General features: G+C 39.0%; 2 protein-coding genes across 2 annotated transcripts; one reads left to right on the top strand and one right to left on the bottom strand.

The window, feature by feature from the left end:
- The first annotated feature begins 8308 nt into the window (after positions 1-8308).
- On the top strand, positions 8309-12703 carry FAM237A (family with sequence similarity 237 member A). Its single transcript, XM_006205218.3, has 2 exons — positions 8309-8720; positions 12564-12703. Exons 1-2 carry the CDS (start codon positions 8309-8311, stop codon positions 12701-12703), a joined length of 552 nt encoding a protein of 183 aa, XP_006205280.1.
- Positions 12704-15664: 2961 nt separating this feature from the next.
- DYTN (dystrotelin) lies at positions 15665-60850 on the bottom strand. The gene is made up of 14 exons (XM_072960689.1): positions 60832-60850; positions 55888-55962; positions 53103-53304; positions 51279-51379; positions 50777-50877; positions 45115-45186; positions 44705-44868; positions 39266-39377; positions 37734-37882; positions 31845-31992; positions 27271-27341; positions 24797-24956; positions 21753-22263; positions 15665-15769 (listed from the first exon to the last, which is right to left on the bottom strand). The coding sequence occupies exons 1-14, from the start codon at positions 60848-60850 to the stop codon at positions 15666-15668; spliced, it is 1989 nt and encodes a 662-aa protein (XP_072816790.1). The 3' UTR covers position 15665.
- Between the last annotated feature and the right edge of the window lie 4651 nt (positions 60851-65501).

The following is a 65501-nucleotide window of genomic DNA, read 5'->3' as shown; positions in this document are numbered from 1 at the left end:
TAAAAGCTTAGACCTTGTCATTGTTGCCTTTGTATGGAAAACAAATCAGCTGTAGTGTGGTCTCCTTTGGAAATGAGTAGCCCAAGTGACGAGACAATTCTGAAAAGCCGATACTTATAGTGGTCACTCAAACTGCTGGGATTATTGCAGAGAGATAAACTCAACACGTGATGCAGTCACAAGAATCCTTATGGGCTTTGCAATCTACTGGAAAGAATGGGCAAAAGATGGATGTACCTTGAGGAGTACTTTAGAAAGAAACCACCACTACACCTATTATCGTAACTACGGTATCTTCACTCATGTAAGTAGGAAAAACATGAATGAACTATTCCTGAATCCCCAAGTAACTTTCCTCTTCTGCATGTTTTAGAATCAATGTCCAATATCATCTGACTACTTTACTGCAACTTGTCCTTGTGAATTTGATGATACTTAAAGACTGACTCATCCAATTACCCCAATGGGCATTCCAGGAAATTGTCCATGTTTATTGCCATCTTCAAATGATGGAAAAGCAGAAAAGAATGAGAGAAAGTAATTATTTTTACTATCTGATCCTAAATGGTAAAGAAGCAGCCTATTCTTAAAGGCTGTCCCCATCATTTGCAAATTAATGCACTGCTGAAGATGCAAACTATCTATATAACTGCTCTCGAATTTCATTAAAATTAATCGGAAGTCCTTTTTAATGTCTTTGAGAATTGCTTCAAGTGGCAAAAATCAGAAAATCTACCCATGGGGCACATTCAGCTAATTGCAATTTACTTCGCAACTAGTCATTCCTTCGCCCTAGGCTGCAACCGCTTAAAACTGAAACAACTCTCTGGACGACAAATGCCAGTCAGACTAGTTATTTAGGATCATGTAATTTTAAATGACCCATTGATTTCCTGAATATGTTTTAACAAATCAGAATGAAGATGCAATGGACTTTTCCAGATGTAACTTGCTAAAATTCTTCTCTCTGTAAGTTGGACCTGCCATCTGCTCCCTCCCAGCTGTACTGGGGAGCCAATAGGGGAATAAAGATAGAATAAGGATACAGTGAAGAGAATAGAGAATGACGGACGGTGCATGTGTTTGTACAAGCACACTATTCAAGACAGTTAAATGACAATGAATAAAGCCAAGTTTTGCAAAGAGAACCATGTTCTAACTCTTACCAACTAATTGACCCAAGGAAAATTTCTTAACAGCAAGCTGGGGGGCAAAGAGTAGGATTAAATGTGTTTTCCTTAAGATCACATGAGACCATATATACAAAAATAACGTTTTGTAAAATGTAGGTGCTGATCAAGTATTTGTCATTGTTAGACAGAGACTAGTCTGTGGAAATGAAACTACGGGGATGATACCAAGTTAGGCATCCTCTCATGTTAAACAGAGTATTAAATGTTTCATTCAGATAATTCGATGGTGGCTTTCTTTTTATCTAAATGCAAGAATTAGTGTACCATTTTCCTCTTGCAATTATTAGTAAGGTTCAGATTAAAGATACATATTTCTTACCAAGAATCTCTCCAAAGTGCCCTAACCAAGGAATTCTAAGTGTATGTTACAACAGAGTATACAGTTATTAGGATCTTCTTCTAAATAAAAATATTCAATAAGATGACTACTTAATTTTCAAGTGCAAGTTGGTAAATCGATTTTAAGAGAAATGTTTAATCAGAGCATTATTTTGCAGTGTGGCATTATAAGAATTATACTAAAGACTTCCAGTCCCAAGTAATCATATTGAAAAAAAAAGGGGATGGTTTGAGCAGACACTAGCTAAGCTTTTCAAAAATTTTATTTTTAAGATCTTTGCTCCCGTTGACAAGAACTGTTCTAAGAGTTCTGGTTGGGATAACAATGGCCATACACCCTCAGCTTCTGTAAGGCTGGGGTGACCATCTCAATTTATTATCCTATTACACTTATATCTCACTATGACTTATTACAGCAAAGGTGGAACCCAACTTCAGTGGCCTTTACCTTCATCCCACTTCAGCCACTCACTGCAGAGGTTGTGCTTAGAATTCAGAGCTGCTCCACCTCTAAAATCTGACACTTGAATATCCCTCTTCCTGAATAGAATCCCTCTTCTTTTCAGTACCCTCTTTCTTTACTCCTCCAACACCTGTTTTTTTCCCCTTCAATGAGTCTCTGGTTTTCTTCATTTCCAACCAGTCTTTCATCTCTCCACCCCTCATCTCTTTTCTTTTTCTAATCTGTGTATATCCTTGATTCCTTTGCTTCCCTCTCCTTCTTCATCAGCATTTACTCAACAAATCTCTAACACTGTATCAACATAATCATGACTGCTCTTTCCTCCTACATATAGTCAGATGAGCACTGCAGGAGAAAAAGAATAACTAGCATTTATCAAGTACTTGCTACATGCATCACCATTCTAAGGATCTTCTGTGTATGATCTTGTTTCATTTTCACTAGCTATTAGGGAGATTGTTTCCCATTTTATAGGCAAGAAAACTGCTTTGCAAGAGTTAAGTAACTTGTCCAAAGTATTACATCAAATCAAAGACACCATCAATTGTAGACATCTGATTATTTTTAAAAAAGCAAAGAAAATGTTGCAGTTCTGATTGTAAGGTGCCATTGGTGGATAGATAAATACTGAGTCCAGTGGTGTTAAATGTGAAAAATTGCATCTAGGTATCAGTGAACTATGACACGGGAAGGACATAGGGTGCCAGTCCAGGCAGTTTGGAGCTTCATCTTTATGCCATTCTACCTCATAAAAACCACACAGGCATGCAGAATGGTCTGTTACAGTTTCATGGTCTCAAACTTTGCCTGGACATTTAGTACTTTCTTTAGTCTCTCTTTTTCTCTCTTATTTCCTCTCTTCTCTTTCTTCTTCCTTTCAAAGATTATTCCAAAGCCTTTTCCCTCTCTTTAAGTTCCCCATTCCCCATTTGTGACTATGCACCTTTCTTCATTAAGAAAATTGAGATCATCAGTCACCATCTCTCTCAAATCCTGCTCCCCACCGGCCATACCACCCCTAGACGTGTCCATACCCAGAGGTAGCCTCCCTTCGTCCTTGTGCAGACAGCAAGCTGTCCCTTCTATCAAATGCTGGCTCCTCCTTATTTGCTTATTCCTATTGCTTCTTGCATCTTCTGAGACTGTTACTTGTCCTTCTTTCTTGAATTTCAGCTCCTTCCTCTTTGTTGGTTTCTCTCCCTCAGCCTGTAAACATTACGAAGATCCGACCTCTGGCCTCCTGTTCCAATTCTTCTCCCTCTTCTTTTCTAAACTTCAGAGAAAGTGCTTCCCAGGGGCTGTCTGCATTTCCTCACTTGCCATTTCTGCCTCAGCTCACCCCTTTTCCCCCAACAGTCAGAATTATCGTTGATAAGCAGTTTGGTGATCTCCTAGTTTTAAGAGCCAATGAAAAATTCTTTGCCTTCATTTTATTGACCTCCTTTTCTGAATCTGGGTGCTGTGGTTTGTTTCCTCTGTCTTTGTGAAAATCTTTATCTCATTGGTTTCCAAGACACCACATTCTCCTGGTTCCTCTTCACTCTACTTCTTAATCACGTAAATACTGGCATTTCCCAAGTTCTATCCGTAGGCTATCACTGTACCCACTTTACACACTTTCCTCTGAGGTTTTTTAACTATTGCCCACAGGTTGACAAAATCCCAAATCTAGACTTTTTTCCTGCGAGCTGTCTAAGTGTTTGTCTTTAGTCCCCTCCTCTTCCTTACCTATTCTGCTTCTCCATTTGGAGAAGTCCTCTCAAACTTAACATGTTGAAAGGCAAATTTTTAAATCTAATTGAAGTATAGTTAATTTACAACATTATATTAGTTTCAGATGTACAATGCAGTGATTCAAATTTTTATAGATTATGCTCCATTAAAATGGTTATAAAACATTGGCTCTCTTCCCTGTGCTGTACAATATATCCTTGTAGAAAAGCAAATTCTTGATTTCCCTTTCCCAAACCTATTCCTCAAACCATTTTTCCTCTTTTAGTTGATGATTCCAAACCTCCATTTGCTTAGCCCCCAAAGCTTGACATAATCTTGAATTTTTCTCTTTTTCTTGCACGTTACATCCAGTCTGTCAATGAATCCTGCCCTTTCTACCAGAAAATATATCCAGAATCCGGTCACTTTCACAGTTGCCCTGCTACCACCCTTATCTAGGCCACTGTTACATTGCATCTGGATTATTGCAGTGCCTCCTAACTGGACTCCCTGCCTCTGCCCTTGCGCCCCTCTGATCCGTTCTCTGCTGAGCAACCAGAGTGGATTTCTGACAGCCTCGCTGACCTCTTCTCCTACCACTATACCCAGAAAACATTCTTACCGTGCCACACTTGTCCCAAGGCTGTTATCCTTCCTCTATGCCCCACCTGGAGCATTTGCTCACATGTATATGCTTGACGCACTCATTCACTTTAATAAATCTTTACTCCAATATCTCCTCATGAGGAAGAACTTCTCAGTAGTCCATATAAAATAGCTCCTCCCCAGCATTCTTTCTAATCCTGCTTTACTTTTTCTTGGTGATGATTTGTTTTTTCTAATCATAATTGACTCATTACATATCTATTTTTCCTTGGGCTTCAGAATGAGAAACCCTAATTACTGACCCGTACATGGCTATATTTGTTTATTTAATTAGCTAGTTGTGTGTTTTTGATACATAGCTCATCGTTCAACACAAAAACTAAAAACACAAATCATTATATATATATATATATGTATATGTATATATATACACACATACACACACACACATATATATACTTTTAAAATTAAAATATATTTCTTCTTTTCCCACCCCTACTACAGTGTAAGCTCTGTGAGTCCAGAGACTTTGTTTGGTCTTGAAAATAAAGTAAGCACTGCATATTTATATACCCATATGTTTAAGGATAATGTAATTATTATCAACTTGTCTAAAACCAAAATTAAATCCCCACATCCTTACCTCTGTTCTTCCTCTCTCTACACTCCTTCTCTTGACTTTGCTCCCCAGAAGCACTGAACTGCTTTGAGTGCTCCTTTCACACCTTTGTTTTTGTTGACTTCTCTTCCTGAAGGAGATCATCCCCTTCCCTATGGCCCCAGGACATCTGTACAACTCCTTCTTCAAGAAGCTCACCAGTCACCTCCTCAAAGATGCCTTCTATGCCTCTTCTTTCCTTTCCCTTTCTCAGGGTTCTTCCATGTTAGTCTCTCTCTAACCCTTGTGCTCACACAGTGTGGTCCTCTAATTATCTTCTCCAAGAGGCTGAGAGCTCCTTGAAATTCAGGAAACAAGTCAAAGACCTCACTCATGATCTTTCCCCACTTCCTCAGAGGATAAATTGAAGCGGACATTAGTACGCTAAGTTCACAGATTGAGAAACTCAAGTACACTCCATCCGATTTCAGAGGAGGAGAAAAAGCTCAGAACCCCTCAGGAATCCTCTCAAGAGCTCTTCCTTCCTATCACTTGGGTATGGGGAAGTTTCCCCATGTCTTTGGTAAATCTTGCTGTAAGCCTGGTTTCCTCCCTGTGCCCCTCTGGAAGGTAACCATGGATACTATTGAGCTGGCAGTTCAGTTAATGGAGCCTTCAGTTAATGGAGACTACAAGTGGTTTTCAGGATGCTTAGAGAGTTTTGAGGTGGGGGCAAAACCTAGAAACACTGGCAGACGTAAGACTTTTGCCTCAGGCTCCTGAGCTGGGTGTGTTTCAGTTAGGGTGGGGTTAATGCTCAGCAGAGCCCCACAAATGTGACAGGGCTCTAGCCCCTGACTAGGGTGGTAACTAGCTGTGAGTTGAGAACAGAAGGAAACCCCTAGCGTTTTTTCTTCTTGGAAAGCAGGGATCCTGCTGTGAAATCTAGAACAGTGGATTGGCACAAGCAATGCTAACAGCTACCTGGGCTCCTGAGGTGATCCAGGCCAGAGAGCCTGGACATAAGGGCGGGGGCGATCTTCTGTTCCCAGTCGAGGGGAGCTTCCAGCCGTGCCACGTCCCTACCCATATCCTTGCCCCGGGGGTGTTTTTCTTTTCCCAGCCCAGGACCACAGGCAGGCAGGAGAAATTCACACCCGGGATGTTTCCAAAGTGCACACTATTTCCTCCGAGCCTACTGACCGCTGGGAGGGCGCCCCCATACTTTCTTTGATCCTGAGTCCTGGGTCTTCCCTCCCATCACCTTATTCTCAAACAAAGTTCATCTGGAGAGGGAAGATCTGGGGAGCCCCGTCGGCTCCTAGACGGGCGCCGATCTGGGTCCCAACTTTTCAGTTCCCGCCCACAGTGTCACGCCTCCCAAACCAGGACCAGGAAGCCAAACCGTACGGGGGCTCAGTTCCGCTGGTGGAGGGTGGGTGTGGGTCAGGGTCAGTGAGGAGTGTGGCTAAGCCTGCATGTTTTCCGAAGCGAGTCTTCAGGGGAGGGAGGGAAGGGGAGTCTGCGGGAGATGGACTTGGGGGCGAGGTGGCGGCAGTTTTCCGGCGTTTGACGTAGACTTGAAGAGGCGCCGAGCACTCCCACTGCTTAAGAGGCATCGTAGCCTTCAGGACGCTGAAGCTGGGGGCCGTCACTCGTTCAGGGAGCTGCCTGAGCATTTTCTCTCCACGCACTCCAGGGAATACAGAGAAGGCTGCGCAGGTAAGTGCAGAGGGGTGCCCTTCTGCCACCTGGGAGTAAAGCCGCGGGGTAAGAAGGCTAGTGGAACACGGAGGGTCTCAGTCAGGCAGCTCCGCCCTGAGGAGGTGAGGCTGTGGAACCAGGTATGGGGTCGAGATGTGGGAGCGCTTCGCGGGGCTTATAGCGGGACACAAGCAGCACCCCAAGGCTGAGGAACTTCCAGGTTCGGGGAAGACTCTCCGAAGGGAAGAAAACCTGACGGAGCCAGTGTGAGCACTGTGGTGCGAGCAGAGAGTCCCGCACACGCCAACTTCAGTACCCTGGACAGTGTCCCGCCCTCGGGCTTCTAATAAACTTAGCACAGACAGCTTTGATTTGTCCCCGAAGGAAAACAACTTTTGAGGCTCCCCGACTTTGATATTTTAGTTCAGAAGAGGACTTATTGAATTTGATTTTGTTCAGGTACAGCCCCTGTGTAAATAATCTGAAATATAAAGGAAACATTTTGAATAATCTTGTATCTCAACATGCCCCTTCAGGAATGTGCCTGTTCAAAGACAGTTTCTGAAATAATGATTTAAGAGAGCCTTAATATGTTTTGCTACTGTACAGAAGAGAAAGACCCCATCTTACGGTGTTATCATTAAATGTTCCAATATAGACATATTCCCATGAACTGTGACTTGCTTGCTTTCATGACACTAACATCTAAAAGGTTTAGAAATATAAAACTGAAAGTGAGCTGTATATGCTCTCCTGTTTTTTTCTTTACACTAGGATTGTTTAAGTGTGATACACTTTTTGCATAGTCTGTAAAGAATTGGATAAGCTTTTTTTTTTTCCTGGGAAAAGAATTAAAGTTATTATTATTTTTAAGGACTGATTTCTTATCGGACTTGTCTGAAGTGTAACATAATAATTTCAAAGTGGAGTATAAATGCCTTGGTTTTATTGCAGCAGGCTTTGAGAGCCAGAAAAGTTGAATGAGAGGCAAATAATTTTTGTTAAAATTCTTGAGATTTATAACAAGAAGAGAAGAATGAAAAAAGATCATCTTTATGAAAGTTATGTCAGAATTGCAGAACATTTTAGGTGTTTATAAAATGCTTATTAATTCTACTCTAATGGGTTGATTATCCCTTGATTCCCATATTTTTTAGCACACTCTCTTGTGTTTATTTTTATTTGTAACATTTTACCATTCTTTCGCCCTTTTTTAATAATAAAAGAAACCCTAATAGGAAAATATGCTCAAATATGGTGAAGGGTAATATATGTTCAAATTCTTAATTGCATAGGAGCCCTGGCTTAGGGTAGCTGGGCTAAATTATGGTATTATAGAATAATAAAAGCCATGCAGCAAGATGGAAAATTTTCACTTAATATTCTTTTAAACTCTATTTCTCTGTAATAGGGAAAAACAAGTTAAATTATTTATCTTACAAAAGAACACATCTTAGGAATAATCATTTTTTAATCTAAATGTCTTGGTTTTAGACTACCTGGCTTAACAATGTGTCATTTCAGATAGACTAGAGCTGATGATGTGGGAAGTAGGATAAGACTTTTCCTAGAGATGATGACATGTTTCCTTTGCTGGCCCCAAGATTTTTTTAAGGCTTAATTATTTTTCTTTTGAGCGGAGCACATGCAGGACTCATACGAGGTATTTCCATCTTGCGCAGTTTCAAGGCCATGGCTGATCCTGGGAACAGAGGAGTGATCTACCGCCCCTTGAGTTTCACCTCCTCCCTGCTCATTGTGGGAATGTGCTGTGTGTCTCCTTTCTTCTGTCATAGCCAGACAGATCTGCTGGCTCTTAACCAAGCTGATCCACAGTGCTGGGAATCTTCTTCAGTGCTCCTCCTGGAAATGCGGAAGCCTCGAATTTCCAACACTGTATCAGGTTTCTGGGATTTTATGATCTACCTGAAGTCATCAGAGAACTTGAAGCATGGGGCATTGTTTTGGGATCTGGCCCAGCTCTTCTGGGACATCTATGTGGACTGTGTCCTTTCCAGAAACCATGGCTTAGGAAGGAGGCAATTGGCTGGAGAGGAAGGGAAGATCTCAGCAGTGCATCCACAGCACACAGAGAAAAAACAAGGTGGTCAATCCCAGATCCCATGTCTTTTGAAAGGGTCGATCAAATATGAATATGCTGAATTGTGAGAAAGAAGGAAATGGGTTTAGGGGAACCTATTGTCACATATATCCTTCTCAGGGGTGAACCCAAAGAGCACACCAGGGATAGGAAGATAGATAGCATTTCCTTTTGTATTTTGTATTAGCTGTTTTTTTTTAAATCAACATACTGTCCTCATCTTTGTACTTCACATGAATAGCAGCAAGAAAGAGTCAGAAAGACAAGTAAGAAAAAGCATGATTCCTAAAATACAACATAAAGGTATAAAGGGATGCCCCAAAATTAATATTATTTTTTTCAATTAGCCTGAAACCCGTGTTCACTTGCTATGAAATTGGGAAGATTTGAATATAAGTCTGGGGAACACTCACAACATACAAGCTCTTGCCCCTTTTAAACAGAAAAAAAAAAACAACCATGAACATGTACATGGAAGGACTCCTTGAGATGTACTTAGTTGATAATGTAAATGGTAGAAAAATCAGCTGGCTTGCAAATTCACCCTTCATTGCTTTTTGAACAAATCTCAAATAAATAATTAACTTCTAGCAAGCTGAGTAATTTTTAGAAATTTGGAACTTCTTACAAATTTCGAGATTTTCACTGAAGTAAATATTATATTCAAAAGCAATCTTCTCTGGGGCTAGAAGAAATGCCCTTTGTAGAATTAGAATGAAGGTAAATGAGTCCCTGTGTGTAAGCTAAGAGATAAATGAGCCTTACTCATACTGTTTTTGCTCTTTTTTCAGTGTTGTTTCAACCAATGAGCTTCCAGTGAGGGCTGTTTGGGTGGCAGTGACTATTTATGCACTAGTGGAAAATTGAGGCATACCCAATTTTTGCATTTGTACATTTTATTGTGATAACTGTTATATACTCCTGTAAAATATCTATTAAAATAGCAATTAACAGTAATAATTCTAGATCAATCTTTCCCCAAGATATTGTAGAGCCTTTTAACATCTAGTTTGTTTTAACCTCAATAACAAAAAAAAAAACATGATTAGCTGATCCATAAAGCCAAGTAACCCACTGCTACTAATTACAGATAAATTTATTATTTTGGCAAGTATTATTGTCACTTAAACCAATTTCCTTTTTTAGAGGAACTATTCTTTTAGCAGCTAAGCTACTAAAGCAGAAGTAGAAAATGAATATCTTTAAATGTGGTAACCAAATTTTAAAAATATTTTGAACAGAGGCTGCCCAGACATCACCATCAGTAAGGACTGTATATTTTCTTCATCTGTACTGTAGGCTCTTTTTTTCCATTCTTATCCTATTTAGCTGTCATACTCAAATTACTACCAATATTTCTTGTTTTTGTATTTTGCATTCACTTTGAATTACTTTAAATATCTATAGAATAAATGAAAATAATAAGATTTCTGTTCAACCTGACATGAAAATAATTATCTATATATAGATCATAATTATGTATTATATAATATAATTATACATTATATTATATAACTATATGTTGTAATTAATTATATATATGTAAAATCTCAAAAACAGCTTTCAGTTTGCTTTCTTGCAACAAGGCTATCGTAATAGTCTGAGACTACATGTAATTTTCTGAGCATACTTCAACATGGCATTTGTATCTTGTTTATAAATAAAAGTAGTAGATTTGTCTTCAGCTTTGAAAGCCAATTCCTTCATCTTGCTACAGAGTTGTGATTGACCCAGTTGGTCTGCAAAGTTTACCTGGAGTTGTTTTGCAACAGTAGGAGTAAACATTTCACTTTATTGAAGTTATTTTAATGTTTGACATAAACAGTTGTTGCAGACCAGGAAATAAGACTTTCCGTTTGTATTGTATCATCACAGTCAAAGAGGGTCTTGGGTCAAGAAGACACCATGTCTGAAAGTTAAATAGTTGCAGGAACATTGAGCTTTCATCTCAAGAGCTTGATTAAATCTCTAGTGGCTCACCTGGGCTCTGGATGTACCTGCACAGATTCTCCACTAATTTTTTTCTTTTGTCTGTAAGCAATTAACATGCTACTAGTTTGGAATAGGGGTGAGGGTGAAGAGTTGTTTGTTTCCTTAGTTCCCAGGGAAATCACATCATCAGAGCAGGAGGGAAGAACTAAAATAAGTGTCTACATAATACCCCAAAAGGTTCTTGCTATTTTGATGTCTTCAGTCTAAATCGTTTAAATACACTTGAGAAATGTTGTAATGAATCATGCCTTATAAAAACACATAACTCCTATATAACTTTGTATGTTAATATTTTTGTTAACATTGAGTCAACAAGTATGAAAACAAGAGATACCAAACAGCTATGTAACCTTGGGCAAGTTAATTCATTTATTTATTTCTCAGAGTCTTCATCTGAAGAAGAGGAATGTGAAAAGAATTGGATGGTCCATAGAGTCTGTTCGGGTCCTGCATGCTGATATTCTGTGATTCTATAAAAATAACTTATGAAGGGCATGCATTTAATTATAGAAAGAATCTGGAAGAACTTTACTCTAAGGACAGTTTATTGTGCTGAGTGATGACCTAGACATTATGGCTGCTTATAACAATGATAAGCAGAAACAAAGGAGGTCCAGAAATGAGAATTCTAAAAAATTTGAGGGCCAGAGATATCATCACTGAAGAAAAGATTCAAGAAATCATAGCTATTTTACCTGGAAAGATATGAGCTAATAACTGAATGCTGAAATATTTGGGCAATTGAAGAGGGTTTAATCAGGGTTGACTAGTAAATTATGATGGGCTATAAGAAGGCAGAGTGAAAATGAGAGAGAGAGAGAGAGAGAGAGAGAGAAACTGATTTAGGAAAAGAGTAGGCTGATAACATCTCCAAATAGAAAATAACAGAGTTGAGGTTAACTCGTGGGCTAGTAAAGGCTTCAAAACAAATGAAGGGATTTTGAAGTATATCCTTGTTTATATCAAAAATGATGGTCTCTTCCTTCAACAAATCTCACTCTGCCCCTGAGAAGAACAGAAAAACTTGCCTGCTGGAGCCTGACAGTTTGTATGGTCTAGAAAAATTGTGAGTCTTTGCTTTCCTCCGTGACATGAAAATTAAAATTTAGATTTATAATTTGATGATGTTTGCAGTCAGTGTCTAATTAGCTGGCAAGTGTCCATAGTGCTTATTTTCTTAAAACCCTGAGCAGAAGGGAAAACAATGCTTCAGAAATATAACTAGATTCACCAATGTTTGATTTTCTACTTTACTCACTCTGAAAAATTTCCTAAGCAACATATTCAGAAATTACTCATTTAGAGATCTATTCTAAGGAATCATTCAGAGATGTAGTCAATGATACAGTAGAAGGCTCTCTGCAATACTATTTATAGCAACAGAAAATTTGGAAATAACCTAAATGTTCCATAACAGGGTAATGGTAATGGTAATAGTAATGGTAAATGGTAAACTAAATTATGGTATGAAATGTGTATGCATAAAACTATGGTTATCTCTGGAATATTATATTATGGGTGGTTTAAACTTTTTTCTTTATATATTTATATTAAAATTATACAATGACAATTTTCATTTTTTTAATCAGAAGAATATACCTTAATACATAGTAATTAACAAGGAAGTGTATTAATTATAAGCTACTTAATTTAGATTATGTAACTAAATTTCATAAGCAACAAAACTTTGCATAAGTATACATTTATCATACACTTCTGCAATACATTTATACAGAATCTTGATAGTCGAGTGCAGAAACAGCAAACTTTTTTTTAAAAGCCAAGTTATTGACATTTAATTAACCTGAAAATAATTTAGTGACCTAATAATTAGTTCCTTTTCTCTACTTCCAGGTGCATATTCTGAGCAACCAAGAATCCCTTCCCTAAAGAAGAAAGAGTTGATTGAAGACTTGATAAGCATGCACATACGCAGGAATGGGTCTAAGTTCACTGGGAAAGTGACCACTGGCCTGGAAATTAAGAGAAAATAAACCTCAGAGCTAACTCACATCTTGGAATTTAAAGAAATATATATGTATTTTTTCCTTGACTATTGATCATTTATTTACTTGAGATGGTGGGAGTGTCCAGAGATAGATATTAAGCCACATTCTCTCCAAGCACTTAGTTTCATCTTTTTGGTTGCTAGCATGTTCCTTCAAATGATAACATTACCCCAGATCATCCCACTGCCTGAAAGAGTTAAAATAGCTTCCAAAGATGAGCAGGGGGTCGGCTACTCAGATCCTTTGTATTCATTTTGATCATTTGTTTTGAAATACTTGACATTGTTAATCAACTAGAGTGCCACACGTTTAACTTGAATACACTGCATGACTTCCAAGACATTAACCACTGGATTGCTTACGCACAGGCATATGAGATGATATTTACTAATTACCAGTTACTGATGGTCTGCGATACCTGAATTTTGTTTGAAAGAATATTTTTGAATATTTTGAACTGAGTGAAGCAAAAAAACAAAACAAAACAAAAAATAAACTGGTGAATAAAGCATTCTTCTAACAAACAAAATTAATAAAAGCTCTGGACCCCAAGTGATGTTATTGGATTCTTTTTATTTCCATATTTAATGTTACCATTAATGATCATCCAAACTCTAATAAAATAGCAGTAGGTATAAATGATTTCCCAATTAACATATTTTCTATTGGAGTAAATATTAAAACTCTATAATTGATCACACTTTGCACTGAAAAGTAAACTAGAAGTAAAATAAACAGCATTATAAGAAAAGAATCTTTTCTTTTCCCTCAAAATGACCAGGCCTGAATGAGGTTCACAGCAAAGTCCAATTAGCAAATTTACTTGAGCTCCAGACACAATGCTATTTTTATCTCTAATCACTCTCATCTCTCCAATCATTCCAACTGTTAAAACTGATAATTGACAATGAGTTTGAATTTTGGATATGTAAGCAATTCACTTTTCCCAGGTCCAAAGGAAGCCTCAGTAAATGTTTTCACTGAAGGTTTAGGGTCCTCCTTAAGCTAAAAATCTTATTCAAAGGGTTATTATTAGAAGACACAGCTGCATCTGAAGGTGAGCCAAACCCTAACAACAGGGGAGGCAAGTCTAGGGAAGGACCTGGGGAGGGGTCCAGCCTCAGCTTTTACTCGGTTGGAAGAATGAGCACATTGAAAGCTGCCATTCTTCGGCTACCATTTCTGTATAGCTCATGGCTTCGCTTTTGTGCTACTTTCTGTAATGTCTTGCATTATATTCTTAAAAACCATCACATGAATGCATTACCTCTTTTAAATTGTTGAAAAGATGAACTCTTGCAATGCGTGCAGAAGAGCCTGCGCCTTGCTCCTTTCCCACCTTGGTGCTACACAACAGGGGCTGCCAATTTTTCTGTAAAGTGTCAGATAGTAAATATTATATGCTTTCTCGGCCACCCAGTCTCTGGCACAGCTAATCGACTCTGCCTTTGTAGAATGAAAGCATCTATGGACAATATGTAAATAAATAAGCATGGTGGTGTTCCAACAAAGCTTTGCCCCTGGACACCATACCATTTTCAAGTGTTACAAAAATGATTCTTCACTTGTTTTTTCAATTATTTAAAAAAATGCAATAACCACTTTTAGCTCAGAGACTGCACAAAGAAGACAGTGGGCAGGATTTCGCCTGTGGGCTGTAGCCTGCTGACCAGTGCTTTGGGGCATCTTATCAAACTTGAAGTAAGAAAGAGAGTGACTATGCTGAGCAGTAAAGTCAAAGGAAAAAAAATTTGTGATGGACTGAAAAGCAAACTCAAACATATTAGGCTGAGACTGAACAAAAATGACCTAGTCCCAGTCTTTCCCAGTTGGATATTATTTCACTCTGGAAACAGTACTAGAAATTATGGATCATATAAATAAGAGTCCACAGCCTCTCTGAACGGAACAAGGACTGCACATCAAGTTACAGCTAAAACAGTGGAACTATAGCAGTATCTACTGAGAGACGGTACAAAGTAGTGGTTAGAGTACAATTCAGGAGCTGGGTTTGAATCTCAACTTCAAGTAATGACTGAATGACTTCAGACAAGTTACTGACCCTCTATGAGCCTCAGTTTTCTCACAGAATGAGATATCTCCTTACCAGGTTTGTTGTGAGGTTTAAGTGGTTAGTACATACACGGTGCTTAGAAACTAAGTGCTCTCACAGTCAAAAAAAATGTCAGCTATTACTTTGGACATTATAAGTTAAGCATCTATACTCTAATCATACACACAGAGGAAGGAGGTACACAGGTACTTTGCCAAACTCATTGCATGTGGGGTTTTAGTGAGAAACATACATGTTTTAAAAATAAATTTATTTTGAGATTATTATTGATTCATACACAGTAGTAAAAAATAATACAGAGATATCCTGTATACACTCATCCAGTTTCTCTCCATGGTAACATTTTCTATAGCTATAGTGCAATAACACAAGCAGGAGATTGACATGGTACAACCCACAGAATTCATTCAGATCTCACCAGTTCTGCATGCACTCAAATGTGAGTGTGTGTGCGCACGTGCGCACAAGTGTGTGTAGTACTTTGCCAAACCTCTTCTACAGCAGGAGCATCTAAATAGAAAATCATGTCATCAATCAGTAATTTAGATATTGAAAAAGACAGTTGCACAAATTCCTGTAGATTACACACTGGAATATTCCCGACTAACATATTCAAAAAAATGGGCCCCTATTGGAAACTCAGCACATCTGGATTTGACTTGACCTCTTCTTTCCATTTCTTTCTACCGCTCCTCACTCCCAACGCTTTGCTATAAAGAACTAAGACACACTGAGTACAGAGATTAAAAAATACAATTTTCTTCATGCTTCACACCAGACAGAGAGAAAGATAGAAGGCTTAATTCTTTTCAAACCGATTTTGAAAATATATTTCGTCATCACCCCAAGGGACCTTTGATCCTGGACTCATTTTCACTTCAAGTTAGGCAAGGTGATCTGATCAATCAGGGCAGAGAAGGCCCTGCACACTCGCTCAGCTCCACAATACAGGTCTGTGTGTGCTGAAGACTGGGGGCCTGAAATCAACAACGGGAAAGTCCTTCAGAGAAAGCACCTGTAGGTTCTCAAGACGATCTTGATAAAGCTGTAGCACAGAGGAGAAATAAAATTCCTCTCCCCTCAGTTCCTGATGGCAATGCCCTCTCTCTAAGCTAGCTAGCGTATGATATGGGTATTATTTACCATGATCTATCACTAATCCAACCACGTTTTGAGTTCTTAAAGAGCACTTTCCCATGACTTCGGGCACAAATCTAAGTGAGCCAGAAAGCCCACTCTAGGGCAGTGGTTTTCAAACTCTGGTGTATGTTAGAATCACCCAGAGAGTGTTAAAATCGATTGCTAGGTCCTACTTTCAGAGTTCTGTGATTCAGTATACATGATGGTTAATTTTACATGTCAATTTGATCAAACATTATTCTGGGCATGTCTGTGAAGGTGTTTCTGGAGGAGGTCGACATTTGAATTCGTGGACTGAGTAAAGCAGATGGCTCTCCCTCATGTGATGGACCTCATCTGATCAATTGAAGGTTGGAATAGAAAAAAAAAATCTGTGTAAGAGAATTTCTTCTACCTGACTGCCTTCTAGCTGGGACATGAGTATTCTTTTGCCTTTGGACTCAAAATTAAGCATCATCTCTTCCTAAGGCTTAAGCCTGCCTGCTGCTTTTGCATTGGAACCGACTCTTCTGGGTCTCTGGCTTGCCGACTATGAGCTTTGGACTTGTCAGCCTCCATAATCATGGGAGCCAATTCCTCAAAATAAAACTCATTTGATACCTATATATACATCCTATTTGTTCTGTTTCTCTGGAGAACTCTGACTACTACAGTATATCAGGGATGGGGCCCCAGTAATAAGTTCCCAGGTGATACTGAAACTTGCTGGTCCAGGGACGATGCTTTGAGACATCTGCTCTATAGTTACTGATTAATGATTTGAGTGGTCCCTTATGATCTGCTGTAATAGGAATTGTGCTGTAGAAAGAGCTACAATTTGGCAGTTCTCAACCAAAAGTTTGATATACATAATTTTTAAGCAAAGAGTTCCATTTCTAAGAATTGATCCTACAAGCACATTTACCTATGAGTACACTGATACATGCTATAAGGATACTCACCAAAACATTCTTGTGATAATAATAAAAATAAATTGGGAGCAACTTAATTACACAGCAATAAATAAATAATGGTAGGTTTATACCCTGGGATATTATGCAGCATTTAAAAAATGACACTGCTCAGCATCTAGCATCTTAGCATTTGGCCAATTGACAAAAGCAAAAATAAGTACCATCTAACGTATGTTGAGAAAGTAAAGACACATATATGTGAAGAAAAAAGTCTGAAGAAAAATCCATTAAACTCCAGCAGTGTTTACCTCAGAGAAACAGGTGGCAGGGAGTGAAGGACATGATGATGAATTCATTTGTGAACAATCTGTGCGCTTAGGCATTTTAATTTTACAATGAGCATGTGGTGTAATATTGTTGGTGTAATTAATAAGAAATAAGATCACAGGAAATAAAAACATGAAGAGGCTTATTTTGTTAGTTATACACGTTAGTTCCACGATTTATGGAGGCTCCATCTGTGCTGTTTTCTGTCAAACATGAGAGGAGAGGGCTCATGCCTTTTTTACTGCCTATTCCTTAACACTGTTCCAAAACTACAAGGACCTTGAATAAATAATATTGTATTGCCTGAATAAAAAACCTTGTCCAGAGGCAAACTTATTTTAGGATATTGCGTTTCTCAGCCCACAGTTATCAAAACTTTAAATACAACAATAAGGAAATAGAGAAGCAATAATTCATTTCATACATAGGGTTTTTTCTTGTTTGGTTGCTTTATTTTGAAGCTACAGTCCTTTGAAATGTTAAAAACAGCCAAAGATATGTACCTAGCATCAAGCACGGTGCATGGCATGAACTTGGAATTCCATACATATAGGGGCTGAATTAGTACAGAATACCGGTGGAGGCCTAATGAGATGGAAATACTTGTGGAGTCAACAGTCCAGAGGAAATCACAATGGGAAAATAATTCACTTGAATGTAATTAACAATCTACCTGGTCTCTGAACAAATTAGGGATGTGAGAGAAGGCTATCAGAATGATGGATGTAGAGGTTTAAAAACATTAGATTATCTAGCCTATGAGTACTCCCCTTTGGCAATTAAAATACTGAGCCCGTGTCTTCCTTATAACAACAATTAATTAAGCAAGCCAATATGTATTGAATATCTACTCTGGACAAGACCACTCCCTTGGGTTCCAGATTGTACATGTTGATTTCCACTCTGATATTTCCATCTGGATGTCTTCAAGGAATTCACACTTAATCTGTTCAAAACAAAGCTCTTGATTTGCTGACCTCCATCTCAGCTTTCCCAGTTTTCCTCAATGCAGTAAGTGTATCACCATCCACCCAGTCCAAGTCGCCATCACTTGCCTAGACTGTAACAGGCTTTTACCCGGGCTCTTTGCTCACTCCCTTGCCAACCCACTTTCTACAACAATGCTAGAGTGTTTTAAAAACATAAATCTACCCCTTTCAAAATGAGTGCCAGCACTCAGCACAGCACTTGGCACGTAGTTAAAGTTGATGACTATTTGTTGAATGAATAAACGAAGGAAGAAAGAATGAGTGAATGAATGATGAACCAACTAGATTTTTATTTTTAACCTTCATGGAGCTTAAAGTTGGAACTCTGTGTATCTTTTTACATCAAGAAAATTTACTTCCACTTTCATATATATATATATGTATGTATATATATACACACACACACCTGTCATATATGTATACATATGACAGAGACAGAAAGATTCATCAAGATTTTCATACATAACCCTAGGGTTCCCAGGCAGCATTTGAGAAGACTACCTTCTAAATAAGTGCTGAACTTCTCTTTCCTGAGGTTACAAAAGCAGTGCTCTTTCTTTTTCTATAATTTGCTGACATTCAAGCTGCATTTTCTGATTATTTCAAATAATTGTTTGGCATTTATAAAGTGGTTTGGGGAACCCCCCCATATTACACACTGTCTCTTTTCCATTAAGCTCTCTGGGTCTCCTGAAGTCCTGTTATCCTAGATCTTGATGCTGAATGATTCTACTCAGTTTATGCCAATGACTGCCCCCAAACTGATCTACAGTCTTGCTCTTTTCATCTTATTAAGACTTAAGTCATATAAAGTTCAGTCTTAATTTCTAAAATGTTTTGACTTCCTAGCAAAGCTCTAATTCAAATGGCTAGTCAGCTGCTAGGATAATCACAGCACTGGGTGAGTATGTTGACACTGAGTAAATCTTTGTATGTTACAAACAATAGATCTTTCTAACTTTGCCGACAATTCTCAAATTAAAAAAATAAAAGACTGGGACAGAAAAATGATCAGAAACTTCCTGCTGTTAAATGATGCATCTGTGACAGAGAGAGAAATAAAACAAAAATGGCCAATACCTTCATTTAATTCGTTTGTCTTTCCACTTTTCCATCTGTGTGGTTGTCGAATTTCTGTCTCTGATTATGTCTGGTATAATTTTGGTAGGCATGCCTAGATTGTGGGGTGTACTTTTATAGTCCATATCGCCAATGGCTAAGTACAGTTTTCAAACAGGATCATATTCAATACTAGATTGAGTAAGGATACAAACTTAATAAGAAATATTTGAGTGAAGAGGGACAGTGTTTAATAAATGTAAACAGTAGCCAGGAAGATTAGCACAGACCCCATGCTTAAAATTTCCAAAAAAATAAAACTGATATAAGAGAACTAAGACTATAAATTAAAATTTTGTCCATCAGTATTTGCTGAATCATCACAAAGTATACAATACTACGTAATAACAAAAAGGGAAATGTGCATTTCCCTGCTGATATCATAAACACTTTTGTATAATAATGCATACTTCCTGCATCTCAATGGTTCTTTTTAATTGTAAATGAAAGAAGAGGTAAACTGTTTGAGACATATTTTTTATATTATCTACAAGATTGGATAATGCTAATTGCATCTTTATACATCATTGCATTATGTGAATTTAAAAATAAACTTTACTTATATCACTCAAAACAAAAAAACTTTACCTTTTCATGATTTCCCTTTTAGTGACATAATGATATGTGTGTGTGTGTGTGTGTGTGTATCTCGATAAAGTTACTTAAAATATGCATGGACATTTGAGGTATCAAAATGCACACAGTGTTTGGGATATTGTCTCCCAAATAATGTGTAGTAGACCTAGTTTACTAAGAATCTGAAATGTACACTATAGTCTAATACATTTGTGAAGGCTGACTCAATACGATATTCTAAAAACCCGCAGCTTTCATAAACTCAGTTGGAGAAACAGACAAAAAATTAAAACAAGATGAAGAGGTCAAATCCTAAGAGTCTGTAGAATAGAAGCTAAATTTTTATGTGAAATTTTCCTAAAAAGGTCAAGTGGATATTGACTTTGCTTTGAATGCTTATCATGACAGCAGTGACATTTAGATGGATATACGGTGGGTGGAGTCCTGTGTTGGCGTAAGAATCAGGTACAAGGAGTTCCCATCCAGTCTTTGTCTCAGGCAGTCTGATGCTTCTAGCGTCTTTGTGATCTTGTTTTCTTCAGTACAAGGATTACAGCTCCAATTCTTTTCACAGTAAAGATTTTTAGAATCACCAAGTAATTACTTCATTGACTTGGCTTTACCAAGTTCAATATATAACTAACATCATTATGCTCTCATTTTACAGCTCACCGACCATAATGGGCTGAATTGTGCCTCCCTCCCCCTATTTATATATGAAGTCCTACTCCCAGGGCCCCTGAATGGGACTATCTTTGGGGATAGAGTCTTTCAGGAGTTATTTAAGTGCAGTGAAGTTATCTGGCTGTGTCCTAATCCAGTACGACTAGTGTCCTTATGAGAAGAGGAGATTTGGGCAGGGCAATGTACAGAGGGAGGCTGGTATGAGAACACAAGGAGAAGACAGCCATCGACAAGCCAAGGGGAGAGGCCTCAGAAGACATCAATGCTGCTGACTCCTTGATCTCAGACTTCTAGCCTCCAGGAGTGTAAGAAAATTTTTTTTTTAAATTGTTTAACCATCCAATCTGTGATACTTTGTAATGGCTGCCCTAGAAAACTAATACACCAACTCAGAAATATTTGGGGAAGTCCTCCTCTGATGCAGAAACACATGAGAATGTTATTCTTTGTCTTATCAAAAGTCTCTAGATGATCACATCAACATAAAAGATCTTAGAAAAAAAGATCTCAGGCTTTCTTAAAAAAATGGATACAAATATAGATAGAGCTATATTAATATAATAAAACATTCTACCTATAAATAAGACAATGTCACTGCAAAACAGAAGAAATTCCTATAGTAAAGAAATATTAAATGAAAAAGAAACGAAAATGAATACATGTATGTCTATGCATGACTGGGACATTGTGCTGTACACCAGAAACTGACACATTATAACTGACTGTACTTCAATAAAAAATTATTTATAATTAAAAAAAAAGAAATATTAAAAAAACAGTCTTTAGATTTAGCAATGAGTCATGGCTCATGAAAGTGATGATGCTGGTTCTACTTATAATATAGAAATCTTAATTATCCTCTAGAAAGAGAGTATCATTCTTACTCCCATTTTTAAATGATAACATCAAGTTTCCTAGTTGTATGTGTTTTCGTACTATTGCAACAGCAATTGCAAGAACAAAATAGTAGGCATTTGTTGAATTCTTGGTATGTGCCAGGTGCTATACTAAAATCTCATCTGGTTTGTCACCTTTAATGCTCACAATAACCCTATCAATTAGGCAATACCAAAAATCAATTTCACAGAGGCTACTCATGTCCAAAAGACTCACAACTCTGTTACTCACTAGATTGTATTGCAGCTATTGGGCTAATGTTATAGAATTAAGTGTTTAATGAGCAGCCTGAATCCCTGGCCATCAATATCCTCTAGTGATTGTGAAAACCTTACCTGAAGGCATTTCTAGAATGAAGGCATCCATGAGTTTTGACAACAATTCTTGCAGTTCCTCTTCCTCTACATTATCCTTTGCCTTCTGGATACTGACTGTCTCTTTCCTTTCTGCAGGTGCCAGAACAGGACTGTTCATTTCAGTAGGAGCAGTTTGGGGGGTGTCCTGCAGCAGTCTTTCCTGGGAACTGGGTAAGAAACTTAAGAGTTCCTTCACGGTCTTTTGTGCTTGGCTTCGTGCCCTGGTGCTCTGCGTTGACCTTGGCTGCAAAACGACCTCTGGTGATTCTGAATTTGATAGAGCATCTCCTGCACGTGCTTGACTTTGGTGACTTCCGTCAATTGCCAAGGACTTAGGAAGAGCTTCCTGCTCTGGATTCCCCCCAGTGGCATCTTTGGTCTGGGAAGAGTCTCCTCCCTTCCAAAACTTTTTTTCACCTTTTCCACGGTCACCCTTGGCCACCATATTTTGACAGGAAGAAGATGAAGGTTGGAGGGGCTGCAACATTGCCTGCATAAAGAAAATTTTATTTATGAAGAAATGAACATTTATCTTACTTTCTCATTATGCATTAAATTTCAATATTCCAACAGGAAATATTAATGCAAGATTTTTTTTGTCTCTAAATAATTACTATTAATTTTATTTTATACTGTTAATTCAATGTTGACCTAAAACTGCCTACAAAAGCTAGAAAGGCTCAGATTCTAAAATATCACGGCAAATAATGGTAAGGAATTTAGGAAAACTCTTGTTTCCAAAAGCTCAAGTTCTAAAAATATCATAAGGAATATCTAAAAACACCAAGATACAGTGGACTGACAGATGAAAAGCATTACAACAAAACATGTTCATAATGATCTATCCAGGTACTATGTTGTGAAGGGTTTCATAGCAAGCCATAGGTATAAAATGTAGGGGGTGTGCTCCCTACAAAGCACGGTTCTCAAAGTGCGGTCCACAGGCTGCTGGAGGTCCCTGAGACCCTTTCAGGGGTGCGTGAGGTCAAAATTATTTTCACAATAACACTTGTTATTGTGAAATAGCATCTGTTATTTGCCTTTTCATTGTGTTGACACTTGCACTGGTGGTGCAAAATCAAATAAGTAATGCTAATGTTGTTGGTGCTTTAGTACAAATCAAGGCAGCATCACCAAGCAGTGCTCGTAGTCATGGTATTCTTACCATCATGCACTTGTAGTTAAAAATAAAAAGGCAGTTCCACTCAAGAATATCTTTAATGCAGATGAATGGAAAAAGATATGGTATATGTACACACACACACACACACACACACACGCAATGGAATACTACTCAGTCATAAAAAGAATGAAGTAATGCCATATGTAGCAATGCCATATGTAGGATGGACCTAGAGATTATCATACTAAGTGAAGTAAGTCAGACAAAGACAAGTATCATATATTACTTATATGTGGAATCTAAAAATATGGCACAAGTGAACTTATTTACAAAATAGGAACAGACTCACAGACATACTAAACAATCTTACAGTTACCCAAAGGGAAGGGGAGATGAATAAAATACGGGCTTGGGATTAACAGATACACACTACTATATATAAAATAGATAAACAACAAGGATCTACTGTATAGCACAGGGAAATACATTCAATATTTTGTGATATCCTATCTGAAAAAATATATATATATCATATTTGTATATATATATAAAACTGAATCACTTTGCTGTACATCTAAAATTAACACAATATTGTAAATCAACAATACTTCAATAAAAAAGAAGAAGAAAAGGAAAAATGAATATCCTGGATGGTGTAGTAAAAATTCTTAGCTTACTTACGAGCAACCATGTCTTTTTAGTATTGTATGTGCTGAAATGAGAAGTATGCATAAAACACTTCTGATGTTTACTGAAATACTAAAGTTGCCTCTTTTGTGAAAGAATTTCAGACTTGGGTACTTGGCAAACATTTTCTCAAAAATGAATGAAGTGAGACTGTGACAGTAAGGAAAACAACAACACGTGTTGCCAATTTTAACAGTTGAGCCTCTAAGCAAAAATTAGAATTTTGGATAACTTGCATCCACTATCACGAGCTTGCTAGCTTTCCAATTCTTGAGGACTTTTCTGATAATATTAGTGGTAATATTAATGAATATGATTTTTTAAAATCTTGTATAATGAAATAGGTGAGATTAGGAAGTTCGGCATAACTTGGTGAACTTCCAAATGACCAATGTGTGATGGTACAAAATCACCTGGGTAAAGATTCATTTAAGAAGTGCAACTGAACACTGTGTTTTAATGAAACAGAGTGTGAAAGAGAGATGGTTTAAGATTCAATATCACAACTATCCTTTAAGAAATGATCATTTATCATGTGTTGGTGTAGCATCAAAGAAGATCTCCAATTATTTGAAAAGTCTATTAAAATACTCCTCTCTTTTGCAACTGCAAATCTACGTGAGGCCAGATTTCTTGATATACTTCAGCTCAAACATCTTGCAACAGATTGAACGCCGAAGCAGTTAGAAAAATCCAGCTGTTTTTTATTAAGACAGACATTAAAGAGGTTTGTAGAAAATGTAAAACAATGCCATTTCTAATTAAAAAAAGTATAGCTACTGTTTAAAATGTTACATATACAATGTGTTTATTATTTTCCTTTTCAAATTAGTTAATAAATTTGTTTTAAAACCACTTATCAGTTTTAATTTTGATTAGGGTAAATAGCAATATATATAACTCACAAAATCTCCTTGGGATCCTCAAAAAATTTAAAGAATCTAAAAGGGATATGCTGAAACTAAAAGTCAATCAATGCTGTAAAGAACCACTGTTGTTTCTAAATGGTACCAATACTGTTCTCGCCCAAAGGTGGACAATACCATCTGGCTGATGAAAGGGGGAATTGGTCAAGGTATGGAGAGTCAAGGGAAAGGGAAGAGGCTGATCAGAGTGAGATGCAAAGCCTCAGGCTGCAGCCGTCCCTCAGCCAGAGGATTCTAGGTCCGGCATCCAGATGGTGAAGATGGCCAGTGTCGCCCACACTGTATACCTGTAGCTCCTGTTCCATTAGCTGGAGCTTGGTCCACAGACTGTCCTGGCTGGTTGTGAGTTCATGAATCTTTGTTTCCAATCTGCAACTTTTTTCCTCCTGGCAGGTGTATACAGCTTGCAGCTTGTCTTTGTACAGATTTAACTGCTTTTTAAGGAGCCTGGAAAGAGGGTAGGTCTGAGTGGGTTGGAAGGGCAAGAGGCCAGCACAGCAAGATGCAAAATGTACTTCAGGTCCTCTCTGTAGAAGATGCCAGAGAAGCCTGTGCCTCGACTATTATCTCATAGTGATCAGTCCTGCTTTAAACTGCTTGTTCACCATGTGCAGCAGCCCTTTGTGTCTGTTATATACACAATTCCACCAAGAATTTCATTGGTTTTAGAGGTGTCTTCGAAAACTTACCATACATGTTACAAATTACTTTTGACAGCATATCTTCAGCAGCTCCTAAAGTCAAATACTGACTTTGTTCATTGTCCTTTTGTCTAGAGACACTCCATCTAGAATAATAGATGTCGTGGCTAAATACCCTGCACCTGACCAAGGCCACAGGGAAGGAGCAACGATGCTGTTTGTGAATGGTGAGTCAGTTTTGGCTTCTCTTCTTAAGTCAAACTGTTCATTGGTTTCAGAATGAACCAAGCAGTTTGGGTAATTAAAAAAATATATATATAAGGTAGATCATGTTACTCCTTTGTTCCAATGGTTCCTCTCTTTATTCAGAATAAATCAAAGTCCTTACAGAGGTGGCCAAAGCTCAGCAAGATGGCCAAGCGTCCCCTTCCCTCTTTGACCTCCTCTCTGGTTTCTCCTGCTCACTCACTGCCCTTCAGCCACACGGAGCTCTTGGCAACTCTTTGAACACAGTTGGCACATTCTCCCCTCAGAGTATGCCCTTTTGGTCCCCTCTGCCTGGAACCCTCCTTCCCCCAGGTTCTTGGCCAGCCCACTGCCGCATCCTTTAGTCTTTGCTCACCATCATACTCTCAGTGAGGCCCTCCCCGACCGCCTGTCTTGAAGCCGCAGACCAGAGCCCCCCAACCTCGCAGCCATACCCGCCCATCTCCTTCCTACTCTGCCCGTCTCCGTGGCTTTGTGCCATGTCTAATTGTTACAGAATGTCATGAGATCTTAGATTTTGACTTAGTCTCAAGCCTTCAAACTTCTGGACAGTCACATTATATGACATCCTTCCTGTTTTACTTGCTTTTACTTACATCTTACTTACTCTATTACTTAATAATTGCTTGTTGTCTCTTTATTCTGGCAACTAATTTTTTCCATTTGGCATCATGACAAATCCTCTGTAATTGTACACAGTATGTATACAGTCAAAATTGGCTTTCTAATGTTAGCCTTCTTCGTTGTGTGATAGTTTCACTGGTGCAGACATCTATCAAAAGTCACCAACTTATACATCTGAAATATATGCAGTTGACTCTACAGGAATCATACCACAATAAAGGTGTTAAAAAATTGGCTTTCTGAAGTACAGTCTTATCCTTTGACCACTGCTGTTGTCATATTTGTGGAATTTGTAGACATTGGCTCCCTGTTAGGAAGTGCAACAACATTTCTCAATGTTAGAGCCTTTGAAAGTCCTGATTGCCACAGATCTTGGGGAGGCCTTGGGATCTAGTTTGGGCTCCCATCCAAAGCGGGCATCCCTAAAGGATGGCCCTCAAACTTCCAGACAGCCACACAGGTGAAACAGGAGTCTGACTCCAAAATTCTTGATCATAATTGGAGTTTCAAGTACACGTTTATGATGGACTTTTCAGGAAGGAAGGAGTCAGCCCAGGGATTTTATATAACAGGCAGTAAAGAGACATTCTCCGAAGGCATCTCTAGACAGCATTCTCTGTCCTTAGAGTGTCGTGCTTGCTGAACTTACAGTTGACTAGACATCTCAGGTCTTCCCACACTATTTGCTGGAACCTGGGCCTATAATTATAGGATTTACATTTAATCTTTTACAATTTGATCTTTATTAATTGCCCCCATTCCAGATTATGATGTCTTAGTGAATCAAGATTGTCATTCACCTTATTGTCTGTGTCTTTTAGTATCATGTAACACGTTTAACAACTATGCTCTCTACTGCTTTATCCAAATCATTGACAAAAAATAACAGGGCAGACAGGAGCAAGGATAAAGCCTTCACATAGATTTTACTCATTAATCAGGTTTACACTGGTATTCTGTGTGTTGACAACCAAATTTCAAGGAATAAAATCAGTCAATCAAAATCAAAACTTAATGTAATTGTCCAGATGATTTTTGTTACGCTGAACTATTCAAGTGGAGTTAAAGCCTCCTTTTCCCTTCATATTAGAATCATAGGATGTCTTCCAATTTCTTTTTTTAAAGAGCATGGTAAAAAATGTGTAGAAATTTTTCCTGTAAAAGCAAAGCAAAATGCTGTTGGTGCATATCTGCTGTCAGTATTTGTGCATAACACATGTGGTTCCTACTTTCGGTCCCGATGGAGAGCGTTAATGGATTCGTGAGTCCTCCACAGTTCATTCCTAATGCTGACTATGGTCTGGAGAAGCAAGAAAGAGAAAAAATGCATTTTTCGTTTGAATTTAACCCATATGCCTAAAAATTCATCCTAAGAACATGATAACAATATATTTTTTAAAAATTCTTTTTCAAAAGTGACTAGTGTTTGGGTGTGAGTTCATACACAGTGATGCTGATGTTCGTAAGCTCAAAGTGCAGTCACTGTCTCATTTTTGCAAGACACTTTTCTTGAAAGAGATTTAAACATAAACAAGATTTTTAGGTTTTAAAAATAAGTCACAATAGTCTTTTGCCTGGGTTGGGTGGTTGCCCAGAAACTCTCTTTCCACAAAGGCATCTCCTGAAAACAGCTGAGTCACTTTCTTTCTTTGGGCTCAAGAAATCTTTCACTTCCACCTTCTACTGAAAATTTCTCATCTTTCCATGCTTCCTACGTGCACATCTACTTGGACTCATCCCTTCTCTTGCATTCACCGAGTCTCACTGAGTTAATAATAATCAGCTCAGTTCTCACCTAGGATTTTCTCACCGAACTTGATCTCTCAAATCACATTCTACTTTCCTGAACAGCAACCCAAGTGCAAATCCTGACCTGACCCAGCCTGGCCCAGGCTCTTGGGGCATCATGTACCAGCCCATGGCTCCCACATGTCTGGATGGGAGATTGGATTTCATTACTCTACATTCATAAGCATCTGTGGCTCTGTTCTGTGGCCTTCTCTTCTCCCTACAAAAGATCGGAAGAGGAACTGGCCACCTTGGGAACATTCTTCCATAGAAATAACCTGACAAAGGAAGAGGGTAGAGTGGGAAGGAAAAAGTGAGCTGCAGACTTGAAGCCACATTCTCCGGTTGGTGCATGCTGTCTGTGGTCTTTCTGAGCAACCGGTGCCTGTCCCTTCTTCATTCAAATACTCAGCATTTACATGAGTAGCGCAGCTCACTTTGTATCAGTGAACTTTCTATCATTAGTATCAATGGTATCATTTGGTACCCATGATTCTGCAATAGAGAAGCATTTCAGGTTAGCACATATGGCCATACCATCATATAGCCACAGAATAGACACCATGGCTTATTTAGTCATTGGCAATGGAATAACATTAGGCTTTTTCCAACTTTTCAGAATTATAAGCAATGCTGCTGTGAAAAAGCTGTAATGCCTCTTTGTGCTTTTATGTGCAAGTTCTCAGATTTTAAGTTGAATAAATAATGGTCATTTGGCCTCTTTGGATACATACACACATGCATGCATAGTTGAATATCTGTATGTGTGGCATAAGGTCTGCAAGGATATACGCCAAACGGATTACCTCTGGAAAACTAGGAACTGAATCTGAGCTGGGAATTTTGGCTGAAAAGGACTTTATCTTTTTCTGTAATATTTTCACTTTTTACAAAACAAACAGATTCATGTTTTATTTGTATAATTAAAATGTTTTTTTAAAAGATCAAAGAAAAACATGTATTACATACAGAAGATAGGCGTAGCAACTTTAAGAATGAGAAAGAGGTGAGAGGGAGTAAGAGGAACGTGAAATACAGGAGGGAAACCAAAACAGCAAACCCTTTTTACCATTTCTTGCCTCAGAATAAATCAATGTTAGACTGAAAAAGAAAAAAAAAAAAGAGTCTGCCTTGTGAGAATGGCTTTTCTTCCTCTTTTACTTGAAGCAGGAAATGGAGCAGCTCTTTATCTGTCCCCACACGTGTGACTCCACTCTGCCGAGCACTCCGGCAAGAGGCGTTGCGGCTGTGCAGTGAGGGGTGTCTCTGAGTGGCGTGCCTGAGTGAGCTGCTGGTGCAAGTGCACTGAGACCCGAAAAAACATCACCCAGAGGCAGCTGCACAGGCCTTATTACTGGGGGGTCACAAGACTTACTCTCCACTCACACTTCTACCCAGATAACTGCAGAATGGGAACTCTAATTTCTCTCTGATGATTGAAAAACATCACAGATGATCCTGTTCTGAAGATCTTCCTTAGGATCAGACTGTACTGATTACGATGATTGAGGGGACGCCTACAAGTGAGGTTATGCATGGGAGAGCAAATAAACAACTGATTGAAAACAGGATCAAGTAGCTGCAGAATGTACACTTAAAAAGCAAGAAGCGTTTCTCAGCTGTTTGATGGAAAAAAATTTCATTGAGGCTTTTTTGCTGTTTCCTCCCTCTGATTTTTCTTTCATTTTCGTCTCTCATCTCTTCCCTTCTAAAATTCCTGAACATTTTCTTTATATATGGATGAAGTAATTTCCCCCCTTTCCCTACTTTTTAACTATATCAAATCTTAGGATACTGAGTTGTCAAGTTAAGGCACTGTGGGCAGAAGAAAGCTTTGTCTGTAAGTAAGCTATGTTCCGAAGTTTGGGGCAGAGACTTTGGAGTAATTTAAAGATATCGAAGTTGAATATAGCTTCCCTTTAGGATGTAGACTTAGGAAGCGTCCCTTTAAAGCTAAACTTCCTCCACTAAGGCAGTGAGTGAATAAGACAGTTGCATTGAGACAGTGGCGTGTGCTGTTGGTGTTAGGATTGCCCACTCAAAATGCACGTTGCTCAGCTACATGTAAATGAGGATAGGTTTTGTGTCTCCTTAAGGATGTCACTGTTCAGTTTTCTAAAACATGCCACAATGATCAATACAAATTATACTATAATTGTGTATACCACTCTTGCCTTAAATTTGTAGTTCTTAGCTGGATAGAAAACTTACAATGTGTTTTGTCCTTGCAAACATCAGATTAACCTGATCTACTCTGTTCTTCAGGAAAAGCTATGCCATTAATTATATTAAATAGGCCAAAGACTGCCAGGCAGTTTTGTATTTTGAGGATAGTATAGGTTTTCTTAACAGATATTTGGTTTGATCCTTTGGAGGCAAATGTGACTATTCTTTTGGGGTAAAAATTAAGCATATTTGAGTTGAGTTAAGCAGAAATTTGAAGATTTGAAAAATGAATAAAATGATAAGTTTAAAATATCTTTATTAATTAATTTGAAAATCTTGAAGAAGTAGATGATTTTCTCAAAAAATCAAGTTATCAAAGTTAACTGCAGAAAGCATGAAGATACTATTGCACTTGAAGAAATAGAAAAGATGATCTAAATATTACAACGGCTCCAATGTCCTCGGGCTTTACTCTTGAATTGTGGCTATTGTTAAAGAAATAAATAGTTCTTATGGCAGATAAACCATTTCAAACTTAAGAAGAAAAATGACTAGTTGCTTATATATAACTACCAAACCTCAAATGCTCAAAATGGACAAAAATAGCATTGAGAGAGAGACTATTCTGACTCATAAATATTTCAATTCTGAATAAGACTGATAGTGTTTTCATAAGAATTGAAGTTGTCTACATAGCAAGTCACATTATAAATAAGACTAAAAGGAAATAACTATAAAGAAAGATTTCCCACAGTTAAACCTAACATTTAAGAAGTTCAAAAACATTAATAAATCAAACAGCTGCATCAGTAAAAATGATCAGAGGACACCAGCAGAAGAGAAAATACAATTTTCATCTAAACTATGTGGTGGAAAAAGATGTTTCATTTCACTCTTAATCAGAGAAATGGAAGTTAAGGTAAACAAAATATATTCTGCTCATAAAATTAAAATTTTAAATACGGTAGTAGTCAATATTAGCAGGGATTGAGATAGTTACTTGAAATCACTGGGAGTATAATTTGGTATATCCTGTCTAAATAGAAATTTTGTATGAGGAGTCTTAAAAATGTTCCCACTTCTCATTCTTGTGATTCTACTTTGCGAAATATATCCTGATGAAATAACTGGGGAAACGTGTACAAAGAATGAAGTATGAAGATTTCAGTAGTAAACTTTTAAATTACAACAAAAGTTGGAAATAACCAAATATTCCGCAACAAAGGAGGGGTTAAATAAATAATGTCAAGTCCATTTGAATAAAAATTATACAACCATTAAGATGTTTTGCAAGAACTGTAATGGCAGTGGAAAATTCTCACAATGTAGCGGGGAGGGTACAGCTCAAACTCTAGAGTGCATGCTTAGCATGCAGGAGTTCTTGGGTTCAATCCCCAGTACGTCCTCTAAAGCCTCATTACCTCCCCCCTCAAAAATAAATAGAATAAATGACATTTAAAAAAAGAAAATTCTCACAATGTAACTTACAGTTATAGAACTAGATAATCAATACACTTTGCAGTATGATGCAAACTATATTTAAAATATTTGCAAGGAAGAAAGTAAACCGAAAATATTAACAATGGTTATATCATGGATTGATTGCAGTTTTAATTTTGTTTTTTGCTCCTTTCTGACTTTTCCAGATTTTCCATAATAAATATGTAGCATTTTAAGATTGGAGATAACGGTTATTTTAAAAATGTGTTTCTAGATTTTTCCCCTTGGTCACATGAACAGCCTGAATATATGCCCCAAGCTAAGGAATGGCTCACCGAATTTCGCTGCACCAATGCAAAATGGTCCAGATTAATTGCGCCTTACTTGTTCTTTTCCCCTTTGGACTCACCTGACGTTGTCGGCTGCTGTCATAGGTTTGCTGAGCCCGAGGTACCCTTTGAGATGTTTGTCTGAAGGCCTCTGTGGCTGCTGTTTCCACTGGTCCAGTTGGACTTACACGTATTGGTGTTTCAGAGCTGTTACACTGAATGGACAGCCTGTTAAGGGTAGAATTTTGTGACTGGTTATAATAATTTTTAATGATCAAGTGTGACATTAAAGAAAGTTTTTAAAGAAACTGTTAAGTCAGATATTAAATTCAATATCCAAAAAATAACAAAGTAGCCCAACTTTTCCCCCTGTGCTTTTTTCCAACCATGCAGTTGATGTAGAGCTAATTGGCCAATACTAGGAACAAAAATTCCATTTCCCTCCTTCTTGATAATCTAGAAATGAGAATGCAGAGAAAACCCCTCAGGTCATCTTGTCCAGGTCAGATACTAGGGGTTCTAAGCGCAGATGTGTGGTTATTATGCGGTATCTAAAGGAGCATAGAGTAGCCTGGTTTAAGGTCAGGCATATTCCAATTTTATACAATTCCGTTTAGTTTTATTTCCTTGTTCAAAAACTATTTAAAACATACTACCATCTTGAGTTATTGCATATAAAAACACTTTTTGAAAAAGCAGAGAACTCCCTGCTCACAGAGACTTTACATCTAACGAACAGACAAACATAACAATCATTTCTGACATCCTGCTGTTATTTCTACAGAAAGCGATGAGAGTCTAGGGCAAGAAGCAATTCCGCGGTGGCAAACTTTAATTATGTGTTGAAGGGGTGGGCATTTGGGTGTAGAAAAACAGGGTAACCCATTACTTCTTTGTCACACACCTTCTGAGTGACACACTCTGCTCCTACCCCATCTCAGATCATATTAATACCTTGGGGTTGTTCAATTCCACTTTCTATACTCATGCAAATATTTACAAACAGCAAAATACATGTTTAATTTGTTTTTGAGACAAAATGGCATCCTTCCACACACATTATTCTGTGACTTGCTCTTTGAATGCATGGTGCTGGATGCCCTCTAGTATAATAGAGAGATGCTAAAATTTGTTCCTAAGTAGATTCACCGCGTTCTGTTGTGAGTCTGTCCCGTATATATTCCACCATTTTTCTACCAGTGGATCTTTAGGTTTCTTCTTTATTGCCCCACCCTCCAATGCTACAATGTTCATCCTGATTTTCTAGGTAGTGGTGCTTTTATTCCTATAGGACAGAATTTCAAAAATGAATCAAGGGCCAGATCTTGTGTGTATTTTCATGGTTAGTAGATACCACTCTTCTAAAGCCAACCCCTCTAGGTGTGCACTGGATTCCATCCCCTCTTTTGTTTTATTTAAATTTTGTTGGGAGGAGGTAATTAGGTTTACCTATTTTATTTTTCAGTGGAGGTCCTGGGGATTGAACCCAAGATCTCATGCATGCTAAGAATGTGACTCTGCCACTGAGCTATCCCCTCCCTTAATTCCATCATTCCCTCTTGACTGCAGGATTCTGTTGCTCCAGTAGTTCTCCCCGTCTTACACCAAATCTTCGTTTTCCCTTTGCAAACTCATTCCCATCAGTGTACTAACATGCTGTTATTTTCCGCATCATAACAAAACATTCTCTTAATTTCAGTCACTTTACTACCTACACTGTCTTTTCACTCCAGTTAAAAAAAAAAAAATCCTGGGAAGAATTTTCCCACTTGGTATCATCAATTCCTCAACTCTCATTCTTTCTTAAGCAGCCTCCAGGATGATTCTTTCTACAGCCAATACCCCACGATACTCTTTTTTAGGTCATCAATGGTTTCCTCGGTGCTAAATCTAAAGGTCAATTCTTACTTGACCTAGCAGCAGCATTTACACTGTGGATCACGCCCTCCTCCCTGAGTCACTTTCTTTACCTGTCTTCCGGGATTCCTCATTCTTGGTTTTCCTCCCATCTCTTCCATCACTCTTTCTCAGACTCCCTTGCTGATGTTTCACCTTCTCTCCAACTATGTGATGATGTTGGGTGTCACAGGGCCCAGTTCTCAGTTTTCCTCTTTTCCCCATCTACACTGTATTTGGTGATCTCATACAATCCTGTGGCTTTATAAACTATATATGTCAACAACTCCCAAATTTGATCACCAGTAAACTTTCTCCCAAATTCCAGATATGAATAGAAAATTGCCTTCTCAACATCTCCATGTGGTTGTCCAAGGACATCGCAATCTTAACATGTCCCAAGCTGAACTCCTGATCGTCCCCCACAAACCTGCTCTACCGATATCCTCCCCCATTTCAGATGAGAGCAACTTTCTCCTTCTACTTACTGTAGCACCACCATGACCATATCTTTAGTATAGCCTAGAGAGTTGACCCATAGATCTGAGGAAGGGAGTACAAATCTTATTAACTGATCCAAGTATATAAGGACACCTAATATGTGACAAAATTTGTATTTTAATCAAGTGGGAAAAGATTGCATTATTGGTTATCCACGTAAAAATAACCAGAGCTAGACCTTTCCTAAAATAAATTTCACAGGGATTGAAAAATTAAATTAAAATTCAAAATAGAAACATTAGAAGAAATTTTGGGAAAATATTTATATAGCCTTGATTCTACACTGCCCCCTTCAGGTTATTTTTAATATTTCCTTTTATTCCACTTGGTCACACTGGCTTTCTTGCTGTTCTTTGGAACTACCAGGTCCACTCCCGCTTTGAGCTGGCTGTCTCAGTTAGCAGGATGCTTTCCTAGGTACCTGTAAGATTCACTGCCTCACTTCCTTCAAGGCTTTGTTCAAATGTCACCTCTCACTGAGGACCACTAAAACCACCCTATTTAAATTTGTGAACCAACTTCCCCTCTGTCTTGCTCTCTCTTACTTGGCTCTCCTTTTTTTCTTTTACTTCAGTACTCTTAACTTCTAATATATTATTATAATCCATGTATATGCTTATTTTTAATTGTCTGGTTTCCCCCAATAGAATGAAAACTCCATGAGATCTTTGTGTCTTCAGCTCCCTGATGTAGTCCCAGTTCCTAGAAGAGAATTCACTGAAGTTTTATTGAGTGGATTATTTTTCAGATTAGTTTCTGAAAAGTCTGTAGCCATTTATACTTCTATCCAATGTCAAAAGCACCTAATTTCTTCCATGTTTGCCAGCACAGGATGTTGTTACCAGGTCACTTTTTGTTATTCTGATTTAAAAAATGATGGTATCTCATTGTTCCTTTAGTTTGCATTTTTCTAACCACTTGCAAAGATGAACAAATATTTTGTGTGTTTAACAGCCATTTGGAATTCCTCTTCTGTGATGGCTGATTTACATATTTGGTGTAATTTCCTCCTCATCCTCCTTATTTTCCTCATTTTCTTCTTCCTTATTTCCTTTTCCTCCTCCTCCTTCTCTTCCCTCCTCTTCCCCCTGTTCTTCCCTCCTCTCTCCTCCTTTCCTGCCTCCTCCTCTTCTTCTCTTTCGTCTTCTTTTTGAGTTTTTCTTATCAATTTGCAGGGAACTTTCCACAGCATAGTTTGTCCTCCGAGTGAAAATACTTTTCTAAGTCAGACTTATTTTTGATTTTGTTTATGATATCATTTACCATGAGAAAATGTTTACATTTGCATGTGTATATCTATATCTATATCTATATCTATCTATCTATATATCTGTATATCTATTCCTTCATGATTCCTTATTTTTTGTCTTGCTTAGGAAGATCTACTCCAACCCAGTTTTCATAATTTTTTCTAATATTTTTATTTTAAACTATTTTTACACTTAAACCACTTCAAACACTTTGGAATTTATTTTAGTTTATGGGGTGAAATAAGGGCCACTTTTGTTTTCTTTCCAATGGCTAACCAGTTTTGCATCTTTTCCCATTGAACTGAAATAATACCTTCATCAAATGTGAGGTTCCCATTTATACCTGGACCAATAATTTTGTACTCTTGCCCTTGGCTCTATGTAGCCATTTCTTGTTTATATACAGTGGCTCTAATATCTGTGGAAGAGCATCCTTTCTCACTATTCTTTAATTTTATAATTTTAAATATTCTTGTACATTTTTCCTTTCAACATGTCTTCAGAATTATTTTATCCTATTTTTTAAAAAATTGTGATCCTATTTGGAAGTGCATTTAATTTAAATATAGTTGATTTTTTTTTTAATTTTGGGGGGAGGCAATAAAGTTTATTTATTTTTAGAGGAGGTACTAGGGATTGAACCCAGGACCTCGTGTGCTCTACCACTTCAGCTGTACCCCCACCCCAAATGTGGTTGATTGTCATTATTCATGGTGGTTATGGTCTGTGAAATCACATGAACACTGAATTAGTGAAAACTGAACCACATCTTCTGGGGGAAACACAGGGTTAAGTTCTTGCAAGTCTCTGGTCAGAACATTTTCATCAACCAATCAATAGATAACTTTGTTTTATATGTGTTTCTGTTTAAAGATAACTTCATTAATATATATTGTTGATTCATTAACACTGAACCCATGGTCAGCAGTGCTATAACTCATGCCTGAATGAAGCTCTTCTAACACGTATTTTTCAAGGCACATCATAGCCTTCTTGCGCTTAGGAACGTGAGACAGCACTTCAGCACCATGTTTGGAAGCCATTTACAATAGTGAAATCACCAACAGAGAGCACAAAATGTGAAAAGCATGGCACAAATTAGACTGTGTAAAGGATCTGTGTTTACACTATGAGAACTGAAGCTAGAAGGCAGAGTGGAGTTCAGCTTGATCTCAGCTGTGCTTTAGGCAGCTCAGAACTTTTTCCACACCCTGCATGTCTGCAAATGACCAAAGAAGCCTTGTGAGTACTGATTTTAGGGTTACAAATAAATTTTCATGAGAGGGTGAATAAATAAACATGGAATTTGCAAATAAGGTGGATCAGTGGTATTAATTTTTGGGTCATGTGCATTCTGATGCTAGTGTCTATTCTTAGGAATTTGTACGTTTCTTCTTTTGTTTGGGTCTTGTTTTCTGTATTCAGTGAAATATTGCACTTTTCTTTATATGTGCCTTGTGTCTTTTGTTAAACTCTTTTTCCTGTTTTTTTTTAAAAATAATTTTTATAGGTTATCATAAATAGATTTTTATAAAATTTCTAGCTGGCAACAGCTAATAGAGTGAACCCTGTGGAGCATAGTTTTGCATTCTGAATTTTGAGGATTAACAAAATTCACAATTTTTGATGTAATGGTTTTACTTGAGTGAATTAAGCTTAATAAAATATTTAAAATATACAAAATGCACGTATAGGGATGTTGCCTGGAAAACTGGGGGAGGTGAAGTGAAATTTGAAAATAACCGAAGTTGTCAATGATAAGGAACTGATTGTGAATTACAGCACATCCTTATAAAAATGAGAATGAAGTCATTAAAAGTGACATTTTGGAAACATGACAGGGAAAATGCTCTCCATTTAATGTAAATGGGAGAGAAGAATGAAAAATTGTTTCTGTAGCATAATTCCTGATTTGGTAACACGAAACTGTGAATAGCACTTATCTGTGAGTGATGGGATGCCTTTCTTTCCCTTTTTAAAAAAGCATTAATTCTGAATTAGGCTTTCAAAAGCAAATCAACAAAAATTTAAAGTATAGGAAAAAGTTATTCCAATATTCTAATATTAAAAATCTTCTGTGACTGTCGGAGATCTTTAGTTGGGATAGCTCTAAATGATTGGATGGGCCACTTAAAGGTATTTTTGCCCCTTGTTCTACTTTAAAATTAAAGTTCATTTCTAGAAGGAAAAAGCATCTTAACCCTCACCCACCCCCACCTCCAGCCTTTTTCACACCTGCGTAAATGCCCTGTGCTGGCTGTGTAACCCGGTACCCAGACTCCGGGCTGCCATCCTGCAGGACTGTCACTCACAGACACTCACCTAGCCTGTGCATGGTGAGCCATATCCTTTGGATTCACCTGGTCCAGCACCCACTGCCTTCTCACAGCTTCTTTCCTCCTGCAGCGCCCTTGGAGCGGATTGTTTCTGAGGGTCCTAGGGAGGAGTTTTGTGCCGTCCTTTGCTGACATCTGCTGGAACACCCAACATTCAAAAGGGCGCCACATTAGTCTTAACATGGTCTTCTTTCCTTACTTGGGTGGACTGGCCACCACGAGAGGTCCTGCAACTATTTCGCTTATTTTTATGTCCACAGAAAAATCATCTTACTTCCTTACTACCTGAATGTCTTCATATTCTCCCTCTATCCACATACATATAGTATACATTTCCCAGTGAAATACCTGCCAGCTGCTGCAATAACTCCTCTTAGAGCAACCCAAGAAGGTGCACTCAAGCCAGAAGAGGGTACGAAAGAGGACTAAGTTGATGGTTGCTAATTTGGGGGATTCCTTTGAGAATTTATCTTCAGAAAAATGCTCATACATTTAATTTTGTATACAGTTTCAGTGAATTCACAAACCACCTGAGGTCCGTCCACTGAATCCACATGTCAGCCAAAAGGAAACAAAGGAATGAGATGCTTTATTAAACATTTTGAACCCTTGAAATCTAAAGTGTAATAACAAAGCAACCACATGGTGTCAGTCTAACACCGATAAACTCCATCTCTCCCCAGGCTCTTAGAAACAGGAGGATCACAGAGCCAATAAACCTGAGGATCTCAGTTAATAAAGTTTAGTCAAGCAATATCCACTGAAAACTATTTGGCAAGATTGAGGCTTGACTTTTGTGAACCATTCATGGTAAAGAGAGAATGTGGGAAAACTGTTCTCAGTAAAAGTAATCAACATCTTTCACTAATGTGAAATTTGGAGGTGAGACCATCTGCATGGAGACACTGATTCATGCTTAGTGACGAAAAGACAGTGTTCTTTCTGGGAAAATTTAAAAGCTCTCTGCTTTAAAGATATCCTGTTGCTCTTTCTCCTTAGTAAGAGCTGACTTCTCTTGCTGAGTATTTATAATTTTCTTAAAAAAAATTGAAAGTCAGGTATGAAGTCTTAGTTTTATACTCTTCCAGTCAAAACTGAGATTGTGCCCTTTCTCTTTGGTTTTTCCTAAAGGAAAAAATACTTGAATTTTAGTGCTCAGGAAAAGACATGTTAAAAAAGAAAAATTCTTTCAAAACGTACTAGCAACTAGAAGTCTCATTACATTATCTTCGCCAAACCAGATCTTTTTCTTTTTAATCTGTATCCATTTCCAATGCCCCTGCCCTCTTACTCCTCAGATATTTTCTAGGTTTTAATAAAATCTACAATGTAAAGTATCTGTATATTAAGAGATATTTAAGGTTGAGTTGGCCACTTGCTTGGTCTTAAATATTATAGCACATGAAAGGTGCAGACTCTGTGGTTTCACTGGAAGGGAAGTTTTTTTTTCTTTTTTTAAATCACTGTAGATTGCATTGATAAGATTCATGAAGTTTGGTACATCGCATTAGATGCTACCTGGATGCAGTTCGCAATCACAGGATGAGACTTCTGGTGGGACTTGCTGTGAAGACCAGATACGAAACACACCTGGCAGATGTCAAAGTTGAGACACTTCAGACAGCGGTATCTGCCAATTAAAATGGAAGTGTGGCTGACATCACTACTAGCAGTTGAGCAAAGAAAATATCATTCAGGTGAAGGACGAGCACTCTGAAACATTGCATGAACTGTCCAAGCTATCAAGTGAGTACAGAGTTTCTCTGAAACTTCATAGGGATATTAAATGACTCTGATGGCTTATTTAATCAAAGAAATCTTTCTTTGTTGGCATTTTTTATAATATAGCATTCAATGAATATAGTTTTATCAACAAACTATAGTATAGAGGACTGATTCATCCTCCCCCCACCAAAAATACCAAGTGTCTTTCACATGCAGAGTACTGTGCGCTGCAACCTTAGGACAGACCCGTAGGTTTGCAGCCACAGTTTGCAGAGCCGCACGATGCATTCAAATATTTTTAATTTAATTGCCAACTTAAAAAAATGGGAGATTTCAATAAAGTTTGAATTCTAGCTTCTTTTGAAAATTTGTGAGATATGATGGTATTGGACCTCCATTCCCACAATAAAAAAAACATAGATTAAAGGATCTAAAATAAACATGTCAGTTTTAAGAAATTAGTATATATTTTCCCATGAAAGTAGGAGAGGGGGACTACCTCACCAGTCAAAACTGAGTGACCATCACACCCAAGTTTCTTAACACATCAATGTTACAGACTTTCTATCATGAACAGTCACAACCTTAAATCTCCTGTGGCCAGAAGGAAACGAGGAAATCTTGAGACACTCTGGTAGGGAAGGGTGTCTCTTAGCACTCAGGGAGAATACTGTGATATTGGGGAGGGCTGGTGAGACCTCAGAGTCATGAATCAGTAAATTTCAAGGATGAGTGGGATCATATTGTTTGTCTGTAAAATACCAGAGATCTATACTTTCTTCTCATATTTTAACTCACTTCTTCAACTCCAGTGTATGAGGCATGAAGTTGCATCCTCACATCAGCGGCAACAATGGGTGAGGCCAAGGTGGCAGCTCCTCCTTTCACACAGTCCCTGCCCTTCCCTGCATCCCTCCTTCCGACTAGCGCCTTGCCCCGGAAAGCTTGTGCATTTCCAACCTCTGTCTTAAAGTCACAGAAGTGGAAACATGATAGAATTCCTATGCTCTTCATATTTCCAATCTTGCTGCAAAAAAAAAAAAGATATGGAAGATGGAAGTAGAAACTAGCAAAATTTGGTAACATGTGACGAGGTGCCGGATGAGAAGCATGGAAAAGAAGTGCTGTAGGAGAGAGAGAGGGCAATCCCTGTGGGCTGCTGCGCTCTGATACATTTTTGTGGACGAAGTGAGACACATTGTGCATAGAATGCTGGGCCGAAGAGAAAAGTGAAGGAAATCCCAGTAGGAACAAGAGGAGGGGTAAGGAATGGAGGCTGGTGGGAGGAGAAGAGTGGAGTCTATCAGATCTACTGAGAACTCTGGAGAACGGAGGAATAAAAACGTGGAATGCTCCTGAGGCCAGATGGCCAAAGGGCTTCTGACCACAGTCATTTGAAGGCAGAGCAGGGGAATGCAGGTGCTCTCTCGCTGAAGAAAAGGGAACCCTCCTACACAGCTGGTGGGAATGTAAATTGGTGCGGCCACCATGGAAAACAGTATGGAGGTTCCTTAAACAACTAAAAATAGTCTTGCCATATGATCCAGAAATCCCACCCCTGGGCATATATCCAGAGAAAACACTATTTTGAAAATATACATGCACCCCAGTGTTCACAGCAACACTGTTTACAATAAGCAAGACATGGAAACAACCTAAATGTCCATCGACAGATGACAGGACCAGTTCTCCCTGCCCTTGTTCACTGCCATCCCTGACACCTATCCCAGGGTAAGATATTAATAAAGAGTGTTGAATGACTATAATAGTAGCAAACATTTTTGAGCTCTTTCCATGCATCAGGTGGTGGACATGTGTTGACACAGTTTATCCCCACGAAAGTTCTTTAAGGTAAGGCATTCTTATTATTATCCTCAAAGATGAAGACATTGATTCAAAGAGAGTTTAGGCAACTTGCACAAGGTTACACAACTACTTAATAAGTGGTAGAATTGAATATAGTTCCCTGGGCTATAGAGTAGGACCTTGTTTATTTACTTATGTATAGTACTTTGTATCTGCTAATCCCAAACTCCTATTTATTCCTCACTCCAACCTTTCCCCTTTGATAACCATAAGTTTGTATTCTATGTTTGTGAATTGGTTTCTGTTTTGTAAATAAGTTCTTTTTTGTCATATTTTAGATTCCACATGTAAGTGATATCATATGATATTTGTCTTTCTCTGACTGGCTTACTTCACTTAGTATAGTAATCTCTAGGTCCATCTTTTTTGCTGCAAATGGCATTATTTCATGGCCAGGTAGTGTTCTATTGTGTGTGTGTGTGTGTGTGTGTGTGTGTGTGTGTGTGTGTGTGTGTTTATATATATATATACCACAACTTCTTTTATCCAGTCATCTGTCAATGGACATTTAGGTTGCTTCCATGTCTTAGCTATTGAACACTGGGGTGCATGTATCTTTTCGAATTAGCATTTTCTCTGGATATTTGCCCAGGAGTGGAATTGCTGGATCATATGGTGACCCCATTTTTAGTTGTTTAGGGGACCTCCATACTGTTTCCCATAGTGGTTGCACCAATTTACATTCCCACCACATGTGCGGGAGGGTTCCCTTTTCTCCACACCCTCTCCAGCACTTGTTATTTGTAGACTTTTTGGTGGAGGACATTCTGACCTGTGTGAGGTGGGACCTCATTGTAGTTTTGATTTGCATTTCTTTAACATAGTGATGTTGAGCATCTTTTCATGTGCCTATTTTAACCACTATGAAAGACCACTAGGGCAGGAGACTTCAGTTTGAATCACGCAAGGCTGTTACTAGGTGACCTTGATATAGAAATTTAAGCTCACTCTTTTGAAGATACCCAGTACATGATAGGTTTTCAAAGAACATTAGTTGAATGAAATTAAATGAATGACTTTGTTTCCTCGAGGAAAATAGGGCTAGTAAACCCTGCGCTCTCAGCCTTGCAAAATTTTTTACAAAGCTTTGAAATTTATTCAGCATGCATAATTGGGGAGATATTCACTTTTTACATGACGTATATAACATAAAGTATTTCTGTAAAGAAGATTTGATTTATTTAGCATTCCCGTGTGGTTGCAGAGGACTCACTGGGACAATACGCTGACCCTAACTTTGGCTTAGTTCCTCTGTGCTCTGAAGCTACCTACAGGTGCACGAGAAAGGGTGCTGTGTGGATAATGAGGCTGGTCTGTTGTTGATGCCTTTCCCAACAGAGAACCAAGTTTTTTCCCTAATATCATCTCAAACTTACTATTACAGAGCATCAATGTGCCACATCCTGCTAAAGTTGAACACTTGGCTCAGGAACAATCTCTGGTCTTTTTATCTTCTCTTACTTTAGAAGGTCATGTCTTTGCCCTCATCCTGCTACCTTCAAGTCTGCAAACACTTCTGCTCTAAAATGACTTTATTAATCTCACTGAAACTAAAAGCCTTGAGGCTATTGCTGGAGTTTTCTGAGAGCCAGAAAACACAGGTTTAAGGTTAGGAGGACTGCGGTACATTCAAGCAATTGCTAGCAGACTCAGAAGGTTACAGCTGAAAGAAGCCTAAGTTTCTCTTTGACCCGCCCTTCCTTCTCTTGCTTAAAAAGAAACTGAGGCCCAGAGAGATTACAGGCTGTGACCAGGCTTCCCAGCAGCCTTGGGTGTCTAGAGAGAAGGATGCATTTCTAAGAGGAAGCTTAATCTCATTCTCAATAGATAAGGACATAATCTAAAACTTAAAGCGTGGCGCTTCTAGCCCAACTGCCTTTGTTTTTTTTTGTTTTTTTTGTTTTGAGTGAACTGAGCAAGTCATTCAAATTCTTTGGGATGCCCTTATAAAATAAAACTAATAATACCTGCTTTATATTATACATAATGATTTTGAAAAGATATTTCACTGTATAAGTTGTAGTTTATATAATTGCAGGGTGAAAGCAGGCCAGCGCAGGACACACAGTAACTCCTTAAATAATGCTCGTTTTTTGGATAAGTGATCATGCTACGCACATAATACGGTAAATCATATTCATGCTCCTCCACTGCCCAATAGAAAAAGCTGATTTTTCACTGTGCTGTGGCAATTGTTTTTTTTTTTTTTTTTTGGTTTGGTTTGCTTAGTTTCCAGCAGTCGGGTCCATTTATATGTTTTATTGTTTCAACTTCAGTTATTTGAAGAGAGTTTTTCATGAATGAATTTTCACTGGGTCCTCAGAATTCTCTGCAAATCCGATTCATTTTCTCAGCAAAATTCAAACCTGATTTCCAGTTTTTCAGTGGACCCAGCAGACCTATTTAATGCCAGTGGGATGATAATTTATATCACCTGAGTCCTCACTCCTCCTGCCTCTCCTGGGCACTCCCCTTTTTGACCTGTTTTTAGCTCCCAGGTTGTCCCAGCTCCTCAGTCCTGCCACAGCTCCAGCCCTGACACCAGGATAATGGTGTCCCCCGTGCCCGGCCTATACCTGCAAGGTTTCCTTCTCTCTTTGATCATAACTTGAATTTCATTTCCTTATTGTTTTATTTACGGGAGACCGACAGCACCATTTCCCTAAGATGGGATTTGGACTGTCTTCCTCAAAGCCGTGGAAAGATCTGGATCTCCTGCCTCCAAAACTAGCTTTCAAATCTGCCTTTATCTCGAGGCTAGGTCTGGTGTGAGCTGCTCCCACAAAGCCTGATCATTCCTTGGCGTCCAAGGAAGTTCTCACTTGTCTGCACAAGGAGGCAGCAGAGCATCATGGGTGCAAAGCAGGGACTCTGGCTTCGGTCCACAGCCTCTGCCATTCTCTAGCCATGTGAGCTTAAGCTTAAGTCATTTACCTTCTGTGCAAGTTAGCCATAACACCACCTTTTCTATAGAGTTATTACATGTTTTACATTTTATACATATAACCTAAGATTTGTTTCACATTTAACAGATGTAAGCTATTATTATTGTTAGTATGGATTGCTCCAAAGTATTTAAAAAGTTTTTTATAACAAAAAACAAAAATATTTCACAGTAGAGGAATAAAATTGTCTAGGGGTCAGAGTGTGTGTCAGTGAAAGAATTTAATATTCCATTAATTATAGAAGGTAAAATACAATTTATTATTAAGCAGGATCTCTCATGCAGGAAATTAAGCTCCCTCCTCCCAAATAACTGAGCTCTAGATATGTGAGAAGGACCACAGAAAGAATCTGGAGAGATGCAGCTCCAGCTCTAGACTTATTTGAAGAATGACTGTCCATGCAATGGATGAGTAACTGTACCTCAGTCCTGTGATTGGGAAGCTTCTGCAGATTCTACACCGCACAGGATGAGTGGCCATTTCAGTGGCTGACTGTCGGTAGCAGGTTGGGAGCCACAGGAGGATGGGAGGCTCAGACTGTAACCAGGACAGGAATTTCTCTTCTTTGATGGCTGAGCTCAGCACCTGAAAGACAATGGCACACTCAGTCGGGTTTCTATGCACGACTTTGGTCTCTCACAGAGATGGAAATGTACCTTCATCTTCTCTCTGGCTGTTTCTGTCTCAGAGGAAGAAGTTTATCGCATGCAAAGTCAGGGGCAGGCAAGTCGACCTCATAGATTAGGTCGTCTGGGATGCGGTGTGGAGTAACAGGTCTGGGATTGAAATGGGTCTGCCCCCAGCTCCCAGGAATGTTTGCATGGCACTCACCCCTTGGAAACAGCTGCGTGTAGCACTCTCCACAGAGCACAGAGCACGACTCTCCCCCACGACAGTCGGGATCTACAAGAGGCAAGAAACCCCATGCTGGGGATTAAGAAATGGAGAAATAAGTGGCCACCAGTCAAGCCTGAGTGCTCACACTTACAGCCAGGGAGTCCCAAGTATTTGGTGTCTGAACTGAATGAACTGTCTCAATCCAGGCAAACAAGAAATGTGTGGGCTTTGTGCAGTGTATGAATAGAGACAAGAACGGACACGTGGGAGGAAGTGGGGCTGGGAGGTGGGAGGAGGTGAGAAGAAAGTCTGACAATGGGGGCAACACAGGGACAGCTTCCCTCGTTTCTCCTCTTATGAGCCCAGTCAAATTATTGTACCTTCCTTTGCCCTTGTTACCTATGAATCACAGACACCAACGATACTGTATTAAAGTTCAGGGAAGTTTTAAGGAAACCTTTTCAAACACTTTCACATCATCCCATTTTAGCAAATGCCAGTATCTGAAGTATGGCAGTAACCATTATCCTCATTTAAAGACAGGGGTAATTGAGATTTCACAGTTCACTCAAGGCCAAACAAACCAATAAACAAAGGTAAGTTAGCTGCAGAATTGAGATCTCACTCCGAGCCTCCTTACTCTGTTGAGGGGTTCTCCCAAAGCTTTGTCACACCCAGACCTGTTATGTATTCCAACGGCTGGAAATTTACACGACCTCACTCGGTGGCTTCCATCTTTCAGTCAGTCACATTAAAGAGTGTAACTAAGGGACGAAGAACCCCTTGTGACTGCGGAGATGGCCAAGGACTTGATTCTGACATTATCTATATGCACAGATGCATGTACCTGTCACCACCATTTATGCCCATTTGGTCGCGGGTCATGAATTCACATCTGATGTCTTCTACAGCACAAGCTGTCAGCAGGCATTGCCCGCAAGCTCAGAAGTAATTTCAAAGACCCTCCCTGCTGAGTCCATCAACTCGAATAAACATTCTTCTAATCAGGAAAGTGGCACTTAGAACCACTTTGCTGACAATTAGCCAGGCAGAAGTCAACAAACATTTGTGTAATCGTGACAAGATGGCTTGTACTTTACATTGATAATACCCCATCACCAGCTGAACTAAGCAGCTACTCCCTGTAGCTACTCCCTGTGTCATCTGGCTTTTGTCTGAAGAAATAACTCATTACCCACTTTGGCTTGTGAATGTTGATGACTAACTGGACCATTTATTTGGCTGGCATCCTTGAGCCCTGGGCAAGAGGGTTTAGCCTCATTTGTAAAGTAAGAGAGATGGCTCAGATAGGATCTACTTGCTAACTCTGGGACTCTAACATCAGGCAAAAGAAAATTCACTTCTGTAGTGAGTTTTAACCTACATTTTTGGCTAAGGGTGTGCACAAATGTTTTGTGGATTAATTGCCCATTTGACTAAATTTTGTGTGTGTTCTAAGGAAGAATTAAATGAGACTACATGGCAGTCGGCAAGGACAGAACACCACGTGAAATGACAATTAGGATTCTTGCAGGGAGGGATTGGGATCATGCAGTGGGCCCTGGAATTTTCTCTGGGAATCCGTCTCTGAGTTCTTAATGGAAGTCAACGGGATGATAATTTGCTATGCAAATCTCCACCTTGAGAAGAGCTTTCTCAGGAGCCTACTAATGCATGGGGTGGAGACAGAGCACTGCAGGAGCTGCCAATTCAGCAGCTCACTGACCTCAGTTGAGCCTGAAACAAAGGCAGATTTTAAGGGCCTGTGGGAGGGGGAGCTAGCCTGGGGCCAGCTGCAGGGGTGAGGAAGTGAGCACAGGATTTCAGGAGAAGGAAAATGCCCCATCTTCTTTCATCACATCCCCCTAAACACTTTCGTCTAACAAGGCTGACTGCATAAATGGATGGACAGAGTCCTGCCCTCCTCCGCCCCACCCCCCACAGCTTGAGTCCTAAGATGTGGAGATTGTTGGGGGAGTCCTTGAGACACCCTGAGAGTCAGCAGAAAGCTGGTGATGGGATCCATGTGCTGCTGCAACCACCAAAACAGCTCTTAAATAACTGCATCTGCTGTTTGAACCTTAGAGAAAAAAAATCATTGTTCCACTTAGGAAATATGAACATCTTATCTCTTCACACTGGTCAGAATGGCCATCATCAAAAAGTCTACAAGCAATATATGCTGGAGAGGATGTGGAGAAAAGGGAATCCTTTTACACTGTTGATGGGAATGTAAATTGGTGCAGCCACTATGGAGAACAATATGGAGGTTCCTTAAAAATCTAAAAATAGAGTTACCATATGGTTCAGCAATCCCACTTCTGGACATGGATACATATTAAGAGAAAACTTAATCCGAAAAGATACATGCACCACAATGTTTACAGCAACACTGTTTACAATAGCCAAGACATGGAAGAAATCTAAATGTCCATTGACAGATGACTGGATAAAGAAGTTGTGGTATATATACACAATGGAATACTACTCAGCCATAAAAAGAATAAAATAATGCCATTTGCAGCAACATGGATGGACCTCAAGATTATCATACTAAGTAAGTCAAGAATGTCTAAGAAAGACAAATATTATATGATACCACTTATATTTGGTCTCTAAAATATAGTAAAAATGAGCGTATTTACAAAACAGAAATAGATTCACAGACATAGAAAACAAGCTTATGGTTACCAAAGGGGAAAAGGGAAGGAGAAGGGATAAATTGGGAGTATAAAAAACTAAGAAAAACAAGACATATGAACATCTTAAATATTGTTTCAAGTTTATAGAATAAATTAAATATTAATATTACAATCAATATGAACATAACTATTAATATTAAGACCAAATCAAAGTTAACTTATTTTTTTTGGAGGTAGAAGGTAATTAGATTTATTTATTTTTTAATGGAGGTACTGGGGATTGAACCCAGGACCTCATGCATGCTAAGCAAGCACTCTACCAATTGAGCTATACCCTCCCCCTGCACAAAGGTAATTTTGGATAGGTTTTTTTTCTAAACCATACCCCATGTCTGATAATCTTTCTCCTTATCCACCTCCCACCCCCATCATGACTATCCCCAGTTCAGAATCCTTGGTTCTGAAGGGTACCAGAATATGTCATCCCAGAATATGCCTCATTGTCATTTGGATTATTTTGAACTAAAGGCCACTGAGAACCAGCAGATGTGGGAAAAGCTCTAAAAACAGGGTTTTCCTTTTGTAAAGGAAGTTTACATTTATAAAGGAAATATCTTTTTACCAATAATGTCTCCCTTTCCCTACCAGGAAGAGGAGGACTCTTACCAATGTTTATTAATGGAGAAATCACTGACTCAAATCTGCATAACAAACTTATTAAACAACCCTTGTTCACCATCTGTTCCATCTGTTTCCCAGTCACCTTTTCATAACATGCTTCCCTGACCCAGAAGCCCAGAAGCCCAGAACCCCTTTTCCTTTGTTTAGTGTAAAATGATTTACAAGTCTGAGTTCTAAACACCTCTTTGTGTTACTCATCACTGGCTGTTCCCATGTGTATGCACCATGCACGTTAATAAACTTTAGTTTGTTTTTATCTTGTTAATCTGTCTTTTGTAAGTCTAATTTACAGGGTCTCAGTCATTGAACTCAAGATGGGTAGGAGAAAAAAAATTTTTTTCTCCCCTAAAGTCCAGATCCAGGAAAAAAAAATGACAGAAAGTTACCACGGCTTAACAGTACAGAAAACCTAGTTTGGGGAATTTACAGGGGCTTCAAGAAGAATAGAGACATCAAAAGGGGAGTAAAAGATACAGTGGGACAGCAACCACTTGTACACAAGACAATCCAGAGCCTGCTTAATCCATTTGCAGAAGATATTGCTTGGTTACATCATTTTAACATTTAAAAAACATATTTACTTTCCAGAGGTTGAATTTCCTTGTCTAGTATGGATAAAAACAATATCAAAACTGTGTAACCAAGCAGGACCCTTTAAGGCCTTCCTCATTTCCTCTGCTGTAGCTCCTCTCTGAAAGACCCAGATAATAGTACCTGATGCACATTTCCTGAGTTGTTTTACAGATGCTAAAACCACTGCCAAATGGAAGAATTAACTACTTGATGATCATGAGCATGTAGCCTCCAGACCTACTGGTGCCTAAGGATTGATAGTGTTAACCCCTGTGACATCACCCTGTTACCTAACCATCAGCCTATCAGAGAACTGTGCACAAGCTGATCACATACCCTGCGACACACCTCCATCCTAACCTGGCCTTTAAAAGTGATTTGCTGAAACCCTTTTGGGAGTTTGGGGGTTTGGGGCATGAGCCACCTGTTCTCCTTTTATTGGCCCTGCAATAAAGGCTGCACATTCCTTCACCACAACCCAGTGTCAGTAGACTGACTTTACTTAATGTGGGCAAGGAGACCCACGTTTGGTTCAGTAATATTTTCAGATTCTGAAAGCACAGGAAATTATTATTTGAGTATTCAGGGTTGCATTTCATCTATGTTTTCATTAAGCACTTGTTGAAGGCTTTAGTACCAGGCACTTTTCAAGCCAATGGAGACATAAAGATGAATAGATATAATCCTTGCCCTTGAGAAGCAGTCTAGTGGGAAAATCTAGAACATAATTGCAACAAAATTTGACAAGTGCTATAACAAAGTTATGAACAAGGAGTTAACGTAGCCTTTAGTGAGGAGGAGACTAATAATTGAGTGATCTTGAAAGATAAACAGTATTTGTCAAGTGAAAGGGTGGCAGTGGGGTTGCAGATAGAAGCACCAGCACAAACCGGGCATGGAGAGCTTGGTGCATGTCACGTACAGTAAGGATTTTGCTGTGTAGGCGTGACAAGGGTGTAAGGAGTGTAAGGAAAAATCAAACACTGTGGAATACACAAAAGAAATCACTGGGTATCTTTTCAGTGGGGATTATCTGAACCTAGAGATATATACGTCACCATCTTTGACTCGGTTATTTTATAATTTTGTAGAGATTAGAGTTAACTTGTAGGAAATTGACCACAATGCAAATAATTCTTATCTATAGACATGCAAATAAATTCTTTTCTGGTGGAGGGACAACCCTCCCCTTTCTCTAGAAAGCCGACTATCTTGTGTCTACCTGCAAATTCACTTTAACATTCTTAATCTATCAGTTTGTCTGTTCTTTGATTATTTCTTTCAACTAGTTGTAACATCTTACTGGTGCCATCTTTTAATTAATAAGTTAAATAAAAATTTGAATACATGTTCATTTTGTATCTGTATAAGGATCATGATTTTACCCCTTTTTGAACAGAGATGGATTGGGTGAAATCATGAAAGCTTTGCTTGTGATACTAGGGAGTTTAGGTTTTATTCTATAGACATAAATGGCTAATGAAGAATTTTAAGCATGAGGGTGGCATTTGCATTTTGGAAAAGTCACTGGCTGCAGTGTGGAGGATGAGCTGGAGAGAAGAGAGGCTTGAAATGGGGAAACCAGTTTAGGGAGAAATTGCAATAGATCAACCTATATTCAGGTAATAGCAGTTGCTAGAGAGGAGAGAGGCTGCATGGAGAACTACGTTAACTGATGTTGTAAAAATCAGACCCTTTAATAATAAATGTGACTAATATAACTGGAACAACTTAAGAATTCTTAAGTAGTAGAGATTTACCTGTTGTAGATCTGTTAGTAGGTTTCTCAAAACCCTTTGGGTCATGCGTGCCCCAGAATCATGACTTCCCTTGTGACTTTCTGCATAGAGCTGAAAAAGAGCTAGGCATATAAGGGGGGGAAAGTCTTTAAACTGAAGACTTGCAATATATCTTCAAAGAATATGGCTCTAAATTCTGAACAGTTGATTTGTGGGTATGAATGGGAAAGGAAGGGAAAGTTCTATTTCTTGATTATTGGCTTGCTATGTTGGAGGTTTGCTAATTTGATAACTAATGAAAATCTATTCACATTTCAACTTTTTGATAATTCAGCACATTGATGAAGAAGACCATGCTACACAAATAAACATCAAGGATAACCAAATTATGAACATTTTGAAAAATTCTAAGTTCTGCTGAGTACACACTGAACCAGAGCCGTGTGGTGGGGATGCAGGAGTGAGGGAAGAAGGTAACGTGTGCGGGAGATCTGGAGGCCACTGCACCTTAGACACTCAAAACTCCTGCATAGCTTAGCTCTGTATTTTGTAAGAGGGCTGTCCCCTGAGAGGGCAATCAGGGCAGCGGCTGCAGGTGCAAGATTGAGAAAACCCGTTCCCGTGCTGTGTGGCAACAACACAGAGACAAGAATGGAAAAGGCGGGGTTATTCTTGGTGAAGTGGTTTATAAAAACAATGACTGTCAATGGACGTTTCTGACACGGTGTTACAAGTTCACACTTTCCACGGTCTGTTTTCCTATGAGCAGAATTTGACAGGGCTAAGATTTGAATGAAAAGCTTTCATCTTTCATTTATTCATTTATTCACCGGTTCAACAAATATTAATCGGGTGCCTCCTCTGGACTAAGGCCTGTAGTAGGTACTGGGGATCCAGAGGTACACCCTGTGTTCATGGACCGGGCAATCTCCCTTCCATTAGGGCTCATGGCTGGGAAACCAAACAATAGAAACAAGGACCAACAAGGCAGGCAGAAGAAGCAAATCTGTATATTAGAAATATCCACCGTTCACAGACTGTCACTTAGAGCATAATCACCCTTTGCCCACTAGGCAGTTTTCAAACCTATAAAACGATGTCTCAAACCAGGAGGATTGTTAGAGGCAGGCACTGATATTAGAAAGGGCAATCAAAGGCTTAATGTTGAAGGAGTCTGAAATCATGCAAAAATAATTTAAGAACATGCTTATATAATACTTGTGTGATGACAAAATAAATAATAAACTGCCAAATGGTGAAAATGTGTTTGCCTCTGGGAGGCAGGCTTTGGGGTGATATATCTTCTTTTTCACTCTTTTCTGCACTTTACAGATGTTTTATATTCACTATGAGTTTTTAAAAGTCCATTCTACAGGATGAGGCCTCCTGGGACAAGATCACAGAAAATGAAAACAACTGAAGTGGGGCAAAAAATGGTGAACTCCAGAGCTCAGGGAGACACACAGAGAAACACACACACACAACGCCACTGACCCCACAGCATGCATGATCAAGCCTTCGACAGGTGTAAACTGGTTTATTGGTGCAGTGGACTGATAGTTATGTCCCTCCCATCTTCATGTCATGTGCTGAAATCCTAACCCCTATGTGATGGTGTTTAGAGGTGGTTTTGGGGAGATCATTGGGTCACGAAGGTGGAACTCTCATGAATTGGATTGGTGTTACCATTAAAAGAGACCCCAGAGAGCTCCCTCACCTGTTCCACCATGTGAGGACTTAGCCAGAAGGGGGCCCTCAATGTACCAGGAAGTGGGTTCTTACTGGACTCACTTATCTACTGGCGCCTTGACCCTGAACTTCTCAGCCTTCAGAACTGTGAGAAGTAAATGTTTGCTGTTTAAATCACCCAGCCTGTGGTATTTTTGTAGAGCAGCCCAAACAGACTAGGACAGGAGGTTAGTGATCCATGCACAGGTTATTCAACCTTATTCCACAGACAGAAGCTGATGATTGGTTACTAAGAAATGAGCAAAGAAGTAAGCTACCAGGGACTCAAGAGAAAAGTGTCATTTTTTTTGATATGTATAGATGCATAATTACCCTAGCAAAAGGTATGCCTGCTTCTCTAGAGTGGAAATGAGTTTGTATGAAATACGGATTTTCCCCTTTCTTGCTCTCCGGGAGTCATTTATATTAGTGAGGTTGATAAGCGTGTACTTCTTTGTTCCTCTCCCGAATGAGTAATTCATGTGAGGAAAACAAACAAACAAAGAAGAAGTCTTATATATTAAAGCTTGATAGAACCTTAGACAACCCCAACTGGTCAATGACCAGTGGCAACTCAACACCCGCCGTTGAGGTCACAGCACGGTCTCCTCGCCCTCACCTGTCATACGTGGCCTTGAGAAGGCTCAGAGTGAGTTCCGAAGCTCTGGGGTGCACCGGTCCTGGTTTTTCCAACCTGACTCTCTGAAACAACTCCTGGAGAGCCTGAAAAAGCTGCTGCACAGAGAGGGCACTCTCTCTTGCCTCGCAGAGACTTCGACGTAATAGGACATGCTGAATCAGAGAGCTGTCAATCAAGTCCACTGCAGGAAGCAAAGGAAGAATTGGCTCATTTCTGACGGGAACAGAAGACTTCAAGAAAGGGAACGTCATCTAGTCTTTAAGACTGTTTTTAGTGGTAGTTATTTTCTCGAAAGGTACTTAGATATGACACTATTTGGACACGTGTCTCCTGTGTATAATTCAGACATTACTCTTCTGACAGTCTATTTGATTTTGGAAAAGTGCATCTGATTGTAAAGCATAGAACATTATTCTCAGTATAACCTCTAGGATATGGCTTTATAGAAGGAAATTAAAAGGGAAAGAAGTGAGAAACTTGAAAATAGCCTTTCAAGGAAGTTAGGACACTGTGGTGAAAAGTTGGAAGAAACATTTTTATGCTCCTTATTTGGTGGGTTAAGCAAATTCACCTTTCGTGTTCAAATATCATTTTTTTTCCTGTCTGCAGCCTAGCTTGAGAAGGAATATTGTGTGCTAAAATGCAATTGCCTTACTTAAAAAACCCAGTGATCTTTATAAAAGAGCAGTTGCTGAATTATCAGACTTTTTAGGTCTCACCCTTACCTAAGTAATATTTTCTTTTTTGATCTTGGTTCCATCAGTATTATTATCCAGGAAGGCACTTAATAAAATCAAAGTTGCTTGCAAAAAATAATGGTTTATTTCTTATATATTTTTTATCACCTTCTCCTAAAAATTTTACAAGGCAATGAATATAAGGAAGAATGAAATTGAACTAACCCTATGGTTTCTTGCAGACAGAGGATGACAGACAAAATTAATAAACATCCACTTGTGCCATCTGAGAGATGGGGTTGTCAGTGGCACCAAGAGCTGCTGGCATTTAAAATGCTTCAGCCTGTGGAATGATAAAACCCTGCGCTCCTCTCTGCTTCGTAAATCAACCTCACAGATAACAAATCTAGCAAGTATAATAAATTTTTTTATTTGTTCTCTAATACTGCTTTAAAGGGGAGAGTCTGAGGAAGGGAGGGGTAGGTTTCGGGATGTGACTTTTATAAAAACCTGGCTGCAGGTGGTAGAGGCTGCAAACTCTTTTATTGTTATTCAATTGCAAAACCTATCGCTGGGCCTGGCATGCTGTACCCAGGATATTGCATCTTCTGCTGAGAATTCTGTATTACAGCAAAACAGATAATAGTGGTGTCCATAAATCTGTGCAGCAATGCTCTCCAGATCCCGCTGCCTGGAGCTTGCGATATGCTTTATCTCACTGTCTGGGAGTTTTTTGTTTTCCAATTTTTGTTTGTGTATTTTTTATGGGTAGAACTGTTCAGCTTCTGATTTTGTGCACTGTTACTATTTCCCACGAGTATTACATATAGTCACTGTTTCTGATGCCAGGCATAATAAAAAGCTCAAAAGGTTCATTCTCAAATCCCGCTGTTTGTGTACACCACCCAGGCATTAATGATGGGGGCTTATATGAACGTTGGCTGCTAACTTTCTTTAATAGGAGACATTCTCCAGGAAAACAGCATAATTGAGGGTAAATTTTTAGACAGGATATTTTGCCTTTTGTTGATTTCCTGGTTAATGAGTGATCTGTCTATATCAGTAATTGAAAAAAAATTTTTAAGCCAAGAATCTCTTCTTCAAAGGACCCTTACACAGAAGTGCAATATAGAAAACAGAGAAATATAGAGTCGTTCCGGTAGAGGAGATATTTTTTGGGTCTTTCCAACTTGCCTACACTTTCTTTTCCCACCTTGCTGACCCTTTCTTATTCGACTTCACATCCATGTCCACTGGTCTATCTAACTTGTTAGGCAGAAGGCAAAATATAAAGAAATTTCAACCTCTAGGAGAAATGTCATATATATATAATGCAATTTCATTTAGGTCTGCTGTAGTAAATGTCATGAAGTATTTTATAGGAAGTGATTTTTTAAATGCAATACAGAACTTATTAGAAATTAATAACTTTAGTTACACTGACTGTTGTTTTTCACAGTCAGTACCCAAGTTATTTTATTTTGGAGAATTTTTACAGGATAAATATTTTTACTGTATTTTACCTTATGTTGCCTAGATAACAGTACAGGAAAAGAAACCATAGCATTCAATCAGATAAAATCTAATGCAGAAGAGCAGTTCTCAGCGAATTCTCAAGAGGTTTTTAAACTTAGAGTTATTCCTCTGAAACTACTTTTGCATGTTCAGGGAGATAGGAGGTGCAACTTAAAAATGCAAATCTTAACTGGTAGAAGGAATTAAAATTTTTTTTTGTATTTGAATCTATAAGTTAGATTAAACCAACTTATTTTGTGATTTTATTTAGTGTCAACATTGGTATCCTATCAAAAGTTTTTTTCCCAGAAACCAAGGGAAAAACACTTCAAAAAGAATGAAAATCCTCGTCTACAAATTATTGTCTATTGTCAGTCAGCGAAGCTGCACGTGGGTTGAACACACAAAGTGTATATTTCCCACTCCATCTTCTCTGTTACAAGTGGGGCAAATGCAACCTTCCGGGTCAGGTAGTCAGTCACACGGAGGAGGGAGGATTTGATTCTTTATAGATTTTATATTACACACCAGGATCAGATTATTTCAAGTGTTTCAAGACAGCCTGTACTTACACTGACATAGAGTTTGCACTGCTCGTAATTTGAAGGCTGTCCTATAAATGGAATTCTCAATACTATTAAGAGCACCTGTAGAAAAAAAAAAATAAATAAAGGATTGTCTCATTAGATAAATCCCACATCCTGGAAGGAAATCCTAAAGATCATGCAGCCTTACCTTATGTTGCAGGTGAGGAGCTCAAGGTCTAGAGCTCTTTCCTACCTGGGAACAAATAACAATGGCCCACACTATCCTAGGCCACAGGTAACCCTGGAGAGCCTCCTCTGAGCCCACCAAACTAAGGAATCCCCCAACAAGGGGTATTTAAGTGAAGAGAAAATTAGGCTAAGTAACAGTATGCCTGAGAAACATAATTATTTAAGTGAAAGAGGAGAAAGAGAAACCTAAGAGGAAGAATGAGAAGGGAAAGCCAAAGAAACCAGGAGACAGCAATGCTACAAAGAGTAGGGACCAGCCAGTACTTCAGTGCTTGGAAACCACAAGGAAATCAACTATGGGCTAAAAAGTAGCCTTGTTTATTAACTTGATTACTGAAGGCTTCATAAGAGCAGTTTCACGGGGATATGGGAGACGAAAGCAAATTGCACAGGATTGATCAATAAATGCAAGGTAAAGAAAAAACATAAAAGCAGGCGATTTTTCAAGCTCCTTAATCTAAAGGGAAGATGAGAGAGCCATAGCTAGAAAAATGTAAAATCAATACTGGTTTTCAAAGGCAGGAGAGCTTCCAAAATACATGTATGGGTCAGGAGGGAGGAATCAGAAGAGAGGATGAGGTTCAGGATTCAGAAAGTAGGGATCCAGGTGGACTTTGATACAGCAAAGGCCCTCTCAGAGGATGCATGTTCCCTTAGCCACCCAGCATCCCTTCACCTTTCTTCTGTGAACCACCGTCCACTAATCTTAGTCCATGAAATTCTAGTTGGGTTCATTCCAGCTCTCCTATTTCCAAGGGGCACATGTGGCCCAGGCCTACCACATCAATGAGTGTATCACCATCGCCCTGCTCAAACATGGGCATGTAACCAAAGTCAAACAAAGAATATACCAGTGAGATTGGATCAAGGACTCTTTGTTCAAATTATTTTTTTCCTCTTGGGCTTGAACTTGGAATCATAGATTGGAGTGGCAGTTACTCTCTCATAAGGGTGTGTAGCTTGAGCACGGTATCAGCACACAAAACAGAAGTAGAGATGAACTTGGAGAAGGAGAGAAATCACATCCTAGTGACATTGTCAGGGCCCAGAGCGAGCTAGTCCTCCCTTGGGTAATTAATTATATAAGGTAATAAAGCCTCTTTGAGCTGAGTTTTCTGCTCCAAGCAACCGAGATGTAGCTAACTGATACAATCCCTGAGGTAGAGGGAATGGACGGGGGAAGACTCAGGTGAAGGAATTAGCTTTGGCAAAAAGCCCATCCCTCATTCCCTGAGAGGAAGAGTCACAGGATACAGTGGTGGGTGTGAGAAAATGCATGTCTGAAGGTTTCTGTTTTCTTTATGAAGTTGGAGACAAGTTCACTCAGAGTCAGGAGGAGATGGTGGAGCAGAAAACTTGAGGAAGAGTGAAGATCTGGAATTGTTACAGCAGGCAGTGAGTGAGAGGGGAAACCAGTCACACTTTGGAAGGAACTGCCAAGCAACGCTGGGTCTCCAATATTTCCTGTGATAACAAATTTCAATTAAATAAACTTTTTACCCATAATGCTCACTTGGAGGCAAGGTTTCACATTGCAAACAAGCTTTGAGTCCAGGACTGACTTGTATTTACTATGCTGAAGGGAAGACGCCTTGAAGAACATGAGACTATTTTCAAATTTATTACCAACTGATTACCATAAAACTCAGGCAATTGGGAGTAAATGGTATGTGTGCTTGAGAAGTGTTTGTGACTAGAAACACAGCCAGCTCTTTCGTCTTTGCTAAGCAGGCCCTAAACAAAACGAAACAAGGGATTGATCGGTGAATTTCATTGATTCAAACATATGTGGCAGGATAATTTATGGTGATATTAATTTCTTTCTTGTTCTTGAAGCATGGGAGAACTTGAAGAATGAAAAGTTAATGTTCCCATGTCCATTTCTGTGTGTGTTCCAAGCTCTAAGCTTTTTTTATTCCTTTGGGAGATTTAGCAGCTTTTAAGGGGCCAGCGTTTCTGGGGCCACCCCAAAGTCAACCTACTCTGGTCTTAATATGAAAGGCCCATCAAAGAATCAGTGCCACCCACGGAGGTAGGAGAGTTGGAATCAACAGTATTAGAATTTCATGGACTAAGATTAGGGGGAAGTTGTTCTTCCAAAGCAAAATAGGTGCCCTGGTTCCCCAGGAGAAATGTGGAGAGCCAGAAAAACAGGTTACCTCCAAGAGGGACTTTGCTGTATCAGATATCACCTGGATCCCCCAATGCCTGAAACCCAACTTCATCTTCTGTCCTGGCTCCTCCTACCTGACCTATACAACCATACATTCTGGAATCTCCCTTGCCTTTGAAATCTTGATTTCAGTGTTGTTTTAGCTGTGACTGTCTCTTTTTCCTGGACAGGGAGAGGGGTACCTGGACAGGAAGGTGGGAGATGTTTAACTGGGGTTGAAGTTTGGGGGCTGTCTTCAGGACTGCCCTGACTAGCAGTTCGCTGGTGAAGGGAATGGCTGCATGATGTAACCGGGGAGATCAGACACCAAGCTTGGCAAGGATTTCTGTGTCCAGTCTTGACATGGAGCCCCATGTCCGTGACATGGACCCCAAAGCCAAAGGCAGAGAGCATGGTGAGCAGCGGCCACGATGGCACTTCAGACCAGATGTTCTGAACACTTCACACCAGATGCTCAGAATTAAAACCTTAATGGTTTCTGTCTGTCTCGGGATGGCTGCTTCCCAAACTTAACTCACTCTGAACGTCATACCAAGCTACAATGACTTGATTTTGGTTTGGAAAAAAACTGTTTCTTGCCCTGAGTGTTGTGAAGTCCTGGCTGTTACACAAACAGGTATTGAGTGCCAGGCACTATGCTAAGCCACTCGGGGGGTTACAGGGCTGGACCAGGTCAGATTTACCCTTGAGACATTAAAGGACACCACTGGCCTCTCCCTAAACATATATTGATTCAGTGATTAATATATGATCATGAGTCTAAGACAGCTACCTCAGGGGAATGTGGGCTGTGCCTAAAAATGTCATTAAACAAGACAGCTTATTTTAAAACCGTCTACATATTTTTTTTTGTCTTTTCCTTTTTTTGAACTGGTATAACCATATCAGAGACCTACAATTTACTCTAACTCTTCTGCCATGTAATATTTCCTCATGTTATAAAAAATGCTTAGTGTTCAGATAAGAGTCCAATGTTAGAGGGAGAAGTCACACCTCTGCCCTAAGTCTGGAGAAGGAAACCAGAATGAGAGTAGCCAAAAAGTGCAGAAATGATTTACAAAAATATAGTGCCCCACATCATTTTTTCTTCTGGAAACTGGCCAATTTTTGTGCCCTGGTTCCTCTCAGATGCACCAGATGAATGTAGAGAATCAGCAGAGTAGGGACGCTGCAGGTTCCCAGATGCTGCTCTTGGTGGACGAGTGGTTCTATAACTGCTTTACCATCTGGCCCATCACACTCCTGTCAAATTAGGTTTTGCAGTGTCATCTGATGAAGTTATGCAGCAGAACACGGCAAGCTGTGATACAGTGAACGCGGAAAATGAATGCGTGTCCCAGGTGATTCACCCCCAGTCCTGCTTCCTCAGGCCTGCCTTTCCCCCCTCCTGCTGGTGGGAGAAAACTCAGGAAAGAAAGGAATTGTTGGATGTATCAGGCCCAAAGCTATAAACAAAGTAATTTGAGATGTTCAAGGAAATAATTATACAAGTTATATATGGACTTGTTCAGAAGCAGTTTAACTGGGAAACATGTTTTATGTTAAACAATTCGTATTTTTACTCAGCCAGATCTGTGTGTGTCATTTTCTACAGATACTACGAGTGTAATGACATTTGTTTCAACAGTCCGTCACCTAGTGTGATGATCTAGAACTAGGTATTTTAGGCCAGTGGTCCTCAAAGTGTGGTCCTAGGTGAGCAGCATCAGCATGGCCCTGGAACTTGTCAGAAATTCACAGTCTTTGTGGCCACTTTGGACCTACTGAGTCACAAAATCTGGAGGTGGAGCCCAGCGTCTTAAGAAACCCTCCAGGTGATTCTGATGCACACATCCTTTAAGAAACACTGCTTTAGGGAGAGAGAACGGGGCTTTGAATGGATTATCTACTGCTTTGTGTTAAGCTTACTAAGAGGAGGGCCCAACTTTGGAAAACCCAAAGATAATTTGAATCACTAGTTATTTAGATAAGCACAAAATTTTACCTAAAACAAAACAAGTTAAAAATTTAGATTTTTCGCTAGGGGAATAAAGCTGCAACTAGGTCCAGCAATAAAAAATACCACAAGCCAGTCCCGGCCCTCCCCTGGCATTCAAAGATCCTGGAAGAAAACAGAATTCATTTCTCCATATCCATTTATCAAATACATAGTAATAACTGTGACACTTTTCTCCCAATTTTGGACTCACATAGTACTGTGAATTTACCATTGACATTAAAATATCTACAGTAACGTCATTTTAACAGTAAACTATGAAGAGATATATAAATACGGTAAGCCACTTTTTGTGTTTTTCAATAGCAATTTGAAGTGTGAATACTGAGATCAAGTCTTTTGTTTAATTATTTTTGGTGCTTTGGGGACATCAGAACAAATACTCTTCAATATGTTAGGAATTTCTGTTTAGAAAAAAGAGAAAGTTTTCTTCAATCACCCAATAGTTTCTTTTTCAGCCAGACATTTGCCAAATGTCACTCTTCTGCAACTCAGAAGTCTGAAAATATAACATCTGTGCCTAATTTTTTTGTTTACACACTGTGCTCAGAAACCTAACAATAATACTTACCTTGTTTATCTGGATCCATTTGAAGAATTTCTTGGAATGGCAGATGGCAAGAGGGTCGTTGGAGCTGGAGATGAGCCAATATTTTAAGCAGGAGGTTTTGCAGTGGAAGTGGGGAGCAAAAAAGCAACTAAGTCAAGTCATTTCACCTGTGAAATGATGACTACAAGGTGTTCAGGGAGACTGAAATCTCCTGGGAGGATAAAAAATAAAGAAAGTGGGGAGAGGCTTCCTATGTTGGTCATATCTCTAGGGATTTAGAACTGAAGCTCAGAAATGGGAACCAGCTCCTAAAATTAATATGGTGAGTACTTAGATCTTTGAGGCATTATAATTTTAAGAGTGGACTGGATTCTCACTTCAAGGAAATGGAAATTTACTTGAACTTTAAGGGACAAAATTTGAAGCTCTCAATCCTTGAATTTCTAATAGCACTATACTAAACAATTCTATATATTAAATATCTGAAAACTAAATATCCACTTGATTACCTCATCACACATATTTATGTATGTACATATGTGTGTCTGTACATAGAATTCAGTTTGCTTTCAACAAAAAGAATGGGGTATAATAAAACCATATACATTTCTAAGAATAAGACATTTCTCAATTATGAGCAGTTGAAAACCATTTTTAAAAGTTATATGATAAGCTTAAGTTTAGATATTATTTTTCCTCATCTTCTAATGAGTGTATTAATTAAGGCACACATTGTTGGACAGATAAACAATGTTTTACAAAGAGAGAAACTCAAATAAACCTGATAACATTAGTTTTTAAAAAATACAATAGCAATGGTGATAATCCCAGACATGCCCCAAACCAGGAAGGTTCCAATTATACTCAAGTAAGATTTGTTTTGAAAAGTTGTAGCAAAGGCAATAAAGTTAGACCTCGTCTTGGTGTAGAAACACCCCTCCAAGACCTCCTGGAGTCCCCAGGTGGGTGCAGAAGGCTCCAGCCTCCCATCTTGTCAGCAGAACACCTGGACATATCATCCACCTGCCTCCACTCCAGGTCCCTACCTTTCTTAGTTTCCTTGGAGAAGCAGTTTAGTCAAACACTGTAGAGGTTTCTCAGCAGTTTTGGAAGAAGGAAAAGCTGAATAGTAACGGATTTCCAGATGTGGCATTCCTGTGGAGAGCTGACGTCTTGTTCTCACTGCCCAGTAATTGCACAGAAAACTGATGTTCAGGCTACCCTGTTTTTAAGGGCTCACAGAAGTTCATTCATTAGTAATAAAGATGCTGCATAATTTAAGGCCACTCCTACATCTCTGTTTCCAAGGGCTGTTTCCGTATTGATTTCGTGCGTGGGAGAGACAAGTAAAACTTCTTCTGGGTGCTGATGAGAGCAGGGGCTACCACAGAGATGAGGAAACAGTTATGAGGGCTCCACATCCCGGGTAACAGCCAACTTACTAACCATCCCAGATAAGAGTGACTTAGGTGTGGAATCTAATTCATTTGATTATCAATTCTTTTCAAAATACTGTGGTGCGGCTACACATTTTTAAAGGGCATCAAATGTAATACAAGTCTTCAAAAGGATAATAATAATTGGTTATGAGTACACATTTCCTCTTAAATTAAAGTGTAATCTGAAAATATATTTTTAAGTTCAAATTAAAAATAAACCTGCTGTAATCCTAGTAGGGTTTCATTATTAAAAAAAAAATAGCTGTCACATGGACCAAATGTATTAGAACTTTACCATTAATGTCTTCAGGTGGCTGGAGACAGGTCTTTCAAAAGGGCTGGAACCCAAAGCACAGTCATATTACTCCATGAGCAGCACCTGGAGGGCCAGAACATCTGGGAGTCCATGGTCCCAAATGACACTCCTAAAACAATTATGATAAACGGTCACTAATCCACTCCAGAATGTTCCATAAGAAAAATCAGTATGATATCTGAGAACAGCCAATTTATTCCTTTCTTTTTGAAATGTATTAGTATCACATGACTGGTTCGTTGACAACAAAATCTAGGAACATTTTAAAAAGTGAAAGTTGATTAGTAATGGGGTAAGAATGGGATCAAATGTGGGGGGTAAAATCTACCATTTGCTTTTCTCTGTATAAATTATGTTGGTTTTCTGAGAGCAGATAAAGACAGTGTAGAAAGAGAGAAAGTATATCTCATGGAAATAGGAAATCTATACCTGTTTGAGTGCTAGAGACTCAAAGCTGAAATCACATTTAGAATTTCACTGTATTTCATCATATCTCCATCAAGACTTATGATAAAATCTGAAGTATTGGCAACAGAGGGAAGTTGGAATGTTTTCCTAAATGCTCCCATGTGGAGATCTGAGCAGATCTCTGGCATTGATCAATTCAGTGGATCAAAAAGCTTGGCACCAAAAAAAAGTTACCTGAAGTTCCAATCAAAATGATGAAATTAAGTAGACAAATGTGTAAGTACATGAGCGTGAACCAGGGGAGGTTGGGAAGTAATTTAAGCAAATGAGCGACTGATAGTCTCGAGCTCTCAGCCTGGCTGGCTTTGAACAGCTAAGTTGAAAGACCCGAGGACTATTTTGGTTTCGCTCACTTCTCCTACCTGGAAACTTTTAGTTACTGTTGCATCTTCTAGTTCAAGCTCAGACAGACTTAGCCACATTAAGACTTTCCTCATCTTTTCTCTCCCTTTCTTTCCCGTAGTATGTTTTGGGTTATAAATCAAAACCAGTTATTGCAATTTTACAATATTATAGGTAACTGACAAGGGGACATTTTTTACTGGTATGGCAGTAGTTTCTGTAAGTCATAACTTTGTGATTGACACTGTCTTTACCTTCTGAAACAAGCAGCTCCACCCTGAGGAAGCAGGTAGAAAGGGGGTTCAATCTTCTGGTACAATAACGACTTGCCCCGGTTTAGACAGACTCCACACCAACCAGAAACGGGGTGACTGCTCTTTATTGTGCATGGGTACTGTTTTTTGAGGCAGCCAATGTTCTGTTCAGTGTCTGATAGCTATCTCTTTGCACATACATCTGAAGACTCTAACCCCAAGACAGAAAGAAAAACCTTGACACATCATAGAAGGTAGGCCCTTATTAAATTACAGGATAATTTTATATATATACATATTTACATGCATGATGAACAGTTTTAACAATTAAATTACTAAAATTGACTCGAGAAAAAAATAGAGAAAAAGGAACCTTTGTACACTGTTGGTGAGAATGTAAATTTGTACTGCCGTTATTGAAAACAATTTGAGATTCCTCAGAAACTTAAAAATAGAACTACCATATTATCCAGCGATCCAACTTCTGGGTGTATATCCAAAGGAAATAAAATCAGTATCTCAAAGAAATATCTGCACTTCTAGGTTCATTGCAGCATTATTCACAGTAGCCAAGATATGGAAACAATCTACACGTCCAACAGTGGATGAATGGATTAAAAAAATGTGATGTACCTACACAATGGAATGCTATTCAGCCTTAGGAAAGAAAGGAGATCCTACTATTTGAGATAATATGGATGCACCTGGAGGATAGTATGCTAATTTGAAATTAGTTGCCTGTTATGGGGGGTGAGGGGAGGTACACACATGCCTGAGGACTCATCATGGGATTTTTTAATCATCACGGTAACTTCTGGGGGATGCGGATGAAAACTTGACTTGATGGCATTCCTTGAGTGTGATTATTGCGTATCGTTCTTGAGCAAGACACACTCGGGTCTGTGGCCACTTTCCAGAGATAGGTGATATACCCACCAGGAGGGAGGAGACCGTGGCTCCGCAAAACCCATGTGTATGGCCCCTTTGTATAGAAATCATGCTTCCTTGGACCAATAAAGTGAGAAGCTTGTGATCAGAGATTTCTGTGGGCTCGTAGTTTCTGCCCAGAAGAAATCAGTCTGAGGTGCAGAGCAGCTGCTCAGTCTTGGGAGGGTTACCACTTTTGCTTCCAGCAGCTCAGCTGCAAGCTTGGGTAACCTTTCTGTGTCCTCTGCAGAATGAGTAAGGATTCAGCTCTGGGCCAGGACCAGTTGAGAGTTAAAGATGCTCATGTTAAGGCCAAAAAAGGAGCAAATGAAGGTTATAGAAAACATTATTTCCCACCTGGTAAGGAGTAGAGGGAGGAAAAGGCTCTTTAACCCATTTCTGTCTGTTGGAATTCCACAATTTTCATTTCTCTGATAATAAAAAGAAATAATGTGGCCAAAGAGGGAAATTCACCCCACTGTGTCAGACCTAGTGGCTTCAGTGAGATAAGATTCTATGCAGGGCACATGGTCTATGCAAAGGTGGGGAGGCAGCAAACCCAAGGCTCACAGGATTTTGATGGACCAGGTTGGATGGCATTAAGAAGTCTTAAAACAAAGTACTGGTAAGTGGGGAGACGAACCCTGTGGTCAGAGTGAAATTCAGACTAAAGTGTCTGGGGTATAGATGTGGATAAAGGGAACTGAGGAGGAGGCTGACTTAGGAGGCTGCTACCCATTGGCTGGGGCAGTGGTTGTCAAAGCCTGGTCCCCAGTTCAGCAGCATCAGCATCACCTGGGGACTTGTGACTTGTCTCACCTAAGACAACCTGAATCAGAAACTCTGGAGTCCAGCAATCAGTTTTTAACAGATGATTCCGATTCATGCTAATGTTGGAAATGTTAACGTTCAGTCTAGGACCGAACTAGGCTGATGCCATTTACT

The sequence above is a fragment of the Vicugna pacos genome, chromosome 5 (genome assembly GCF_048564905.1).
Source record: "Vicugna pacos chromosome 5, VicPac4, whole genome shotgun sequence".
In the NCBI taxonomy this organism is placed as follows: Eukaryota; Metazoa; Chordata; class Mammalia; order Artiodactyla; family Camelidae; genus Vicugna; species Vicugna pacos.
The sequence above is the reverse complement of the archived record's forward strand: the minus strand, read 5'-3'. Positions and strand labels throughout refer to the sequence as shown.

Bases quoted from the DNA above. Each gene is read 5' to 3' on its own strand.
- DYTN (XM_072960689.1), bottom strand. The intron at 37,883-39,265 runs GTAGCATCTAAT...GTGTTCCAGCAG, and splicing joins TGATTGCGAACTGCATCCAG to ATGTCAGCAAAGGACGGCAC. The intron at 15,770-21,752 runs GTAAGGTTTTCA...TGTTGATTTCAG, and splicing joins CATTCTAGAAATGCCTTCAG to GCCCCCAGTCTTCAGCACAC.
- FAM237A (XM_006205218.3), top strand. From the start codon at position 8,309: ATGGCTGATCCTGGGAACAGAGGAGTGATCTACCGCCCCTTGAGTTTC. The intron at 8,721-12,563 runs GTGGTCAATCCC...CTCTACTTCCAG, and splicing joins GCACACAGAGAAAAAACAAG to GTGCATATTCTGAGCAACCA.